Below are 72,089 nucleotides of genomic sequence, written 5' to 3'. Positions count from 1 at the left end.
CATCCCCCCGACAGTTTTGGGGTCCAAGAGTGATTTCCACGATTGACGATCCTCGGGGTGCGTATACGTGTCCGTCGTCAACAGTCACAGTTTTGGCAAATTCTGAACCGTTTCGTGGAGTATTACTCACCATTTTGGGGTCCCGAAGCAATTTCATACTTCTTGAACCCTAGCGTGCATTCACGTGTTGGTCATAAACACAAGCAGTTTTTCCCGATTCTGGCCCGTTTCTTGAACTATTACTCATTGTTTTGGGTTCCCGGAGTGATTTCCACGATTGCCGAACCCCGGCATGCGTTTACATGTCGGTCATCAACACTTGCAATTTTGGTCGATTCTGGCCCATTTCATGGACAATTACTCACTGATTTGGGGTCGCTGAGCGATTTCCATGATTGGCGAACCCCCGGGGTGCATTTATGTATCGTTCATCTATAATCCTAGGTTTGTCCGTGGGCTGTTTCTTGGACTTCTACTCAGTTTTGGAGTCGCTGAGTGATTTCCACGATTGACGAGTACCGGTGTGCGTTTATGTGTCCGTCATCAACACTCGCAGTTTTGGCCGATCCTAGCCCGTTTCATGGACTATTACTCACTAATTTGGGCTCCCTGAGCGATCTCCATGATTAACGAACCCCGATATGCGTTTATGTATCGTTCATCAATAATCCTAGGTTTGTTCGATTCTGGGCTCTTTAATGGACTACTACTCATCGTTTTGGGGTCCCAGAGAGATTTCCATGGTTGTCGAACCCCAAGATGTGCTTACGAGTTTGTCGTCAAGACTCGCAGTTTGGGCCGATTCTGGCTCATTTCTTGGACTATTACATAGTTTTGGGGTCCCGAAGTGATTTCACGATTGACGAAGCCCGTGGTGCGTTTAGGTGTCCATCATCAACACTCACAATTTTGGCAGATTCTGGTCCGTTTTATGCACTATTACTCAACGTTTTGAGGTCCCAGAGCGATTTCCACGATTGACGATCCTCAGGGCGTATACATATCCGTCGTCAACACTCACAGTTTTGGCCAATTCTGAACCGTTTCGTGGACTATTACTCACCGTTTTGGGGTCCCTAAGCAATTTCCATAGTTGTTGAACCCCATCATGCGTTTACGTGTCGGTCATCAACCGAAGCAGTTTTGGCCGATTCTGGCCCGTTTCTTGAACTATTACTCACTGTTTTGGGGTCCCAGAGTGATTCCCATGATTGCCGAACCCCAGCGTGCGTTTACGTGTCGGCATCAACACTCGCAATTTTGGCCGATTTTGGCCCGTTTCATGGACTATTACTCACTGATTTGATGTCCGTGAGCGATTTCCATGATTGACGAACCCCGGGGTGCCTTTATGTATCGTTCATCAATAATCCTAGGTTTGTCCGATTCTGGGCCGTTTCTTGGACTTCTACTCAGTTTTGGAATCCCTAAGTTATTTCCACGATTGACGAATACCTGGGTCCGCTTACGTGTCGGTCATCAACACAAGCAGTTTTGGCCGATTCTGGCCCGTTTCTTGGACTATTACTCACTGTTTTGGGGTCCCGGAGTGATTTCAACGATTGTCGAACCCCGGCATGCGTTTACGTGTCGGTCATCAACACTGATTTGGGGTCCCTAAGCGATTTCCATGATTGACAAACCCCGGGGTGCATTTATGTATCATTCATCAATAATCCTAGGTTTGCCCGATTCTAGGCCGTTTCTTGGACTTATACTCACTTCTGGGGTCCCTCAGTTATTTCCTCGATTGACGAACACCGGGGTGCGTGTATGTGTCGGTCATCAACACTCGCAGTTTTGGCCGATTCTGGCCTGTTTCATGGACTATAAATCAGGGTCCCTGAGCGATTTCCATGATTGACGAACCCCGGGGTTCGTTTATGTATCGTTCATCAATAATCCTAGCTTTGTCTGATTCTGGGTTATTTAATGGATTATTACTCACTGTTTTGGGGTTCCAAAGCGATTTCCATGGTTGTCGAACCCCAAGGTGTGCTTACGAGTTGGTTATCAAGACTTGCAGTTTGGGCAGATTCTAGCTGGTTTCTTGGACTATTACCCGGTTTTGGGGTCCCGAAGTGATTTCCGCGATTGACGAACCCCAGGGTGTATTTAGGTGTCGGTCATCAACACTCATAATTTTGGCAGATTCTGGTCCTTTTTGTGCACTATTACTCACCGTTTTGGGGTCCCAGAGCGACTCCATGATTGATGATCCTCGGGGTGCGTATACGTGTCCGTCGTCAACACTCACAGTTTTGGCTAATTCTGAACCGTTTCATGGACTACTAATCACCGTTTTGGGTCCCGAAGCAATTTCCATAGTTGTTGAACTCCAAGGTGCGCTTACGAGTCAGTCATCAACAAAAGCAGTTTTGCCCGATTCTGGCCCGTTTCTCGAACTATTACTCACTGTTTTGGGGTCCCTGAGTGATTTCCACGATTGCCAAACGCCAGCGTGCGTTTACGTGTCGGTCATCAACACTCACAATTTTGGCCGTTTCTGGCCCGTTTCTTGGACTATTACTCACTGATTTCGGGTCCCTGAGCGATTTCCATGATTGACGAACCCCGGGGTGCATTTACGTATTGTTCATCAATAATCCTAGGTTTGTCCGATTCTGGGGCGTCTCTTGGACATCTACTCAGTTTTGGGTCCCTGAGTGATTTCCACAATTGACGAACACTGGGGTGCGTTTATCTGTCAGTCATCAACAATCGTAGTTTTGGCCGATTCTGGCCTGTTTCATGGACTATTACTCACTAATTTGGGGTCCCTGAGCGATTTTCATGATTGACGAACCCCGGGGTGCATTTATGTATCGTTCATCAATAATCCTAGGTTTGTCCGATTCTGGGCTATTTAATGGATTATTACTCACCATTTTGGGGTCCCAAAGCGATTTCCATGGTTGTCGAACCCCAAGGTGTGCTTACGAGTTGGTCGTCAAGACTCGCAGTTTGGGCCGATTCTGGCCCGTTTATTGGACTATTACTCGGTTTGGGGACCCGAAGTGATTTCCATGATTGACGAACCCCAGTGTGCGTTTAGGTGTCGGTCATCAACACTCACATATTTGGCAGATTTTGGTCCATTTTGTGCACTATTACTCAGCGTTTTGGGGTCCCAGAGCGATTCCATGATTCACAATCCTCGGGGTGCGTATACGTGTCTGTCGTCAACACTCACAGTTTTGGCCAATTCTGAACCGTTTCATGGACTATTACTCACCATTTTGGGGTCCCAAAGCATTTTCCATAGTTGTGGAACCCCAAGGTGCGCTTACGTGTTGGTCATCAACACAAACAGTTTTGGCCGATTCTGGCCCGTTTCTTGAACTATTACTCACTGTTTTGGGGTCCCGGAGTGATTTCCACGATTGCCAAACCCCAGCGTGCGTTTACGTGTCGGTCATCAACACTCACAATTTTGGCCGATTCCGGCCTGTTTCATCAACACTCACTGATTTGGGGTCCCTGGGTGATTTCCATGATTGACGAACCCCGGGATGCGTTTATGTATATCGTTCATCAATAATCCTAGGTTTGTCTGATTCTGGGCTCTTTAATGGACTATTACTCACCGTTTGGGGGTCCCAAAGCGATTTCCATGGTTGTCGAACCCCAAGGTGTGCTTACGAGTTGGTCGTCCAGACTCGCAGTTTGGGCCTATTCCGGCCCGTTTCTTGGACTATTACCCGGTTTTGGGGTCCCGGAGTGATTTCCATGATTGACGAACCCCGGGGTGCGTTTAGATGTCGGTCATCAACACACAATTTTGGCCGATTCTGGTCCGTTTTGTGCACTATTACTCAGCGTTATGGGGTCCCAGAGCGATTTCCACGATTGCCAAACCACAGCATGTGTTTATGGGTCGGCCATCAACACTCACAATTTTGGCCGATTCTGGCCTGTTTCATGGACTATTACTCACCGATTTGGGGTCCCTGAGGGATTTCCATGATTGACAGACCCCGAGGTGCATTTATGTATCGTTCATCAATAATCCTAGGTTTGTCCGATACTGGGCCGTTTCTTGGACTTCTACTCAGTTTTGGAGTCCCTGAGTGATTTCCACGATTGACGAATACCGGGTTGCGTTTATGTGTTGGTCATCAACACTCGTAGTTTTTGCCGATTCTGGTATGTCTCTTGGACTATTACTCACTGATTTGGGGTCCCTGAGCGATTTCCATGATTTACGAACCACGCGGTGCGTTTATGTATCGTTCATCAATAATCCTAGGTTTGTCTGATTCTGGGCTTTTGAATGGACTATTACTCACCGTTTTGGGGTCCCAAAGCGATTTCCATGGTTGTCAAACCCCGAGGTGTGCTTACGAGTTGGTCGTCAAGACTCGCAGTTTGGGCCTATTCTGGCCCGTTTCTTGGACTATTACCCGGTTTTGGGTCCCGAAGTGATTTCCACGATTGACGAACCCCGGTGTGCGTTTAGGTGTCGGTCATCAACACTCTCAATTTTGGCTGATTTTGGTCCGTTTTGTGCACTATTACTCAGCATTTTGGGGTCCAAGAGCGATTCCACGATTGACGATCCTCGGGGTACGTATAGGTGTCCGTCGTCAACACTCACAGTTTTGGTCAATTCTGAACCGTTTCGTGGACTATTACTCACCGTTTTGGGGTCCGAAGCATTTTCCATAGTTGTGGAACCCCAAGGTGCGCTTACGTGTCAGTCATCAACACTCGCAATTTTGGCTGATTCTGGCCTGTTTCATCAACACTCACTGATTTGGGGTCCCTGAGCGATTTCCATGATTGACGAACCCCGGGTGCGTTTATGTATCGTTCATCAATAATCCTAGGTTTGTCTGATTCTGGGCTCTTTAATGGAATTTTACTCACCGTTTGGGGTCCCAAAGCGATTTCCATGGTTGTCGGACCCCAAGGTGTGCTTATGAGTTGGTCGTCCAGACTCGCAGTTTGGGCCTATTCTGCCCCGTTTCTTGGACTATTACCCGTTTTGGGGGTCCCGAAGTGATTTCCACGATTGACGAACCCCGGGATGTGTTTAGGTGTCGGTCATCAACACTAGCTATTTTGGCCGATTCTGGTCTGTTTTGTGCACTATTGCTCAGTGAATGACTATGAGCTTTATTATACACTTTTATATTACTTTTGGGACCATCCTATTAACCGGAGGCCCAGCCCATATTGTTGTTTTATTGCCTGTTTCAGTATTTCGAAGAAAAGGAATATCAAACGGAGTCCAAACGGAACGAAACCTTCGGCAACGTGTTTTTTGGAAGATTATCATCCTGAAGGCTTGGAGATCAAGTCAGAGGATCCTCGAGGAGCCCAAGAGATCAGGGGGCGCGCCCCCCCTACAGGGCGCGGCCCCCTGTCTCGTGGACCCCTCGAGCACTCCCCGACCGACTTCTTTCGCCTATATAACCCTACGTACCCTAAAACCATCGAATATCAAGATAGATTGGGAGTTCTGCCACTGCAAGCCTCTGTAGCCACCAAAGACCTCTCGACAACCCTTCCCGGCATCCTGCCGGAGGGGGGATCCCTCATCGGTGGCCATCTTCATCATCCCGGCGCTCTCCATGACGAGGAGGGAGTAGTTCACCTTCGGGGCTGAGGGTATGTACCAGTAGCTATGTGTTTGATCTCTCTCTCTCGTGTTCTCTCTCGTGTTCCCTCTATGGCACGATCTTGATGTATCCCGAGCTTTGCTATTGTAGTTGGATCTTATGATGTTTCTCCCCCTCTACTCTCTTGTGATGAATTGAGTATCCCCTTTGAAGTTATCTTATCTGATTGAGTCTTTTATGAGAACACTTCATGTATGTCTTGCCGTGCTTATCTGTGGTGACAAGGGGATATCATGTGCCTCTTGATGTATGTTTTGGTGACCAACTTGCGGGTTCCGCCCATGAACCTATGCATAGGGGTTAGCACACGTTCTTGACTCTCCGGTAGAAACTTTGGGGCACTCTTTGAATTACTTTGTGTTGGTTGAATAGATGAATCCGAGATTGTGTGATGCATATCGTATAATCATGCCCACGGATACTTGAGGTGATAGTGGAGTATCTAGGTGACATTAGGGTTTTGGTTGATTTGTGTCTTAAGGTGTTATTCTAGTACGGACTCTTTAATAGATTGATCCGAAAGAATAACTTTGAGGTGGTTTCGTACCCTACCATGATCTCTTCATTAGTTCTCCTCTATTAGTGTCTTTGGAGTGACTCTTTTTTGCATGTTGAGGCCTTGTTATATGATCTATCTATGTTATTATTGTTGAGAGAACTTGCACTAGTGAAAGTATGAACCCAAGGCCTTGTTTCCTATCATTGCAATACCTTTTGCGCTCACTTTTACCACTTGTTACCTTGCTGTTTTTACAATTTCAGATTACAAATACCTTTATCTACCATCCATATTGCACTTGTATCTTCATCTCTTCACCGAACTAGTGCACCTATACAAATTACCATTGTATTGGGTGTGTTGGGGACAAAAGAGACTCTTTGTTATTTGGTTGCAGGGTTGTTTGAGAGAGACCATCTTCATCCTACGCCTCCTACGGATTGATAAACCTTAGGTCATCCACTTAAGGGAAATTTGCTATTGTCCTACAAACCTGTGCACTTGCAGGCCCAACAACGTCTACAAGAAGAAGGTTGTGTAGTAGTCATCATCAAACCCCAAGGTGTGCTTACGAGTTGGTCGTCAAGACTCGCAGTTTGGGCCTATTCTGGCCCGTTTCTTGGACAATTACCCGGTTTTGGGGTCCCGAAGTGATTTCCATGATTGACGAACCCCGGGGTGCGTTTTGGTGTCGGTCATCAACACTCACGATTTTGGCCGATTCTGGTCCATTTTGTGGACTATTACTCAGCGTTTTGGGGTCCCAGAGTGATTTTCACGATTGACGATATCCGAGGTGCGTTTACGTGTCCGTCGTCAACACTCACAGTTTTGGCCAATTCTGACCCGTTTCGTGGACTATTACTCACCATTTTGGGGTCCCAAAACAATTTCCATAGTTGTTGAACGCCAAGGTGCGCTTACGTGTTGGTCATCAACACAAGCAGTTTTGGCCGATTCTGGCCCATTTCTTGAACTATTACTCACTGATATGGGGTCTCAGAATGATTTCCACGATTGACAAACCCCGGGGTGCGTTTAGGTGTCGGTCATCAACACTCACAATTTTGTCTGATTCTGGTCTGTTTTGTGCACTATTACCCAGCGTTATGGGGTCCCAGAGCGATTTCCACGATTGCCGAACCCCAGCTTGCCTTTACGTATCGGTCATCAACACTCGCAATTTTGGCTGATTCTGGCCCGTTTCATGGACTATTACTCAGTGATTTGGGGTCCCTGAGCGATTTCCTTGATTGACGAACCCCGGGGTGCATTTATGTAACGTTCATCAATAATCCTAGGTTTGTTCGATTCTGGGCCGTTTCTTGGACTTCTACTCTGTTTGGGAGTCCCTGAGTGATTTCCACGATTGACGAATACTGGGGTGCCTTTATGTGTCGGTCATCAACACTCACAGTTTTGGCCGATTCTGGCCCGTTTCATGGACTATTAGTCACTGATTTGGCGTCCCTGAGCTATTTCCATGATTGACGAACCCCAGGGTGCATTTATGCATCGTTCATCAATAACCCTAGGTTTGTACAATTCTGGGCCATTTCTTGGACTTCTACTGAGTTTTGGAGTCCCTGAGTGATTTCCACAATTGACGAATACTGGGGTGCGTTTATGTGTTTGCCATCAACACTCACAGTTTTGGTCGATTCTGGCATGTTTTATGGACTATTACTCATTGATTTGGGGTCCCTGAGCGATTTCGATTATTGACGAACCCCGGGGTGCGTTTATGTATCGTTCATCAATAATCCTACGTTTGTCCGATTTTGGGCTCTTTAATGGACTATTACTCACTAATTTGGGCTCCCTGAGCGATCTCCATGATTAACGAACCCCGATATGCGTTTATGTATCGTTCATCAATAATCCTAGGTTTGTTCGATTCTGGGCTCTTTAATGGACTACTACTCATCGTTTTGGGGTCCCAGAGAGATTTCCATGCTTGTCGAACCCCAAGCTGTGCTTACGAGTTTGTCGTCAAGACTCGCAGTTTGGGCCGATTCTGGCTCGTTTCTTGGACTATTACATAGTTTTGGGGTCCCAAAGTGATTTCCACGATTGACGAAGCCCGTGGTGCGTTTAGGTGTCCATCATCAACCCTCACAATTTTGGCAGATTCTGGTCCGTTTTATGCACTATTACTCAGCGTTCTCAGGTCCCAGAGCGATTTCCACGATTGACGATCCTCAGGGCATATACATATCCGTCGTTAACACTCACAGTTTTGGCCAATTCTGAACCGTTTCGTGGACTATTACTCACCGTTTTGGGGTCCCTAAGCAATTTCCATAGTTGTTGAACCCCATCATGCGTTTACGTGTCGGTCATCAACCCAAGCAGTTTTGGCCGACTCTGGCCCGTTTCTTGAACTATTACTCACTGTTTTGGGGTCCCGGAGTGATTCCCATGATTGCCGAACCCCAGCGTGCGTTTACGTGTCGGCATCAACACTCGCAATTTTGGCCGATTTTGGCCCGTTTCATGGACTATTACTCACTGATTTGATGTCCGTGAGCGATTTCCATGATTAACGAACCCCGGGGTGCGTTTATGTATCGTTCATCAATAATCCTAGGTTTGTCCGATTCTGGGCCGTTTCTTGGACTTCTACTCAGTTTTGGAATCCCTAAGTGATTTCCACGATTGACGAATACCTGGTTCCGCTTACGTGTCGGTCATCAACACAAGCAGTTTTGGCTGATTCTGGCCCGTTTCTTGGACTATTACTCACTGTTTTGGGGTCCCGGAGTGATTTCAACGATTGTCGAACCCCGGCATGCGTTTACGTGTCGGTCATCAACACTGATTTGGGGTCCCTAAGCGATTTCCATGATTGACAAACCCCGGGGTGCATTTATGTATCATTCATCAATAATCCTAGGTTTGCCCGATTCTAGGCCGTTTCTTGGACTTATACTCACTTCTGGGGTCCCTCAGTTATTTCCTCGATTGACGAACACCGGGGTGCGTGTATGTGTCGGTCATCAGCACTCGCAGTTTTGGCCGATTCTGGCCTGTTTCATGGACTATAAATCAGGCTCCCTGAGCGATTTCCATGATTGACGAACCCCGGGGTTCGTTTATGTATCGTTCATCAATAATCCTAGGTTTGTCTGATTCTGGGTTATTTAATGGATTATTACTCACTGTTTTGGGGTTCCAAATCGATTTCCATGGTTGTCGAACCCCAAGGTGTGCTTACGAGTTGGTTATCAAGACTTGCAGTTTGGGCAGATTCTAGCTGGTTTCTTGGACTATTACCCGGTTTTGGGGTCCCGAAGTGATTTCCACGATTGACGAACCCCAGGGTGTGTTTAGGTGTCGGTCATCAACACTCATAATTTTGGAAGATTCTGGTCCTTTTTGTGCACTATTACTCACCGTTTTGGGGTCCCAGAGCGACTCCACGATTGATGATCCTCGGGGTGCGTATACGTGTCCGTCGTCAACACTCACAGTTTTGGCTAATTCTGAACCGTTTCATGGACTACTAATCACCGTTTTGGGTCCCGAAGCAATTTCCATAGTTGCTGAACTCCAAGGTGCGCTTACGAGTCAGTCATCAACAAAAGCAGTTTTGCCCGATTCTGGCCCGTTTCTCGAACTATTACTCACTGTTTTGGGGTCCCTGAGTGATTTCCACGATTGCCAAACGCCAGCGTGCGTTTACGTGTCGGTCATCAACACTCACAATTTTGGCCGTTTCTGGCCCGTTTCTTGGACTATTACTCACTGATTTCGGGTCCCTGAGCGATTTCCATGATTGACGAACCCCGGGGTGCATTTACGTATTGTTCATCAATAATCCTAGGTTTGTCCGATTCTGGGGCGTTTCTTGGACATCTACTCGGTTTTGGGTCCCTGAGTGATTTCCACAATTGACGAACACTGGGGTGCGTTTATGTGTTAGTCATCAACAATCGTAGTTTTGACCGATTCTGGCCTGTTTCATGGACTATTACTCACTAATTTGGGGTCCCTGAGCGATTTTCATGATTGACGAACCCCGGGGTGCATTTATGTATCGTTCATCAATAATCGTAGGTTTGTCCGATTCTGGGCTATTTAATGGATTATTACTCACCGTTTTGGGGTCCCAAAGCGATTTCCATGGTTGTCGAACCCCAAGGTGTGCTTACGAGTTGGTCGTCAAGACTCGCAGTTTGGGCCGATTCTGGCCTGTTTATTGGACTATTACTCGGTTTTGGGGACCCGAAGTGATTTCCATGATTGACGAACCCCGGTGTGTGTTTAGGTGTCGGTCATCAACACTCACATATTTGGCAGATTTTGGTCTGTTTTGTGCACTATTACTCAGTGTTTTGGGGTCCCAGAGTGATTCCATGATTGACAATCCTCGGGGTGCGTATACGTGTCTGTCGTCAACACTCACAGTTTTGGCTAATTCTGAACCGTTTCATGGACTATTACTCACCATTTTGGGGTCCCAAAGCATTTTCCATAGTTGTGGAACCCCAAGGTGCGCTTACGTGTTGGTCATCAACACAAACAGTTTTGGCCGATTCTGGCCCGTTTCTTGAACTATTACTCACTGTTTTGGGGTCCCGGAGTGATTTCCACGATTGCCGAACCCCAGCGTGCGTTTACGTGTCGGTCATCAACACTCGCAATTTTGGCCGATTCCGGCCTGTTTCATCAACACTCACTGATTTGGGGTCCCTGGGTGATTTCCATGATTGACGAACCCCGGAATGCGTTTATGTATATCGTTCATCAATAATCCTAGGTTTGTCTGATTCTGGGCTCTTTAATGGACTATTACTCACCGTTTGGGGGTCCCAAAGCGATTTCCATGGTTGTCGAACCCCAAGGTGTGCTTACGAGTTGGTCGTCCAGACTCGCAGTTTGGGCCTATTCCGGCCCGTTTCTTGGACTATTACCCGGTTTTGGGGTCCCGAAGTGATTTCCACGATTGACGAACCCCGGGGTGCGTTTAGGTGTCGGTCATCAACACTAGCAATTTTAGCCGATTCTGGTATGTTTTGTGCACTATTACTCAGCGTTTTGGGCTCCCAGAGCGATTTCCACGATTGACGATCCCCGGGTTGCGTTTACGTGTCCGTCGTCAACACTCACAGTTTTGACCAATTCTGACCCGTTTCGTGGACTATTACTCACCGTTTCGGGGTCCCGAAGCAATTTCCATAGTTGTTGAATGCCACGGTGCACTTACGTGACGGTCATCAACACAAGCATTTTTTGCCGATTCTGGCCCGTTTCTTGAACTATTACTCACTTTTTTGGGGTCCCGGAGTGATTTCCATGATTGACGAACCCCGGGGTGCGTTTAGATGTCGGTCATCAACACATAATTTTGGCCGATTCTGGTCCGTTTTGTGCACTATTACTCAGCGTTATGGGGTCCCAGAGCGATTTCCACGATTGCCAAACCCCAGCATGTGTTTATGTGTCGGCCATCAACACTCACAATTTTGGCCGATTCTGGCCCATTTCATGGACTATTACTCACCGATTTGGGGTCCCTGAGCGATTTCCATGATTGACAAACCCCGAGGTGCATTTATGTATCGTTCATCAATAATCCTAGGTTTGTCCGATACTGGGCCGTTTCTTGGACTTCTACTCAGTTTTGGAGTCCCTGAGTGATTTCCATGATTGACGAATACCGGGTTGCGTTTCTGTGTCGGTCATCAAACTCGCAGTTTTTGCCGATTCTGGCATGTCTCTTGGACTATTACTCACTGATTTGGGGTCCCTGAGCGATTTCCATGATTTACGAACCACGCGGTGCGTTTATGTATCGTTCATCAATAATCCTAGGTTTGTCTGATTCTGGGCTTTTGAATGGACTATTACTCACCGTTTTGGGGTCCCAAAGCGATTTCCATGGTTGTCAAACCCCGAGGTGTGCTTACGAGTTGGTCGTCAAGACTCGCAGTTTGGGCCTATTCTGGCCCGTTTCTTGGACTATTACCCGGTTTTGGGTCCCGAAGTGATTTCCACGATTGACGAACCTCGGGGTGCGTTTAGGTGTCGGTCATCAACACTCACAATTTTGGCTGATTTTGGTCCGTTTTGTGCACTATTACTCAGCGTTTTGGGGTCCAAGAGCGATTCCACGATTGACGATCCTCGGGGTACGTATAGGTGTCCGTCGTCAACACTCACACTTTTGGCCAATTCTGAACCGTTTCGTGGACTATTACTCACCGCTTTGGGGTCCGAAGCATTTTCCATAGTTGTGGAACCCCAAGGTGCGCTTACGTGTCGGTCATCAACACTCGCAATTTTGGCTGATTCTGGCCTTTTTCATCAACACTCACTGATTTGGGGTCCCTGAGCGATTTCCATGATTGACGAACCCCGGGTGCGTTTATGTATCGTTCATCAATAATCCTAGGTTTGTCTGATTCTGGGCTCTTTAATGGAATTTTACTCACCGTTTGGGGTCCCAAAGCGATTTCCATGGTTGTCGAACCCCAAGGTGTGCTTATGAGTTGGTCGTCCAGACTCGCAGTTTGGGCCTATTCTGCCCCGTTTCTTGGACTATTACCCGTTTTGGGGGGTCCCGAAGTAATTTCCACGATTGACGAACCCCGGGATGTGTTTAGGTGTCGGTCATCAACACTAGCAATTTTGGCCGATTCTGGTCTGTTTTGTGCACTATTACTCAGTGAATGACTATGAGCTTTATTATACACTTTTATATTACTTTTGGGACTAACCTATTAACCGGAGGCCCAGCCCATATTGTTGTTCTATTGCATGTTTCAGTATTTCGAAGAAAAGGAATATCAAACGGAGTCCAAACAGAATGAAACCTTCGGCAACGTGTTTTTTGGAAGATTATCATCCTGGAGGCTTGGAGATCAAGTCAGAAGATCCTCGAGGAGCCCAAGAGATCAGGGGGCGCGCCCCCCCTATAGGGCGCGGCCCCCTGTCTCGTGGACCCCTCGAGCACTCCCCGACCGACTTCTTTCGCCTATATAACCCTACGTACCCTAAAACCATCGAATATCAAGATAGATCGGGAGTTCTGCCACTTCAAGCCTCTGTAGCCACCAAAGACCTCTCGACAGCCCTTCCCGGCATCCTGCCGGAGGGGGGATCCTTCACCGGTGGCCATCTTCATCATCCCGGCGCTCTCCATGACGAGGAGGGAGTAGTTCACCTTCGGGGCTGAGGGTATGTACCAGTAGCTATGTGTTTGATCTCTCTCTCTCGTGTTCTCTCTCGTGTTCCCTCTATGGCACGATCTTGATGTATCCCGAGCTTTGCTATTGTAGTTGGATCTTATGATGTTTCTCCCCCTCTACTCTCTTGTGATGAATTGAGTTTCCCCTTTGAAGTTATCTTATCTGATTGAGTCTTTTATGAGAACACTTCATGTATGTCTTGCCATGCTTATCTGTGGTGACAATGGGATATCATGTGCCTCTTGATGTATGTTTTGGTGACCAACTTGCGGGTTCCGCCCATGAACCTATGCATAGGGGTTAGCACACGTTCTTGACTCTCCGGTAGAAACTTTGGGGCACTCTTTGAAGTACTTTGTGTTGGTTGAATAGATGAATCCGAGATTGTGTGATGCATATCGTATAATCATGCCCACGGATACTTGAGGTGACAGTGGAGTATCTAGGTCACATTAGGGTTTTGGTTGATTTGTGTCTTAAGGTGTTATTCTAGTACGAACTCTTTAATAGATTGATCCGAAAGAATAACTTTGAGGTGGTTTCGTACCCTACCATGATCTCTTCGTTAGTTCTCCTCTATTAGTGTCTTTGGAGTGACTCTTTTTTGCATGTTGAGGCCTTGTTATATGATCTATCTATGTTATTATTGTTGAGAGAACTTGCACTAGTGAAAGTATGAACCCAAGGCCTTGTTTCCTATCATTGCAATACCTTTTACGCTCACTTTTACCACTTGTTACCTTGCTGTTTTTACAATTTCAGATTACAAATACCTTTATCTACCATCCATATTGCACTTGTATCTTCATCTCTTCACCGAACTAGTGCACCTATACAAATTACCATTGTATTGGGTGTGTTGGGGACAAAAGAGACTCTTTGTTATTTGGTTGCAGGGTTGTTTGAGAGAGACCATCTTCATCCTACGCCTCCTATGGATTGATAAACCTTAGGTCATCCACTTGAGGGAAATTTGCTATTGTCCTACAAACCTGTGCACTTGCAGGCCCAACAACGTCTACAAGAAGAAGGTTGTGTAGTAGTCATCATCAAACCCCAAGGTGTGCTTATGAGTTGGTCGTCAAGACTCGCAGTTTGGGCCTATTCTGGCCCGTTTCTTGGACAATTACCCGGTTTTGGGGTCCCGAAGTGATTTCCACGATTGACGAACCCCGGGGTGCGTTTTGGTGTCGGTCATCAACACTCACGATTTTGGCCGATTCTGGTCCGTTTTGTGGACTATTACTCAGCGTTTTGGGGTCCTAGAGTGATTTTCACGATTGACGATATCCGAGGTGCGTTTACGTGTCCGTCGTCAACACTCACAGTTTTGGCCAATTCTGACCCGTTTCGTGCACTATTACTCACCATTTTGGGGTCCCGAAACAATTTCCATAGTTGTTGAACGCCAAGGTGCGCTTACGTGTCGGTCATCAACACAAGCAGTTTTGGCCGATTCTGGCCCATTTCTTAAACTATTACTCACTGATATGGGGTCTCAGAGTGATTTCCACGATTGACAAACCCCGGGGTGCGTTTAGGTGTCGGTCATCAACACTCACAATTTTGTCTGATTCTGGTCTGTTTTGTGCACTATTACCCAGCGTTATGGGGTCCCAGAGCGATTTCCACGATTGCTGAACCCCAGCTTGCCTTTACGTATCGGTCATCAACACTCGCAATTTTGGCCGATTCTGGCCCGTTTCATGGACTATTACTCACTGATTTGGGGTCCCTGAGCGATTTCCTTGATTGACGAACCCCGGGGTGCATTTATGTAACGTTCATCAATAATCCTAGGTTTGTTCGATTCTGGGCCGTTTCTTGGACTTCTACTCCGTTTTGGAGTCCCTGAGTGATTTCCACGGTTGACGAATACCGGGGTGCCTTTATGTGTCGGTCATCAACATTCACAGTTTTGGCCGATTCTGGCCCGTTTCATGGACTATTAGTCACTGATTTGGCGTCCCTGAGCTATTTCCATGATTGACGAACCCCAGGGTGCATTTATGCATCGTTCATCAATAACCCTAGGTTTGTACGATTCTGGGCCATTTCTTGGACTTCTACTCAGTTTTGGAGTCCCTGAGTGATTTCCACAATTTTTTTTTGACCTGAAACTGTAGGGTATAGACCCCACATTAATTTTATTGCTCCACAAGAAAAGGTTACAAATGTACACAATTTACAAGGTCTAACAGACCCAAAAAGAAAAAGAAAGGAAGCATGGAACTCACCTCAAGGAGGCAAAAAGGAAATCCATCTAAGCAAATCCTCCTTGACCTTAGGCCTAATTCTATGAACCAGGAGGGACATGTCTAAAATAAAAGAAGACCTCCATCTACGAAAAGATGGTGGGATATTCCTAAAAACCCTGTCATTCCTGACATTCCAGATGTTCCAGCATGCTAGGAAAACCACTTTAGAGAAGAAAGGCTTAGCAAAGTCTCGTCTAGCATGATAAGCAATGGCAATCATATCATCTCCAGCCATCCAGTTGATTTGAAGATAATTCCAGACTCTACAACTGAAATTACATTGAAAGAATAGATGATCTCTATCCTCTTTAGCTTGTGTTGGACATAGAACACATAAGTTAGAATCAGATACATTCCAGTGCCGTCTCTCCAGCATATCCTGAGTGTTCAGCCTATCCATAATCAGCATCCAAGCAAAGAACTTAATTCTCATAGTGCAGCAGCTAGCCCACACCCAGGATAAGAGTGGGTTGGGCACAATGTGTTTATGCAAGAAAGAATAGTATTTCTTGGAAGAATATCCCTTGCCATCCTCCTTCCACACCCATGTATCATTAAGCTGAGGATCATGGTTTGAGAGCAGCAGCAGATTTTGTAAAGTCTGTAACTCTCCAAAGGCTCTCTCAGAGAGTGGTAAATGGAATAAGGATGTGAGCTCAGTCAAATCAAAAACCTCAGCAGCAGAAATTAGGGGATCAATGGCAAATGAAAAAAGCCTAGCAAACCTCTGCTCAAGAGGAATATTAGTGTCCCCCAAAGACCAGGGATCAGACCAAAACAGGATAGTGCCCCCCTTATTAACATGTACTGCACTGACCATCCTGAATTTATCCATTAACTTGCAGATATCTCGCCACCAGAAAGAGCCACAAATGATGGTAGCATGAGGAACCCTATCATGATAATAAGTGTTCCAGATGAGCTGGACCCAGGGCACATCAACTTTATTGTAGAATTTGCTAGCATGTTTAAGGAGCAGAGCCTCATTCTGCAGCTTTAGATTCAAAATACCCAAGCCTCCTTTGTTCTTTGGTCTGCAAACCAAACCCCAAGCAGCCAAGGACTGACCAGAATCTTGTCCATACTTCCTCCAAAGACATTGCCTCTGTATTCGTTCAAGCTGCTTTAAAATGCCAGGAGGCAAATCCAGACTACACAGGAAAAAAATTGGCACAGAAGAAAGGGCAGAGATCAGGTACTGCAGTCGCCCACCATGAGCAAGGAAGGAAGAGCTAACAGAAAGCTTCCTTTCCATACTATCCACCAGTGGCATTAAGTCCAATATCTTAGGTTTTGTAATTCCCACAGGAAGCCCAAGATAAGTAAAAGGAAGGGTGCCAACCACACAACCAAATACAGCAGCAAGTCTGGCAATCTCCACAGAATCCACATTGATAGGAAGGATGGAAGACTTATGATAGTTAACATGCAGTCCAGTGGACTTAGAGAAGAGAAGTAGCATTTTCTTCAAGGATAGCAATTGAGCTTCCTCAGCAGGCATAATAATGAGTGTGTCATCAGCATACTGTATAATTGGATATTCCTTATCATGGCATGGAATAGGGAGCTGTAACAGTCCTTTCTGATGCATATCATTTACCACTGATTGCAATAGATCTGCAGCAATGGCAAACAGGAGTGGAGAAAGAGGGTCACCCTGCCTAACTCCTTTTTTACAAGCAAATTGTTTCCCAGGAACTCCGTTAAGCAGAACAGAGGAAGTTCCAGAAGCCAAAAACTGTTTAACCCAGAAGATCCACTTATCATTAAAACCCTTGTGCCTCAAAATTTGGAAGAATGGCCTCATGTTCAATGGAATCAAAAGCTTTCTCAAAATCCAGCTTTAGAATGACAATGGGTCTCTTTGACTGATGACATTGGTGCAAATATTCAAAAGTCCAAGCAACACAGTCTTGAATGGTTCTGGATTTGATAAAACCATATTGGTTTTTATGCAAACATCTTGTGATATCTTGCTGCAGCCTGTTAGCAGCCATCTTAGAAAGAAACTTCACCCCCATACCAGAAAGAGAGATAGGCCTAAAATCATTAACAGACTCAGGGGATCTCTTCTTAGGGACCAGGGTGATATAAGAATAATTGATATTCTCCAGATTCACAGACCCCTCATGAAAAGCAGAAGCCAACTCATAGAAATCCTTACTGATTATCGACCAACACTTCTTAAAAAATAGCCCATTAAAGCCATCAGGCCCAGGAGACTTATCAATGGGCATGCTTTTAACAGTATTATCCATCTCCTCCTTGGAGAACGTCTTAGTGAGGGAGTCAAGACCCTGAACTCTATGCATGATGGAAGAAAGATCAAAACACATGTCAATACCATGACTAGTACCCATCCTGTTCTTGAAATTTTGCCAAAGAGCAGCAGCCATTTGCTCATGATCAGAGACAACTGTACCATCATCCAAACGCAGAGAAGCAATGGAGTTATGCCGAAACCTTTCAGAAGCCATGGCATGAAAGAATTTAGTGTTCTCCTCACCAACTTTAATAGATCTTATAGTGCACCTCTTCTTCCAATACAGAAACTGAAGGTGCAGCAGATGCTCCAAGTGCAACTTGACCAGAGTACGAAAGTTGAACTCATGCCTATAAAGTGGCCTCAATTCCTCCAAACAATCCAAAATGAGAACCACCCTATTACATTTAGCAATTAATAATTTCATTTTGGAAACATTCATGTGCCAACTCTTAAGATCCCTCCTCAAGGACTTAAATTTGCCAGCAATCTTGGCTGAGATGTTGGTTTTGCTAGAAGCAGAAGACCATGAGGCAGACACACAGTCCATAAAACCCTGCAGCTCCACCCAATAATTTTCAAAGCGGAAAATGTTACATTTAGGGATGGAAGTGTTGATGGCTACCACACAAGGCACATGATCTGAAGCAGTCCTAGCCAGAGGCAACACCTGGGTGGAGGGGTAACAAGTGATCCAGTTTGAGGAAGTGAAAAACCAATCAAGCTGCTCTAGTAGAGGATTATCCTGCATATTCGACCAAGTGAAGGATCTCCCTTTTATAGGCAACTCAAGCAAGCCAAGATGGCCAATAATCTCGTTAAAAATGAAGATATCATTAGCATCCCCACCAGGTAAGTTCCTGTTCTCAGTTGATCGAATAAAATTAAAGTCTCCCAAAATAAGCCAATTTTCAGAGTCAGGGATGGAAAGGTTATAAAGCCAGTCCACAAAATCATCCCTTGCCTGGCCACGACATGGCCCATAGACCGTAACAAGCGTCCCTTGTTCATTGTTATGTTTGGACGTAAAGTGCACAATTACGCCAAACTGCTTGACCTCAATCAATCTCCCTATAAGGATAGAGGAGTTCCATAACACAACAATTCCGCCCGAGGCCCCAATAGAAGGGCTATAAGCAAAAGAGTCAAAACGAGAAGGGCAAAATTTCCTGACAGTTCTGGAGTCCATATACTCCATTTTCGTTTCTTGCAGACAGATAACAGAAGCCTGACTTTCATCCACTTTATTACGAACAGCAAGCTGACGATCATCAGAATTTAAGCCCCGAACATTCCAACACATAACCCGCCAACTTCTAGTAGACCGAATATCCATTGAGCATAGAGGTTACAAGTTTAACAGCATACCCACATAGCAGGCAGCACATAGAGCATTTCAGACATGCAGCAACGCCAAACAAAAGAAGTTTGCAAGGACAACGAAAGCATACAAGTCCCGAAGACAAATTATGGAAATAAATCCTACGATAACTAGTCCAGTTATGGGTCGACCACACAACGGTTGAACAGCACGGACTAATCATGGGATGACTTGTCCTTGGGAGAAGAAGGATCCGCCATAAGCGCATCCACAGACAGTTTATCAGCAGAGATCCCCAAATCCGCTCCAATTTGCTGAATATGACGAATAGGTGTTGGAGGTGGCACCGAGGGCATGCGACTAGCAGGACCATCATCCGTCAGTGGCTTGGAGCGGGGCTTCTTTTTCTTAGGTTCAACCATAGGCAAGGCTTGAAACACTGGCTTGAAACCATCTCTTTTTGCAGAACTACGGGTGCAGCGACGCAGTTCAGAGTCGACAACAGGAGTATAACTGCGCTTGGGGGCCTTCTTCTTCTTCAGAGAAGGAGCCAAAAAGGAGAACTGCCCATCAGAAGCAGACGAAAACTGCAGGCCTGTGTCCTGCTCCAACTCCATCTGGTTGTCAGGAAAAAGATCACGAGCAATTCCCCTAGGAGGTGGGGAAGCAGACAGAGGGGTAACCATGCTGAACGAATCATCAATGATAATGTCAGAAACCCAATGGATGTTCTCAAAAGCCATAGACCACGATCTCTTGGAAAGAACCAGTTGCCCAAAAGGAGACTGCATGACCGGCTTTGGAACCTGAAGAGTAGTGCAGCGCCCCAACAGAGTATCAAAAGTTCGTCTCCAGGCCATTTCAGGAGGTAATGGTGGACCATAAACAACCTGCACTCTACCAACAATAAGATCTGAAGGCTGGAACGGCACTATAGCCAAGGCATCAGGATCAACAGGTGGCACATCTATCTGAATGACATTTTCATCCACATCCACAGCATGCTGAATACCAATCTGAAGATCACCCTGGCCAAGAACTGGCTCCACTGGTACAATATCAAGCTGAGCATCCAAAGCATTGTCTCCAATATCGTCCGGAACTTGCACAATCATAGCTGGATCTTGTACGATCGCCACATTTGGTAACATAGGATCAGCCTGAACTTCCTCTACCGACTGACTAACAGAGCCCGAGAACTCCTGCTGGTTAATGACCATAGACTCCTGATCAGGAGCAAGCTCCACTTGCACTGGGTCCACCTGATCATCCTGCTGATTGGCGTGCCAACCCCAACCAGCACCCTGATTATCATCCATAGGAGGCAGAGGAGGTGGCACATCGTTCCACCCAAGAGCAGGGTAAGGCGGAAGAGCGAAGATATTATCTTCATGGATTAAGTGACCAGGCATGGGGTGAGGATTGCCGTCAAGAGGCATGGGATCTTCGTCTTGTGGCATTTTCTCAGCAAAATTGGCTCCTAAAATATAACAAGGCGCTGTCCAAGAAACCTTAGCACCACCCCAAGCAGCATAATCAGAGAACACCACGTCCCTGGGAACCAGAATATCCTCAGGGAAGGAGGCAAACACAATAGATCGGACGAGATATGGATCATCACTAATCCAATGATGGAACTGTCCAAAGGTATTAACAGCAGCCCTCAAATTCTCAGTATTACGGAGATCTAGGGGGACACCTAAGAACATCAAACATCCTTCACGAAAGCCTTGAACCCCCCGAAAACCCTCTACGTGGTCATGCTTCATAAAGCGAACAAATGAATCCTGACCAAGATCTTGAGGGGGTAGTTGAATCAAAGCAAAACGCTCACCAGCATCCCTGACCTCAAATAGACCCACTCCAGAAATCCATGGTTGAGCAGAGCGGACATGAAAACCCATGTGGTTGATAAGCTCCACCACCTGCTCACGTACCTGACCCATCTGATGCAAGGGTGGCGCCGGCATCACCTCAGCAATCATGAAGCTCTCATGCGAACGAACAATGGGCGATGGAGGCGAGACAAAGGTACGAGGAAGGCGATGAACACCTCCGTCAATGATGTGATGACCGACCGGCACACATCGCTGCGGGTCCAGGGCAAAGTTAGCCATGGGAGGCGGCGATGAAGGAGGCGGGGGCGTTGGAGGAGGCAGAGTAGATGGGGTGCGTGGAGTGCAAGACTGCGGGCAGGTTAATGGTGATGTGATAGGGCAAGCCTGCAGAGGTGGCGGCAGTGCACGCTTCCCCAAGCAAGGAGAGACCGGCGTATCCGAAATAGGGGGACGCTTCCGTTTCCAACATAAACCTTTTTCAATCGCAATAAAGTCACAGTCTTTTCTTGAATGATGAGGATCACCACACGCTAAACATCCAACTGTGGAGGGGCAGCTGACAGACAAGTGGCCCCCCAGAGAACAACGAGAACATGTCAGCACTTGGTCCACCATGTCATTGACCATGGCCTCGAAAGCATCCTGAGCCTCTTGCGTGGACGGGATCAGTAACGTTGTGGGGCTAGAAGGCCCAATTGTAGAAGGGTTGGGCTCCATAGCACTTGGGCTGCCACATAACGGAGAAAAGCCTGGCTTGGGAAGATAGTTGGGCGAAGGACCAGTGACCACCGAATAAGAAGAGCCCAACATGGCAGAGGGGCCCAACATGGCTTCATTGGAATCATTAGCAAATCCACCCGAAGGACACGCCGGAGATGGAGGTAGGGGTTTCGGGGAAAGCGATCGGATAGGAACGACAGTACCAAAAGTGATCGACGGCGAGGCAACCGTCCACTGTAGCTCCACCGGCGGCGGGGGGTGGATCACAACGCGTTCCTTTGGGGGAAGATCATAGCCAGACAAAGAAACCATCTCAAGACAATCCTGAGTAGCCGGATAGTGATATCCCTTGCACACATCATAATTCTGGAATGTGGCGAAAGAAAGCTTTTTACGAGTAGGATTAGCAGATCTGATCGCAGACTTGACAGGTGGCTTATGCATTGCCAACAAACCTAGAGCAGCTCGCCGCTTAGAAGGACTAACAAGAATCCATTCAGCATCACACTCCTTTTTCCAGATCAAGAACTCACGCCACCAATTTGGGCCACCATTGCCCCAAAGGTGAAAATAACATTTAAACTGAGGGCAAGCGTAAGAACGTGAATCAACAATATGAAAACCAACCTCCTTACAGGACATCACAAACGAAAAGACCTTGTCCTTGACATATGTGACCATGAGATCAATTGCTGAACCCCCTAGGGCTGCCTCAAGCGCCGCAGCCACAGAATCTTCATCAAGCCGGAAATCATGCCGACTGAAAGAGACTACAAGAACAAAAGGACGGGATCCCTCCAAAGGATGGATCGAAAGACCAGAAGATCTAAAAACCTCATCGGCGAAAGCCAGCCCACGAGAAAAATCCAGATCCAGGGTTGCACCACCATCCAAACCCATAGAGAAATGGGTCCGAAGAGAGAGGAGAGAAAACCGAATCCAATGCGTGGAGAAGATCCAAAAGTTACCGGAGGAACTAGGAGATCACCGAGGAGGTTCGCCGGAGGGTGGGAGGGTGGGTGATTTCCACAATTGACGAATACTGGGGTGCGTTTTTGTGTTTGCCATCAACACTCACAATTTTGGTCGATTCTGGAATGTTTTATGGACTATTACTCATTGATTTGGGGTCCCTGAGCGATTTCGATTATTGACGAACCCCGGGGTGCGTTTATGTATCGTTCATCAATAATCCTAGGTTTGTCCGATTCTGGGCTCTTTAATGGACTATTACTCACTAATTTGGGCTCCCTGAGCGATCTCCATGATTAACGAACCCCGATATGCGTTTATGTATCGTTCATCAATAATCCTAGGTTTGTTCGATTCTGGGCTCTTTAATGGACTACTACTCATCGTTTTGGGGTCCCAGAGAGATTTCCATGGTTGTCGAACCCCAAGGTGTGCTTACGAGTTTGTCGTCAAGACTCGCAGTTTGGGCCGATTCTGGCTCGTTTCTTGGACTATTACATAGTTTTGGGGTCCCGAAGTGATTTCCACGATTGACGAAGCCCGTGGTGCGTTTAGGTGTCCATCATCAACACTCACAATTTTGGCAGATTCTGGTCCGTTTTATGCACTATTACTCAGCGTTTTGAGGTCCCAGAGCGATTTCCACGATTGACGATCCTCAGGGCGTATACATATCCGTCGTCAACACTCACAGTTTTGGCCAATTCTGAACCGTTTCGTGGACTATTACTCACTGTTTTGGGGTCCCTAAGCAATTTCCATAGTTGTTGAACCCCATCATGCGTTTACGTGTCGGTCATCAACCCAAGCAGTTTTGGCCGATTCTGGCCCGTTTCTTGAACTATTACTCACTGTTTTGGGGTCCTAGAGTGATTCCCATGATTGCCGAACCCCAGCGTGCGTTTACGTGTCGGCATCAACACTCGCAATTTTGGCCGATTTTGGCCCGTTTCATGGACTATTACTCACTGATTTGATGTCCGTGAGCGATTTCCATGATTGACGAACCCCGGGGTGCGTTTATGTATCATTCATCAATAATCCTAGGTTTGTCCGATTCTGGGCTGTTTCTTGGACTTCTACTCAGTTTTGGAATCCCTAAGTGATTTCCACGATTGACGAACACCTGGGTCCGCTTACGTGTGGGTCATCAACACAAGCAGTTTTGGCCGATTCTGGCCCGTTTCTTGGACTATTACTCACTGTTTTGGGGTCCTGGAGTGATTTCAACGATTGTCGAACCCCGGCATGCGTTTACGTGTCGGTCATCAACACTGATTTGGGGTCCCTAAGCGATTTCCATGATTGACAAACCCCGGGGTGCATTTATGTATCATTCATCAATAATCTTAGGTTTGCCCGATTCTAGGCCGTTTCTTGGACTTATACTCACTTCTGGGGTCCCTCAGTTATTTCCTCGATTGATGAACACCGGGGTGCGTGTATGTGTCGGTCATCAACACTCGCAGTTTTGGCCGATTCTGGCCTGTTTCATGGACTATAAATCAGGGTCCCTGAGCGATTTCCATGATTGACGAACCCCGGGGTTCGTTTATGTATCGTTCATCAATAATCCTAGGTTTGTCTGATTCTGGGTTATTTAATGGATTACTACTCACTGTTTTGGGGTTCCAAAGCGATTTCCATGGTTGTCGAACCCCAAGGTGTGCTTACGAGTTGGTTATCAAGACTTGCAGTTTGGGCAGATTCTAGCTGGTTTCTTGGACTATTACCCGGTTTTGGGGTCCCGAAGTGATTTCCACGATTGACGAACCCTAGGGTGCGTTTAGGTGTCGGTCATCAACACTCATAATTTTGGCAGATTCTGGTCCTTTTTGTGCACTATTACTCGCCGTTTTGGGGTCCCAGAGCGACTCCACAATTGATGATCCTCGGGGTGCGTATACGTGTCCGTCGTTAACACTCACAGTTTTATCTAATTCTGAACCGTTTCATGGACTACTAATCACCGTTTTGGGTCCCGAAGCAATTTCCATAGTTGTTGAACTCCAAGGTGCGCTTACGAGTCAGTCATCAACAAAAGCAGTTTTGCCCGATTCTGGCCCGTTTCTCGAACTATTACTCACTGTTTTGGGGTCCCTGAGTGATTTCCACGATTGCCGAACGCCAGCGTGCGTTTACGTGTCGGTCATCAACACTCACAATTTTGGCCGTTTCTGGCCCGTTTCTTGGACTATTACTCACTGATTTCGGATCCCTGAGCGATTTCCATGATTGACGAACCCCGGGTGCATTTACGTATTGTTCATCAATAATCCTAGGTTTGTCCGATTCTGGGGCGTTTCTTGGACATCTACTCAGTCTTGGGTCCCTGACTGATTTCCACAATTGATGAACACTGGGGTGCGTTTATGTGTCAGTCATCAACAATCGTAGTTTTGGCCGATTCTGGCCTGTTTCATGGACTATTACTCACTAATTTGGGGTCCCTGAGCGATTTTCATGATTGACGAACCCCGGGGTGCATTTATGTATCGTTCATCAATAATTCTAGGTTTGCCCGATTCTGGGCTATTTAATGGATTATTACTCACCGTTTTGGGGTCCCAAAGTGATTTCCATGGTTGTCGAACCCCAAGGTGTGCTTACGAGTTGGTCGTCAAGACTCGCAGTTTGGGCCGATTCTGGCCCGTTTATTGGACTATTACTCGGTTTTGGGGACCCGAAGTGATTTCCATGATTGACGAACCCCGGTGTGTGTTTAGGTGTCGGTCATAAACCCTCACATATTTGGCAGATTTTGGTCCGTTTTGTGCACTATTACTCAGCGTTTTGGGGTCCCAGAGCGCTTCCATGATTGACAATCCTCGGGGTGCGTATACGTGTCTGTCGTCAACACTCACAGTTTTGGCCAATTCTGAACCGTTTCATGGACTATTACTCACCATTTTGGGGTCCCAAAGCATTTTCCATAGTTGTGGAACCCCAAGGTGCGCTTACGTGTTGGTCATCAACACAAACAGTTTTGGCCGATTCTGGCCCGTTTCTTGAACTATTACTCACTGTTTTGGGGTCCCAGAGTGATTTCCACGATTGCCGAACCCCAGCGTGCATTTACGTGTCGGTCATCAACACTCGCAATTTTGGCCGATTCCGGCCTGTTTCATCAACACTCACTGATTTGGGGTCCCTGGGTGATTTCCATGATTGACGAACCCCGGGATGCGTTTATGTATATCGTTCATCAATTATCCTAGGTTTGTCTGATTTTGGGCTCTTTAATGGACTATTACTCACCGTTTGCGGGTCCCAAAGCGATTTCCATGGTTGTCGAACCCCAAGGTGTGCTTACGAGTTGGTCGTCCAGACTCGCAGTTTGGGCCTATTCCGGCCCGTTTCTTGGACTATTACCCAGTTTTGGGGTCCCGAAGTGATTTCCACGATTGACGAACCCCGGGTTGCGTTTAGGTGTCGGTCATCAACACTAGCAATTTTAGCCGATTCTGGTATGTTTTGTGCACTATTACTCAACGTTTTGGGCTCCCAGAGCGATTTCCACGATTGATGATCCCCGGGGTGCGTTTACGTGTCCGTCGTCAACACTCACAATTTTGACCAATTCTGACCCGTTTCGTGGACTATTACTCACCGTTTTGGGGTCCCGAAGCAATTTCCATAGTTGTTGAATGCCAAGGTGCACTTACGTGACGGTCATCAACACAAGCAGTTTTTGCCGATTCTGGCCCGTTTCTTGAACTATTACTCACTGTTTTGGGGTCCCGGAGCGATTTCCACGATTGCCAAACCCCAGCATGCGCTTATGTGTCGGCCATCAACACTCACAATTTTGGCCGATTCTGGCCCGTTTCATGGACTATTACTCACCGATTTGGGGTCCCTGAGCGATTTCCATGATTGACAAACCCCGAGGTGCATTTATGTATCGTTCGTCAATAATCCTAGGTTTTTCCGATTCTGGGCCGTTTCTTGGACTTCTACTCAGTTCTGGAGTCCCTGAGTGATTTCCACGATTGACGAGTACCGGGTTGCGTTTATGTGTCGGTCATCAACACTCGCAGTTTTGGCCGATTCTGGCTTGTCTCTTGGACTATTACTCACTGATTTGGGGTCCCTGAGCGATTTCCATGATTTACGAACCACGCGGTGCGTTTATGTATCGTCCATCAATAATCCTAGGTTTGTCTGATTATGGGCTTTTGAATGGACTATTACTCACCCTTTTTGGGGTCCCAAAGCGATTTCCATGGTTGTCAAACCCCGATGTGTGCTTACGAGTTGGTCGTCAAGACTCGCAGTTTGGGCCTATTCTGGCCCGTTTCTTGGACTATTACCCGGTTTTGGGTCCCGAAGTGATTTCCACGATTGACGAACCCCGGGGTGCGTTTAGTTGTTGGTCATCAACACTCAAAATTTTGGCTGATTTTGGTCCGTTTTGTGCACTATTACTCAGCATTTTGGGGTCCAAGAGCGATTCCACGATTGACGATCCTCGGGGTATGTATAGGTGTCCGTCGTCAACACTCACAGTTTTGGCCAATTCTGAACCGTTTCGTGGACTATTACTCACCGTTTTGGGGTCCGAAGCATTTTCCATAGTTGTGGAACCCCAAGTTGCGCTTACGTGTCGGTCATCAACACTCGCAATTTTGGCCGATTCTGGCCTGTTTCATCAACACTCACTGATTTGGGGTCCCTGAGCGATTTCCATGATTGACGAACCCCGGGTGCGTTTATGTATCGTTCATCAATAATCCTAGGTTTGTCTGATTCTGGGCTCTTTAATGGAATTTTACTCACCGTTTGGGGTCCCAAAGCGATTTCCATGGTTGTCGAACCCCAAGATGTGCTTACGAGTTGGTCGTCCAGACTCATAGTTTGGGCCTATTCTGCCCCGTTTCTTGGACTATTACCCGTTTTGGGGGTCCCGAAGTGATTTCCACGATTGACGAACCCCGGGATGTGTTTAGGTGTCGGTCATCAACACTAGAAATTTTGGCCGATTCTGGTCTGTTTTGTGCACTATTACTCAGTGAATGACTATGAGCTTTATTATACACTTTTATATTACTTTTGGGACTAACCTATTAACCGGAGGCCCAGCCCATATTGTTGTTTTATTGCTTGTTTCAGTATTTCGAAGAAAAGGAATATCAAACGGAGTCCAAACGGAATGAAACCTTCGGCAACGTGTTTTTTTGGAAGATTATCATCCTCGAGGAGCCCAAGAGATCAGGGGGCGCGCCCCCCCCCTACAGGGCGCGGCCCCCTGTCTCGTGGACCCCTCGAGTACTCCCCGACCGACTTCTTTCGCCTATATAACCCTACGTACACTAAAACCATCGAATATCAAGATAGATCGGGAGTTCTGCCAGTGCAAGCCTCTGTAGCCACCAAAGACCTCTCGACAGCCCTTCCTGGCATCCTGCCGGAGGGGGGATCCTTCACCGGTGGCCATCTTCATCATCCCGGCGCTCTCCATGACGAGGAGGGAGTAGTTCACCTTCGGGGCTGAGGGTATGTACCAGTAGCTATGTGTTTGATCTCTCTCTCGTGTTCTCTCTCGTGTTCCCTCTATGGCACGATCTTGATGTATCCCGAGCTTTGCTATTGTAGTTGGATCTTATGATGTTTCTCCCCCTCTACTCTCTTGTGATGAATTGAGTTTCCCCTTTGAAGTTATCTTATCTGATTGAGTCTTTTATGAGAACACTTCATGTATGTCTTGCCGTGCTTATCTGTGGTGACAATGGGATATCATGTGCCTCTTGATGTATGTTTTGGTGACCAACTTGCGGGTTCCGCCCATGAACCTATGCATAGGGGTTAGCACATGTTCTTGACTCTCCGGTAGAAACTTTGGGGCACTCTTTGAAGTACTTTGTGTTGGTTGAATAGATGAATCTGAGATTGTGTGATGCATATCGTATAATCATGCCCACGGATACTTGAGGTGACAGTGGAGTATCTAGGTGACATTAGGGTTTTGGTTTATTTGTGTCTTAAGGTGTTATTCTAGTACGAACTCTTTAATAGATTGATCCGAAAGAATAACTTTGAGGTGGTTTCGTACCCTACCATGATCTCTTAGTTAGTTCTCCTCTATTAGTGTCTTTGGAGTGACTTTTTTTGCATGTTGAGGGCTTGTTATATGATCTATCTATGTTATTATTGTTGAGAGAACTTGCACTAGTGAAAGTATGAACCCAAGGCCTTGTTTCCTATCATTGCAATACCTTTTACGCTCACTTTTACCACTTGTTACCTTGCTGTTTTTACAATTTCAGATTACAAATACCTTTACCTACCATCCATATTGCACTTGTATCTTCATCTCTTCGCCGAACTAGTGCACCTATACAAATTACCATTGTATTGGGTGTGTTGGGGACAAAAGAGACTCTTTGTTATTTGGTTGCAGGGTTGTTTGAGAGAGACCATCTTCATCCTACGCCTCCTACGGATTGATAAACCTTAGGTCATCCACTTGAGGGAAATTTGCTATTGTCCTACAACCCTGTGCACTTGCAGGCCCAACAACGTCTACAAGAAGAAGGTTGTGTAGTAGACATCATCAAACCCCAAGGTGTGCTTACGAGTTGGTCGTCAAGACTCACAGTTTGGGCCTATTCTGGCCCATTTCTTGGACAATTACCCGGTTTTGGGGTCCCGAAGTGATTTCCACGATTGACGAACCCCGGGGTGCGTTTTGGTGTCGGTCATCAACACTCACAATTTTGGCTGATTCTGGTCCGTTTTGTGGACTATTACTCAGCGTTTTGGGGTCCCAGAGCGATTTTCACGATTGACGATATCCGAGGTGCGTTTGCGTGTCCGTCATCAACACTCACAGTTTTGGCCAATTCTGACCCGTTTCGTGGACTATTACTCACCTTTTGGGGTCCCGAAACAATTTCCATAGTTGTTGAACGCCAAGGTGCGCTTACGTGTCGGTCATCAACACAAGCAGTTTTGGCCGATTCTGGCCCATTTCTTGAACTATTACTCACTGATATGGGGTCTCAGAGTGATTTCCACGATTGACAAACCCCGGGGTGCGTTTAGGTGTCGGTCATCAACACTCACAATTTTGTCTGATTCTGGTCTGTTTTGTGCACTATTACCCAGCGTTATGGGGTCCCAGAGCGATTTCCACGATTGTCGAACCCCAGCTTGCCTTTACGTATCGGTCATCAACACTCGCAATTTTGGCCGATTCTGGCCTGTTTCATGGACTATTACTCACTGATTTGGGGTCCCTGAGCGATTTCCTTGATTGACGAACAACGGGGTGCATTTATGTAACGTTCATCAATAATCCTAGGTTTGTCCGATTATGGGCCGTTTCTTGGACTTCTACTCCGTTTTGGAGTCCCTGAGTGATTTCCACGATTGACGAATACCGGGGTGCCTTTATGTGTCGGTCATCAACACTCACAGTTTTGGCCGATTCTGGCACGTTTCATGGACTATTAGTCACTGATTTGGCGTCCCTGAGCTATTTCCATGATTGACGAACCACAGGGTGCATTTATGCATCGTTGATCAATAACCCTAGGTTTGTATGATTCTGGGCCATTTCTTGGACTTCTACTCAGTTTTGGAGTCCCTGAGTGATTTCCACAATTGACGAATACTGGGGTGCGTTTATGTGTTTGTCATCAACACTCATAGTTTTGGTCGATTCTGGCATGTTTTATGGACTATTACTCATTGATTTGGGGTCCCTGAGCGATTTCGATTATTGACGAACCCCGGGGTGCATTTATGTATCGTTCATCAATAATCCTAGGTTTGTCCGATTCTGGGCTCTTTAATGGACTATTACTCACCATTTTGGGGTCCCAAAGCGATTTCCATGGTTGTCGAACCCCAAGGTGTGCTTACGAGTTGGTCGTCAAGACTCGCAGTTTGGGCCTATTCTGGCCCATTTCTTGGACAATTACCCGGTTTTGGGGTCCCGAAGTGATTTCCACGATTGACGAACCCCGGGGTGCGTTTTGGTGTCGGTCATCAACACTCACAATTTTGGCTGATTCTGGTCCGTTTTGTGGACTATTACTCAGCGTTTTGGGGTCCCAGAGCGATTTTCACGATTGACGATATCCGAGGTGCGTTTGCGTGTCCGTCATCAACACTCACAGTTTTGGCCAATTCTGACCCGTTTCGTGGACTATTACTCACCTTTTGGGGTCCCGAAACAATTTCCATAGTTGTTGAACGCCAAGGTGCGCTTACGTGTCGGTCATCAACACAAGCAGTTTTGGCCGATTCTGGCCCATTTCTTGAACTATTACTCACTGATATGGGGTCTCAGAGTGATTTCCACGATTGACAAACCCCGGGGTGCGTTTAGGTGTCGGTCATCAACACTCACAATTTTGTCTGATTCTGGTCTGTTTTGTGCACTATTACCCAGCGTTATGGGGTCCCAGAGCGATTTCCACGATTGTCGAACCCCAGCTTGCCTTTACGTATCGGTCATCAACACTCGCAATTTTGGCCGATTCTGGCCTGTTTCATGGACTATTACTCACTGATTTGGGGTCCCTGAGCGATTTCCTTGATTGACGAACAACGGGGTGCATTTATGTAACGTTCATCAATAATCCTAGGTTTGTCCGATTATGGGCCGTTTCTTGGACTTCTACTCCGTTTTGGAGTCCCTGAGTGATTTCCACGATTGACGAATACCGGGGTGCCTTTATGTGTCGGTCATCAACACTCACAGTTTTGGCCGATTCTGGCACGTTTCATGGACTATTAGTCACTGATTTGGCGTCCCTGAGCTATTTCCATGATTGACGAACCACAGGGTGCATTTATGCATCGTTGATCAATAACCCTAGGTTTGTATGATTCTGGGCCATTTCTTGAACTTCTACTCAGTTTTGGAGTCCCTGAGTGATTTCCACAATTGACGAATACTGGGGTGCGTTTATGTGTTTGTCATCAACACTCATAGTTTTGGTCGATTCTGGCATGTTTTATGGACTATTACTCATTGATTTGGGGTCCCTGAGCGATTTCGATTATTGACGAACCCCGGGGTGCATTTATGTATCGTTCATCAATAATCCTAGGTTTGTCCGATTCTGGGCTCTTTAATGGACTATTACTCACCATTTTGGGGTCCCAAAGCGATTTCCATGGTTGTCGAACCCCAAGGTGTGCTTACGAGTTGGTCGTCAAGACTCGCAGTTTGGGCCTATTCTGGCCCGTTTCTTGGACTATTGCCCGGTTTTGGGGTCCCGAAGTGATTTCTACGATTGACGAACCGGGGTGCGTTTAGGTTTCGGTCATCAACACTCACAATTTTGGTAGATTCTAGTCCGATTTGTGGACTATTACTCAGCGTTTTGGATTCCTAGAGCGATTTCCATGATTGACGATCTCCGGGGTGCGTTTACGTGTCCGTCGTCAACACTCACAGTTTTGGCCAATTCTGACCCGTTTCGTGCACTATTACTCACCATTTTGGGGTCCCGAAACAATTTCCATAGTTGTTGAACGCCAAGGTGCGCTTACGTGTCGGTCATCAACACAAGCAGTTTTGGCCGATTCTGGCCCATTTCTTGAATTGTTACTCACTGTTTTGGGGTCCCGGAGTGATTTCCACGATTGACGAACCCCGGGGTGCGTTTAGGTGTCGGTCATCAACACTCACAATTTTGTCCGATTCTGGTCCGTATTGTGCACTATTACTCAGCGTTATGGGGTCCCAGAGCGATTTCCATGATTGCCGAACCCCAGCTTGCCTTTACGTGTCGGTCATCAACACTCGCAATTTTGGCCGATTCTGGCCCGTTTCATGGACTATTACTCACTGATTTGGGGTCCCTGAGCGATTTCCATGATTGATGAACCCTGGGGTGCATTTATGTATCGTTCATCAATAATCCTAGGTTTTTCCGATTCTGGGCCGTTTCTTGGACTTCTACTCAGTTTTAGAGTCCTTGAGTGATTTCCACGATTGACGAATACCGGGGTGCGTTTATTTGTCGGTCATCAACACTCGCAGTTTTGGCCTATTCCAGCCCGTTTCATGGAGTATTACTCACTGATTTGGTGTCCCTGAGCTATTACCATGATTGACGAACTCCGGGGTGCATTTATGTATCGTTCATCAATAATCCTAGGTTTGTCCAATTATGGGCCGTTTCTTGGACTTCTACTCAGTTTTGGAGTCCCTGAGTGTTTTCCACAATTGATGAATACTGGGGTGCGTTTATGTGTCTGTCATCAACACTCGCAGTTTTCATCAATTCTAGCATGTTTCATGGACTATTACTCACTTATTTTGGGTCCTTGAGCGATTTCCATGATTGACGAACCCCGGGCTGCGCTTACGTATCGTTCATCAATAATCCTAGGTTTGTCCGATTCTGGGCTATTTAATGGATTATTACTCACCGTTTTGGGGTCCCAAAGCGATTTCCATGGTTGTCGAACCCCAAGGTGTGCTTACGAGTTGGTCATCAAGACTCGCAGTTTGGGTCGATTCTAGGCCGTTTCTTGGACTATTACCTGGTTTTGGGGTCCCGGAGTGGTTTCCACGATTAACGAACCTCGGTGTGTGTTTAGGTGTCGGTCATCAACACTCACAATTTTGGCAGATTCTGATCCATTTTTGCACTATTACTCAGCGTTTTCGGGTCCCAGAGCGATTCCACGATTGACGATCCCCGGGGTGCGTATACGTGTCTGTCGTCAACAATCACAGTTTTGGCCAATCTTAACCGTTTTCTAGACTATTACTCACCGTTTCGGGGTCCCGAAGCAATTTCCATAGTTGTTGAACCCCAATGTGCGCTTACGTGTTGGTCATCATCACAAGCAGTTTTGGCCGATTCTGGCCCGTTTATTGAACTATTACTCACTGTTTTAGGGTCCCGGAGTGATTTCCACGATTGCCGAACCCCAGCGTGCGTTTACGTGTCTGTCATCAACACTCGCAATTTTGGCCGATTCTGGCCCGTTTCATGGACTATTACTCACTGATTTGGGATCCCTGGGCGATTTCCATGATTGACGAAGTCAGGGGTGCATTTATGTATGGTTCATCAATAATCCTATGTTTGTCCGATTCTAGGCCGTTTCTTGGACTTCTACTCAGTTTTGGAGTCCCTAAGTGATTTCGCGACTGACGAATACCGGGGTGTGTTTATGTGTCGATCATCAATACTCGCAGTTTTGGCCGATTCTGGTGTGTTTCATGGACTTTTACTCACTGATTTGGGGTCCTTGAGCGATTTCCACGATTGACGAACCCCGGGGTGCGTTTATGTATCGTTCATCAATAATCGTAGGTTTGTCCGATTCTGGCCTCTTTAATGGACTATTACTTGCCGTTTTGGGGTCCCAAAGTGATTTCCATGGTTGTCGAACCCCATGGTGCGCTTTCGAGTTGGTCATCAAGACTCGCAGTTTGGGCCTATTCTGGCCCGTTTCTTCAACTATTACCCGGTTTTGGAGTCCCGAAGTGATTTTAACGATTGACGAACCCCGGGGTGCGTTTATGTGTCGGTCATCAACACTCACAATTTTGGCCGATTCTGGTCCGTTTTGTGGACTATTACTCAGCGTTTTGGGGTCCTAGAGCGATTTCCGCGATTGACGATCTTCGGGGTGCGTTTACATGTCCGTCGTCAACACTCCGAGTTTTGGCCAATTCTGACCCGTTTCGTGGACTACTACTCACCGTTTTGGGGTCCCAGAACAATTTCCATAGTTGTTGAACACGAAGGTGCGCTTACGTGTCAGTTATCAACACAAGTAGTTTTGGCCGATTCTGGCCCATTTCTTGAAGTATATTACTCACTATTTTGGGGTCCCGGAGTGATTTCCACGATTGACGAACCCCGGAGTGCATTTAGGTGTCGGTCATCAATACTGACAATTTTGTCCGATTTTGGTCCGTTTTCTGCACTATTACTCAGTGTTATGGGATCCCAGAGCGATTTCCACGATTGTCGAACCCCAGCGTGCATTTACGTGTTGGTCTATCGGTGTACAAAAGTAGGGGCCTAGCTTTTGACCCCATTACATGTGCACGGGCAGTCAGAGCCGCCTACCATGACCACACATGAGCAAGGCAAGAGAGGGAAACCGGAGAAAAGCCAAAGCCACAGGGACATCAAAGCAAACAACAAAGGACCAAGACCACAAAGGTCGCACGGGCGATGCAGGTTGCCCCGGCAAGGACCCTTGCTGGGGGCAGCCTCAGCAGCCCCGGCAAGATCCTTGCTGGGGCAGCTCGTCCACACTTGCCGGGGCTGCTCGTCCACACCCGCTGAGCAAGCCACCTTCGAGGCCACCAATGCTGAGCAGTCGCATTGGGACATGGTTTGGGAGGCACCTCCATGGTGGCATGCAGATCTTTGTGAAGACAAAGAGCAATCAAAATCAGAAGAGGATAGGAAGGCAACCATCCTCACCAAAGAACACCCCGCCCCCGGCTAGACCCTTGTCGGGGAAGCCAGCGCGCCACGGCAAGACCCTTGCCGTCCCCCCCGGCAAGACCATCGCCAAGCGCACCGGCAAGGCCACTGCCAGGCCTGCACCAGTCAAGTTTCTACCACCATTCGTACGCAGCCGCTGACCCAACCAGCTGGGCAGGCACCTATGTGGCAGCATGAAAACCTTCGTGGAGGCTCCACCACCGCGCCACCTCAGCTGCCTGCCTGCCTACATGGCACTACATGCGTTGCTGGCCGGGGCGCGTGTCGAAGCCAGGAGGGGTGGCGACGGACGGGATGGGCCTCACCCCCGTCCCCCAATAAAGCGAAGGACACCTAAGCCTCGCATTTAATGCATCTTGTCCTGTGATGTTAGCGATAACCACGCAGCGTTGTATCGCTTTCCACCTCCTGTGTGCCATTGTGGCAGCCGCTTTTCGCCTATAAAAGGAGGCCCATGGCATACGGAGAAAGGATTCGGCTCTTTTGAACCTCGCAGCACCCGAAGCTAGTTCAAGGGCTCAAGAACACTAATACAACCACCAAAGCAGGATCATAGGGTTTTACGCATCTTTGCGGCCCGGACCTGGGTAAATCCCCCTTTGTGCCATCCACTAGTCCCGCTCTTCTCATGATTCTGCGCCCCGCAACTGTAGAAGGGATTTCAGTGGTCCCATAGGTGTCGTTTTCCATCGACATGTTTGGCGCGCCGGGTAGGGTGCGCAAATTGTGTGAATCTGGCCTAGGGGTAGGCCTAGCAGTTCATCATCGCCATGGCTCCTAAGAAGAAGACGACCACGGCGATTGGCTCATCCGGAACCAGACTGCCGTCGCAGGTGCGGGCTAGTAGCAGGCTAGTCCCGGAGAGAACCCGCGGTGCGGCCCACGAACACCCGCATCACCCTGGCAGTCCGGGCCCGGTGGGCGGCGCCGCTTGTACGACGAGCGACGATCCGCGCGGCGCCGGCCCCAGAAATGACGTCGGACCCCCCGCGGGCGGCGCGGGGCCCTCCAGGGGTGTCCTCGTGCCACCTACCGATGGCGCGGCGGCCTCCAAGACACCAACGCCAGCACCTACAGTGCGCTCCTCTCAAATCATACATGATGAGCAGCGCCGCCCTGCTGGTGGCCCAGGGCGCTGCCCTTGGAAAAGCCCTATGCATCCTTCGCAGGATGAGGGAGGCCAGCATGCACGCCGAGGCGCCGATGAAGGTGGCGGGCGGTTGCGGAGCCGTGATGAGGCTCCTTCTAACGTGGTTAGGAGTCGAAGCGCATCGCGGTCCACCCAACTCTCGCCGCCACCCACGCCAGCTGAAGCCCTAGCGCGCGCGCAGCTCCTCCATGACTTTCCCCCCACGGCAGAAAAGCTAGATGAATGGAGGGCCACCGTCAGGAGCCTCGTCGGCATCGCCAACGACGATGAGCTGCGACCGGCGAAACCCGTGGGCCGTCGCTCCATCGTGCCACCCCCTGCTAGCAGGGGGCAAGCCGAGGACGATGCGGCTACGGTGTATTCACCTCCTCAGCACCGGCCGCCGCGGGCGACGACCCGTCGTGACGATGCGCGTGATGATGTCTCCATCGCGTCGTCTGACCCGCGAACCAACCGCGATCAGTGCCAAGTCCTTCGGGAGCGGGCTCATGAGGATGCTCGAACCACCATCGAGCACCGACGTGACACGCGCCACCAATTGGACAGGCGGGCAGGGCCCGCTGCGGAGCACCCGACGCTGGGGGGCTACGGTGGCCTACCCTACGAGGTGGGTTGTCCGGCTTTCACCCGTGAGCTGTGGCGGTTCCACTGGCCCTCCCACCGCACTTTCAAGCCTGACGTTGGCGATAGGTACAACGGCAAGACTCACTCGTCGGAATTCCTCAGCATCTACACCATCGCGATGCAAGCTACTCGGGCCCGCGACGATAAGGTGCTTGCCAATTACTTCCCGTTGGCACTCAAGCCTAATGTCATGTCATGGTTGATGCACATGCCGGTGGATTCCATCTCTTCTTGAGCGGATCTGTGCCATGAGTTTGTTGGCCCCTTTACCGGAGGTCACCAAGCTCATGGCCAGGCGAGTGACTTACACATCATCCCCCAGAAGGAAGGAGAAAACCTGTGCAAGTACATCCAGAGGTTCCGCCAGGTGGAGTACAACATCCCCGATGTTCATCCCGCCGCCATGATCAGTGCGTTCGACCAGAACGTGCGCAATCGCAAGATGCGTGAAGAGCTGGCAATGAACAAGGTTAAGGATGTGGCCGAGCTCTATGTTCTTCCGATCAATGCGCTCGCACCGAAAAGGGAAGGAAATACCCCGGTGAAGATGCCGGTGCGGAAACCGATTCCACCGGCGATACCGCCACCCCAGCAAAGAAGGGTTGGCGATGTAACAGGAAACGCAAGGGCAAGGCCGTGCTTGCCGTCAAGGGATCCGACGACACCGGCGCCACCAAGAAGACCAAGGCGGGCGACCCCGGCAAGGAGGTTGCCGGGTGTGTCGCATGTCGGGCTTTGGCGGTCGCCGACAAGCCAGGAGGCTCCGACAAGAAGTATTGCAAGATCCACCGCACCAAGGGCCATGACCTCCAGCACTGCTGGCAAGTAGAGCTGCTCGCTTAGAAGCAGAAAGCCGAGTATGAGCGGCGGGACAAGGAGAAGGGCCAAGATGGTGCCGAGGGGTCTGGCAAGAAACGTGGCGGCCAAGGAGGCCGCCGCGGTAAAGACAGTCAGCAGGAGAAGCCTGTCAGGGGCCACGACAAGAAACAAGAAGATGATGATCACGACAGGGATGATGAGTCCGGTGATCATGAGTTCCAGAAAGCCACAGAGGCCATGTGCGTCGATGGTGGCGCCTCGCTGCATACATCCCACCGCGAGCTCAAGCTGTGGGCGCGTGAGATCACAGCAATGGAGCCATCATTCGACGCGCGGAAGCCGCTGAAATGGTCCAGCACGCCCATCATCTTTGATACCGAGGACCACCCCGACCGGACTACTGCGGTCGGGTGCTTGCCATTGTTGGTTTCCCCAACAATCCGCAACCTCAAGGTGACAAGGATCTGGGTCGACGGTGGGGCCGGCCTGAACTTGATCTCGCCTGATGGAGACCTCGAGGAAACAAGCACGTTCCAAGGGGTTAATCCGGGGAGGAGCCAGCCAAAGGGCAAGGTCACGCTGCCTGTGACCTTCGGAGGCGAGCTGAATCATAGAACGGAGAGGATTGTTTTCGATGTAGCCGAAATCCCCTTGCCATACAACGGGATCCTTGGCCGCCCGGCACTAGCCAAGTTCATGGCAGCCTCACATTACGCCTACAACATGTTGAAGACGCCCGGGCCGATGAACATCATCACTGTCCCCTCCGACAAGAAAGATGCATTGATTTGCGCCGACCAACTCTACCGGGAAGCAGTTGCAGCAGCTGCCGCCAAGGCACCTACTCCTGCCGACAGAGCCCCGGGAGGGAAGAAGATCGGCGAGACCCCTCGCACCCACTCCGGAAAGCGCAACTCTTCGGGGTGTTGTGCTACCGTCGAGGACGTGCCAGAGAGCTCCGCCGACAGGAGCAAGAAGCCCAGAGCTGCACCGCCAAAGACCAAGAAGGTGCCCGTCAAGGAGGATGGCACGGGTGGGGCTTTTATCATAAGCTCCACCCTCGACAGCAAATAGGAAAGCAAGCTCGTCACTTTCTTGCGGGCGAATGTCGATGTGTTTGCATGGCAAGCCTCCGACATCCCCGGCGTTCCCAGGGAAGTGATTGAGCACCACCTTGCTATCTGTCCTCATGCGCGGCCCGTCAAGCAGAAGGTCGGGAAGCAAGCTCTAGAGAGGCAAGAGTTCATCACGGAAGAAATTAGGAAGCTAGAGGGGGCAGGCTTGGTAAGAGGAGTGCTCCATCCGACGTGGTTGGCTAATCCGGTAGTAGTGCGCAAGGCAAATGGGAAGTGGAGGTTGTGTGTCGATTACACAGACATCAATAAAGCTTGTCCAAAGGATCCCTTCCCGTTACCGCGCATCGACCAGATTGTTGACTCCACGGCAGGGAGTGACCTGTTATCATTCCTCGATGCCTACTCGGGATACCACCAGATTTTCATGACAAAAGAAGACGAAGAAAAGACAGCGTTCATCACCCCATGTGGTACGTACTGTTTTTTACGGATGCCTTTCGTTTTGAAGAGTGCTGGCTCAACGTTTGCAAGAGCAGTCCAGATTGGTTTTGAATCCCAGCTACATAGAAATATGGAAGCTTATATGGATGACATAGTGGTCAAAACCAAAGACAAAGCAACGCTCGTACAAGACCTGGAGGAGACCTTTAGAAACCTGCGCAAGATTAACCTCAAATTGAACCCTGAGAAGTGTGTCTTTGGTTTCCCGTCCGGCAAGCTTCTCGGGTTCTTTGTGTCGCAGCGCGGGATTGAGGCAAACCCGGACAAGATTAAGGCTATCGAGCAGATTGAGGTGCCCAAGCGGATCAAGGACGTGCGTCGGCTCACTGGTTGCGTTGCCGCCATGAGCAGATTCATCTCCAAGTCCGCAGAGCATGCCCTCGCTTTTTTCAAGATCCTAAAGAAGACGGGCCCGGTGGAGTGGACCCCGGAGGCCGAGGCAGCGTTGCAAGATTTGAAGAAGTACCTTTCCTCTACCCCGGTGCTAGTTGCGCCTAAACCACAAGAACCGTTGTTGCTATACCTAGCGGCAACAAATCAAGTGGTTAGCGCTGCATTGGTGGCATAGAGGGAGGTTGACAGGAAGACAACAGCGGCGGTAGGGCCAATGGCTGGCGGGTCGGAACCTTCCCCGGCAGGGCTCGGTCCCAGCAGGACTGAGTCCCCGGCAGGGCCCGATCCCGGCAAGACTGACGCCGGTGCGACAAGACCTGCGTGGCCAGGTGAAGTGATGCAAAGAAAGAAGATGGTGCAGCACCCAGTTTACTTCGTCAGCTCCCTCTTACAGGGGGCTAGATCGAGGTACTCAGGTGTACAAAATTTGCTCTTCGGCCTCCTTATGGCCTCGAGGAAGCTGCACCACTACTTCCAGGTGCACGAGATCACCGTGGTTCCCCGCCTTCCATTGCAACGGATTCTACATATCCTAGATGCGACATGAAGGATCGTGGAATGGGCCCTAGAGCTGTCGAGTTTTGGCTTGAAGTTCAAAAGCACCTCGACGATCCAGAGCAGAGTCTTGGCGGAGTTTGTTGCAGAATAGACCTCGACACCCGACGAAGAGGTACAAGAGACCACTCTCCCTGGCGAGGAAGCAAGTGGCGATTGGATCATGTACTTTGATGGGGCTTTCTTGCTGCAAGGTGCCGGTGCTGGTGTGCTACTTGTCGCACCCACCGGGGAGCACCTCAAGTACGTCGTCCACATGCACTTTCCCTGGGAGATGTCAACCAACAACATCGCCGAATATGAGGGTTTGCTTTCCGGTCTCAGGATCACAGTGGACCTCGGAGTCAAAAAGCTCATCGTCAGGGGTGATTCGCAACTCGTCGTCAGGCAGGTCAACAAGCATTATCAAAGCCCTTTGATGGAAGCCTATGTGGATGAAGTGAGGAAACTGGAGGAGCGTTTTGACGGTATACAAGCGGAGCACGTCCCTCGAGCAGAGAACGACATCACTGACTACTTGTCAAAGCGTGCCGCCCTCAAGCTACCTGTGGAACCAGGTACTTTTGTGCTTTAGTTAACCCAACCATCCGTTCAGCCGTCGACTGGGTAGAACAAGCGAAGGAAGCTAGGCCCCGGCAAGTACTTGCCCACCGAGCTCCCTGGAGCCGCCGGCGGAGATGTTGCCGTGGATGCCGATCCCGCCACAGGGCATCCGACTCCGGCAGGACCTCAGGTCATGGCCATGGAGGCGGCTGCCCCCGTGGTAGAAGAGATGCCTTTGGTCCTTGCCGTCGAGCCACAGGCTCCAGCATGGGCACAACACACCGTTCGATTCCTTCAAGAAGGAGAGCTTCCTGAGGAGCAGGGAGAAGCAGAAAGAGTAGCCCGCCGGTCTGCTCTGTACCAGTTCATTGATAACGTGCTATACAGAAGAAGGCCAAATGGGTTGAAATTGATGTGCATCTCCCGGGAGGAAGGACTAAAGCTGTTGGCAGAGATACATGGAGGCATATGTTGCTCCCACATAGGGTCGAGGGCCCTTGCCGGCAAGGTTTTCCGGCAGGGTTTCTTCTGGCCCACCGCCCTCCAGGATGCAACGGCACTAGTAACCAAGTGTGAAGCGTGCCAGTTCCATTCGAGAAAACTTCCTCAACCAACCCAAGCCCTTCAAACCATCCCTCTCTCCTGGCCCTTCTCAGTTTGGGGGCTCGACATTTTGGACCTCTTCCCCCGCGCCGTCGGGGGCTTTGAGTACTTGTACGTTGCCATCGACAAGTTCACAAAGTGGCCAGAGGTGGAGGCAGTGAGGAAGGTGACGGCGCAGTCAGCCATCAAGTTCTTCAAGGGACTAGTTTGCCGTTTTGGGGTGCCCAACAGGATCATCACCGACAACGGCACGCAGTTCACCACATGGAAGTGCGCCATTAGTAACAATTTTTTTTTCTTAATCTCAGGTCACTATTTCACATATGAGATATCCAACACATATATATACAACAAGCATCCATATAACAATCATATCCAACACACAAGTTGCATCATATATACATACATAGCCAACACATAGTTCCATCGTTACATATTACAAAAGTTTCACATTGTTCATCCAACACCGTTATGCATCAATTCACAAAAGTTTCACATTGATACAAAATAAAAACACAAATGGAAAAGAAGCACTCCATCCATGCAAGCTTCCGTGAATTAAATCAAATATGCAAAATGATAAACAAGAAGTTAGAAGAAGAAGAAGAAGAAGAGAAGAAGAAGAAGAAGACTAGAATAATACTAGAAGAAGAAGAAGAAGAAGAAGAAGACTAGAGGAATACTAGAAGAAGAAGAACACTAGAAGAATACTAGAAGAAGAATAAGAAGAAGAATAAGAAGAATAAGAAGAAGACTATAAGCTTATTATGTAAACTTGATCATTTTGTGTAACATAAGTTATTTTGGAGCTAACCTATAGGAAACTAAGCATATAAGCTCTCTGAGTTAGCATATTAGAGCCAACTTAGGTAAAATGAAGCTAACCTGTGTCATTTTAGAAAAGAAGAAGAATAAGAAGAAGACTATAAGCTTATTATGTAAACTTGATCATTTTGTGCTAACATAAGTTATTTTGGAGCTAACCTATAGGAAACTAAGCATATAAGCTCTCTAAGTTAGCATATTAGAGCCAACTTAGGTAAAATGAAGCTAACCTATGTCATTTTGGAAAAGAAGAAGAATAAGAAGAATAAGAAGAAGACTATAAGCTTATTATGTAAACTTGATCATTTTGTGCTAACATAAGTTATTTTGGAGCTAACCTATAGGAAACTAAGCATATTAGAGATAACCTAGGTAACTAAGTATATATATATATATATATCATTTTGGAGATCTGACATACCTAACATAGTTCAGTTCTCATTGTTCTTCTCCTTCTCCTTCCTCAGCCTGATGTGCCAAGAGCGGCGAGGCGGTGGAGGCAACGGGATGTAGTCTTCTACCACAATTGGGGTGGTCATGTCACCCAGCTATGGGATCGCCAGCGCCACCACCGATGCGTGGTCATTGTCAGGCACCACCACCATCACGAGGCCACCATCAGGAAGGACGAGCATGACCATCGCTAGGTCATCCTCATCCAGCACCATCTCTTGCCCATGGTCAGCCACCACCATCTCTTGCCCATGGTCAGCCACCACCATCTCTTGCCCTTGGTCAGCCACCACCAGCGCTAGGTCATCCTCAGCCTGATGCCCATCGTCATCCTGCAGCTCCTCATCCCCACTCTGCTCCTCTTCTCCCCCACTCTAGTCCGGATCATCCTTCTTGTTGTCAGAATCGTTGCTGCCAGAATCGATGCTGCTTTCGCTAAAGCTAGAATCGCAATTGCTTTTGCTACAGCCATAATCGCTGCTGCTTTGGCTGTAGCCAGTGTCGTTGTTGCTACTCCCATTGCCTGTCCAAATGCAACAATGACCGTTAACAATCGATGTGATACAAAGCCAAATGTAGAGGAATAAGAAGAGGCAGAACATACTGACATCATCATCATCAGCGTAGCGCATGCGACACATAGTCGCGTTGCACACCTTCACGGTGAGCATGGTGGAGTCGCCGTCGTACCTGAAGAGAAGGAAGTACCCCAGCCACAGGTCGTAGGAATGGTCGAACTTCTCCCACCCACGATACAAGTACATGTGGCCCTCCTTGATCACCAACTCCACATCCCACAGCCTGTGAAACCCGCTGCCGGCCTGTCGCAGCTTCACATTATTTGGCGGATCTTCACCCAGCATGTTCATAAAACTGTCACGCAGCCTCTGCAATTTGGGACAATGAGTGATGTAGCAAACAACAGATATCCTAATGAGATGGCTGAAGGGGAGATCTCTCGTTTTATATACCTGCGTCATGGTCTCGTGGATGATACTGAAGTCCCAAGTATGATACTGAAGAACTCGGAAGCATCCAACTCGTACTGTGGTGTGGCAGAGTGGCGGTGGCTGCTTCCCCCCATCTCTGATAAGCAGCAGAAGAGACCAATTAGTACCCTTACAACAGATCATAAAACACCGTGAGGACGCTAGCAGCCTAGCACTAGCAGCCGCAACTACACTACAGAACTACTAGCAGCCTAGCACTAGTAGAAGCCAACGAGCAACTGAAGTAACTAACAACAACACACGAGCAGCAGACTAGCAGTAGCACATCCAGCACAAGTAGCAGACTAGCAGTAGCACCAGTGCCCCACCAACAAGTAGCAGTAGCAACATACAACAACAGCCAATAGCCAAAAAATCATGGATTGCTGTTAACTAAAAATCATGGATTGCTTATAAGTAAAAAATCGTGGGTTGCTGTTAACTAAAAATCATGGATTGTTGTTAACTAAAAAATCATGGATTGCTGTTGACCTAAACACTAGTCAAATACAGTAGGAAATATATTGCATCCAACTATCATAGATGCAGTGCAAGTGTGTAACTACTGACAGCTGCTGTTGTGCTCCTTATAACCTTATGATACTTCAACAAGCCATCTGTGTTGTTAGTTTTTTCATGTACTTTGTGATGGCAGTACAACACTAGAGTGCACAAAACAAAGAGCATGCACAGTCTAAAGAACTTTTACGCCATCTGGGTCAACTTCCTCTCCCACGTCAGTACTAAAATTATCTCACTGCTACCCTCACTATCATATTATTCATCTACTGGTCTTCTAGTCAATTACCTTGGGCAGTAGAGCAGTAACAGGATCTAAATTACTTCACACACATGGATGAAGTGTGACATGTCATGTCAGATCAAAGAGTTGAATCGGCCTCAATCAGAACCAAACAACTACTAATAATTTCCTCTCCCAATATTATACTGTGAACTGAATCATACATAGCTTCAGATGTATGATCAAGGAAGGAGATTTGTTGGTTAAACAAGTTCTATAAGAAAAATGTATCTGCATTCCAGAGAATGAACATCTCATCTCCTCTCTGCATCTGGAATCAAAACACAAACATCTCATCTCATCTCTGCTTATAGCTCATTCCTTCAAGTCTCTATCCAATGCTATTTCTTAAATCTTTGAATTGCTCGAGACTAGCAGAGGGGTAGCTTCCCTAGGCCTCAATTATGACCACTAAACAAAGCTAGAGCAGAGATTAAATTAGCACTCTACTAACGCTACAGAAAACATAGGAGCACTGCTATGGCAGTTGCTGACTTGCTATGGCCGTTGCTGACCAAAATTAGCAATTTTTTGAACCTAATTTGACCTAAATTAGAGAGGAATTTGACCTAAACCTATCAATAGAGAGAAGAAGAAGGCATGGCCGGGAGGGAGGAGAGGAGGAAGAGAGGAGAAGAGAGGCAGAGGGAGGAGGGTTACCTGACCACGATGAGGTGGTGGTCGGAGCGAAGACGACGAAGGGCGGAGACGGTGAGCTTGGGGGAGGCGGGGATAGACGGTGGGGAGGTCGCGGTCCTCCTCTCCTGGTAGACGTGGGGCCTCCTCTCCTAGTGGAAATGGGGCGGCGTCGAGGCTCCAAGTCTTTGGCGGCTCCGAGGGTTAGGGAGGGAGGCGAGGGAGGCGATGCTCGCGGGGGAGGCGGGGCTCGGGAGGAGGCCGCGCTCAAGGGGAAGGAAGGGGAGAGGGAGGCGGCGGGGGCGCGTGGGCGGCTGCGGCGGATGGAGGGGGCGGCGGCGCTCGAGTGGGAGGAAGGGGAGAGGGAGGCGGCGGGGACGCGTGGGCAGCTGCGGCGGACGAAGGGGGCGGCGGCGTACGGTTGGGGAATCTGGCGAGGGAGGGAGGGAGGCCACAGTGCGAGGGCAATAGGTGGAGTGGGGGGAGGGTTCTAATGGCACACCTCACCCTAGTGCGCCATAAGTACCACCTAACCCTATCTAAATCAGAACCCGCCCACTAGCCCGACTGGTCAGCATGCAGCACACACACTAGAAGGTCTTGGGTTCGATTCCCAGGCTCCCCAATTTTTGTTTTAATCATTTAAAATGCTGTTTGATATTTATTTTTGTTTAAATATGTTCAAAATTGTTTAAATCATAACAGTAATATTTTTTATAAAAACAGTAATATTTTTTTAAAAAATATGTTCAAATTTGTTATTTGAAAATATTTATGAATATGAGAAAATATTCATATGGGGGGAGGGTGCGGTGGGTCGTCGGCGACGGTGGAGTGGGGGAGGGTGCGGGCCGGGGGTCGGCGGCGGCGGCCGGTGGAGTGGGGGAGGGTGCGGTGGGTCGTCGGCGATGGTGGAGTGGGGGAGGGTGCGGGCCGGGGGTCAGTGGCGGCGGCCGGTGGAGCGGGGGAGGGTGAGGTGGGTCGTCGGAGACGGTGGACGGCAGGGGCAGGCGGGGTGGGCGCGTCGGGGCCAGGCTCGCCGGCTGCTGCAGGGGCCGGTGGAGTCCCGTGGGGGTCGGGGCGGCGGCGTCGGGGAAGCACAAGACCACAGTGGCGGCGGCGGCGCCGACGGCGTGCAAGCGCGGCGGACGGAGGGGGCGGAGCAAGGGGACGGTGGCGGGTGGTGAGGGTGACGGGGCGAGGGGTGGTGGGGACAGGGGGCGGTGTAGCGGCGGCGGGTGGTGGGGCAAGGGGCGACGAGGGGAGGGGGCGACGGGGCGAGGAGAGGTGGGGCGATGGGGCGACGGGAGGTGGGGAAGGGGGTGGCGTGGGGAGGGGCGACAGGGCGAGGGGAGGTGGGGCTCGGCATTACTAACAATTTTTTTTCAAACCTACTAATGGCGCACGGTGGGTTTGGTGCGCCATTACTATGTCAACTAGTAATGGCGCACTGTACAACGGTGCGCCATTAGTAACATTCTTTTTTCAAAACTACTAATGGCACACCAGGCATCAGGTGCGCCATTAGTAATATATTACTAATGGCGCACCAGCATATGGTGCGCCATTAGTATATAGTAATGGTGCACCACATGTCTGGTGCACCATTAGTGGCCATATCATCTATAGCCCTTTTCCTAGTAGTGCAGGGTCTGTTTTGCCTCTATGGCGCATCCACGGAGCAACGGCCAAGCGGAGAGAGCAAACGCTGAAGTCCTACGAGGCTTGAGGAAGAAAACTTTTGACAGGCTGCACAAGAGCGGAAGGAGCTAGATTGAGGAATTGCCGGCGGGTCTTTGGTCGATCAGAACGACGCCAAATCGAGCCACCGGCAAGACACCCTTTGCCCTGGTTTACGGGGCAGAAGTATTTCTCCCCATGAAACTCATATACGGGTCACCTCGAGTGCTCGCTTATGATGAGCTTGAGCAAGAGCAACTGCGGCGAGATGACGCAATGCTCCTCGAGGAAGATCGTCTCTGGGCGGCTGTGAGAGCAGCATGCTACCAGCAAGCTTTGCACCGCTACCATAGCTGCAAGGTTCATGCCCAGGGCTTTGAGGAAGGCGACCTTGTTCTTCGGCACATTCAGTCAGCCAAGAATTCCAACAAGTTGACGCCAAAGTGGGAAGGCCCTTATCGGGTGACGCGAGTCACCAGGCCCAGCACAGTCCGCCTGGAGATCGAAGATTCCGTCCCAGTAAGCAATTCCTGGAACATCGAGCATCTTTGTAAGTTTTACCCATAAGGCATGGCTGCCGGGCCTCCCGGCAAGCCATCCTTTTGTACAAGCCTTGCCGGCAAGGCATGTAACCCTAGGTACAAAGCCAGGCGCAGACCCTGAGCATAAATAAACGAAGCGCTGGCGCCCCCAAGTTATAGCATGCATGCTAGGTTGAGTCCCTTCCTTGGTTAGGGTTGATAGTGCTTGGCGGCAACTAACCCCAAGCTTAGAGGTTGAGTGTGCGTCTCTGTCCTTCCCTGTCTTCTTTGGTTCGCAGGGCACGTAAGTATTCTTGCCGAGCTATTCTGGAAGGAAGGGAACGAACCGGCGCCCAGGCCCTGGCAAGACAGAATCGCCAGGAGCTGCAAGAACGAGGATCTCTCCACGACAAGCCAAGATCGCCGGGGGCTACAGATCCAGATAAGTCTTTTATCCCCTATCATGCATTTCGTTATGGACTGGGATGCGTGAAACCCCGTTCTATCTCTGAACTACCGTGCTCCCTCTTTTCGGCACCTAAGGATTATTTCCTGGGTCTGGATCTGGTCGTAGCCGCGGCGGTAGAAGAGGGGAACGAGGGGCCTAAGGCCACCTCATCCTTGCCTCCACCAAGAGCGTGGGAAAGGTCAAGCGAGATGGGGAGACGGCAAGGCTTGTTGCCGGGAAAAAAACGTTTGTCTAGAAAGATGACAAAGGTTCACCCCTTGCCATGGGTTTCTCCCACGAACGTAATCCCGGCAAACGTCCCTTTTTCATTAAAAAACAGCCTGTATAGGTACAGTTCATACGAAATGAAAAACGTGAACAAGGGGAATACGAGTCATAAAGCTAACAAAGGCCCGAAGGCTTACAGGACTAAAAAGATACAAGGTGCCCGTAATCCCTTTCTTGTCCCTCTCCTCAGGAAATGGAACAAGAAGGCAGAAGGGCAAAAGGGGCGCCTAGGCAAGCTACGAGTGGCAGAAGACACCAAGAGGATATCTCGGTGGCCGTTCGAGGGCTGGATGGTGATCGCGGTGCCAGAGGCAGAGCTCGAAGATGAGGCGGCATGACGCCAACACGCGATGAAGGCGTCGGTGTCCGCGTACTCCGACTTGACGGCCTCGCCGCTCGTCCTCTTCCTCTTCCGCAGCCTCGCTACGCCATCCGCCCAAGGAGGCAACCCCGAGAAGTTCAAGGAGCCGGCGACACGGATGATGGGGCCGCCGGTGCCGCTCGAAGCGACGCCCGACGCCTAGTCGGACCTGTCATCTTACCACCCGCTGCCCTCGTCGTCGCTGCCGTTGTCTTCCTCGCCACTCTCGCTTAGGGAGGACTATTCATTGTCAGAGGAGCTCTCTACGCAACACCTCACGCGGGTCCCGAAGTTCCCGAAGATCTTGACGGAGAGGAGGCCACCTCCATTAGTTTGAAATGGAGAGCGAGACCGTCCGTCAAGCTGTGGAGGCGAGCGAAGGTCTTCCACCCTCGGAGAAGATACATGACGTGAGGGGCGGGGAACTCGACGTCGACCCACGTGCCGCTGTTCCCGCAACCCCTCATGTGTAGCCGCAGCGCCTGCGACGGATCCAGCTCCATCTCCCTCGCAAACAGGGTCAGAAGGTGAAGGCGACGGCATGGCGGATGGCGCAGCCTGACAAAGAATTCACAGGGATTATCCCCAGCATGGCCCTCCATCGGAGGAACGGCTGCTGCAGGGGGCAAGGCGGATCTGTCGCCCATCCTCCTCTTCCCCGAGCTCCACGGCGGCCTCGGCCTCGCCCTCTCCCCTCCCTCTAGAGGCCGGCTCCACCGCTACGAGTTCCTGGTTAGGAGTGATGCGCTGTCTGGCCGAAACCCTTGCCGCCACTGATGAAGCATCTCCACGCCCCCTCGCCATGGCAGAAGAAGAAAGGAAGCAGGAATGGAGAGAGGCAGATGGCGCAGGACTGAGAGGCACCGTCCCTCTCGCTCTCCTCTTTATAAAGAGGCGGGGGAGGGGCTCGGCTGCCCCCCTCCCAGTCAATCCGGCCTCTTGGAGTGACAGCGAGCGGGGCCGTCGACCGCCCTCCCTGCTCCATTGAAGGCGCAAGGAAATCAACCCGCACGCGCGCGACTACGCACGCCCCCTGCACCGGTCATTCGCTCTGCATGCGGTGAACATGGCGCAAGAGGCGGACGCGATGGGAAGCATGGAGCGACGGTTCCCGAGCGGGGGCAGTAAATAGGGGACGGCCCTGCGGTCTCAAAGAGACGCGCAAGCCGCATCTTAAGTGTCCACCACAAGGTGATACCAGCATCCCCACGTCATGCGCGCACACTCCCCCCATGTCGCGCATTCAACGCGGGTCGTGGGGAAGCGCAGCGGACGGAACAGTGGCCACGGTAAAATCCGCCTCGACTGCCCGCGCACCGTTTTGGGCCTGGCCCAATAACGTGTTGCGCCTATGTGTGACCCAGGCCCGGGGGCTCCAGTCGGTGTACAAAAGTAGGGGCCTAGCTTTTGACCCCTTTACTTGTGCACGGGCTGTCAGAGCTGCCTGCCACGACCACACATAAGCAAGGCAAGAGAGGGAAGCCGGAGAAAAGCCAAAGCCACAGGGATAAGCAAAGAAAACAACAAAGGACCAAGACCACAAAGGTCGCACGGGCGATGCAGGTTGCCCCGGCAAGGACCCTTGTTGGGGGCAGCCTCAGCAGCCCCGGCAAGATCCTTGTCGGGGCAGCTCGTCCACACCCGCTGAGCGAGCCACCTTCGAGCCCACCAGCGCTGAGCAGTCGCGTTGGGACAGGGTTCGGGAGGCACCTTCGTGGTGGCATGCAGATCTTTGTGAAGACAAAGAGCAATTAAGATCAAAAGAGGATAGGAAGGCAACCATCCTCACCAAAGAAACCCACGGGGCCCCGACAAGAAGAGGATAGGAAGGCAATCAAGATCCTTTGCCAGCGTGCCACGGCAAGACCCTTGCCCCCCGGCAAGGCCAGTGCCAGGCCCGCACCAGCCAAGTTTCTACCGCCGTTCGTATGGAGCCGCTAACCCAACTAGCTGGGCAGGCACCTGCGTGCCAGCATGCAAACCTTCATGGAGGCTCCTCCACCGCGCCACATCAGCTGCTTGCCTGCCTACATGGCGCTGCATGCGTTGCTGGCCGGGGCGCATGTCGAAGCCAGGAGCCGCGGCGACGGACGAGACGAGCCTCACCCCCGTCCCCAATAAAGCGAAGGACACCTAAGCCTCGTATTTAATGCTTCTTGTCCTGTGATGTTAGCGATAACCACGCAGCGCTGTAGCGCTTTCCACCTCCTATATATGTGCCACTGTGGCAGCCCCTTTTCGCCTATAAAAGGAGGCCCATGACATACGGAGAAAGGATTCGGCTCTTTTGAACCTCGCAACACCCGGAGCTAGTTCAAGGGCTCAAGAACACTAATACAACCACCAAAGCAGGATCGTAGGGTTTTACGCATCTTTGCGGCCCGAACCTGGGTAAATCCCCCTTTGTGCCATCCACTAGTCTCATTCTTCTCACAATTCTGCGCCCTGCAATCGTAGAAGGGATTTCAGTAATCCCATAGGTGTCATTTTCCACCGACAAGGTCATCAACACTCGCAATTTTGGCTGATTCTGGCCCGTTTCATGGACTATTACTTACTGATTTGGGGTCCTTGAGCGATTTCCATGATTGACGAACCCCGGGGTGCATTTATGTATCGTTCATCAATAATCCTAGGTTTGTCCGATCCTGGGCCGTTTCTTGAACTATTACTCACTGTTTTGGGGTCCCGGAGTGATTTCCATGATTGCCGAACCCCAGCATGCATTTACGCGTCGGTCATCAACACTGGCAATTTTGGCCGATTCTGGCCCGTTTCATCGACTATTACTCACTAATTTTGGGTACCTGAGCGATTTCCATGATTGACGAACCCTGGGATTCATTTATGTATCGTTCATCAATAATCCTAGGTTTTTTCAATTCTGGGCCGTTTCTTGGACTTCTACTCAATTTTGGTGTCCCTAAGTGATTTCCACGATTGACAAATACCGGGATGGGTTTATGTGTCGGTCATCAACACACGTAGTTTTGGCCGATTCTTGGCCGTTTCATGGACTATTACTCACTGATTTGTGGTCCCTGGGCGATTTCCAGGATTAACGAACCCTGGGGTGCATTTATGTATCATTCATCAATAATCCTAGGTTCGTCCGATTCTGGGCTCTTTAATTGACTATCCTCACCGGTTTGGGATTCCAAAGCGATTTCCATGGTTGTCTAACCCCAAGGTGTGCTTACGAGTTGGTCGTCAAGACTCGCAGTTTGGGCCGATTCTCGCGCGTTTCTTGGACCATTACCCGGTTTTGGGGTCCTGAAGTGATTTCCAGGATTGACGAACCCCGGGGTGTGTTTAGGTGTCAGTCATCAACACTCACAATTTTGGTAGATTCTGGTCCGATTTGTGCACTATTACTTAGCGTTTTGGGGTCCCAGAGCGATTTGTGCAAATTCTGGTCCGATTTCCTCGGGATGCGTATACGTGTCCGTCGTCAACACTCACAGTTTTGGCCAATTCTGAACCGTTTCGTGGACTATTACTCACCGTTTTGGGGTCCCGAAGCAATTTCCATAGTTGTTGAACGCCAAGGTGCGCTTACGTGTCGGTCATCAACACAAGCAGGTTTGTCCGATTCTGGTCCGTTTCTTGAACTATTACTCCCGGTTTTGGGGTTCCGGAGTGATTTTCACGATTGCCGAACCCCAGCGTGCGTTTACGTGTTGGTTATCAACACTCACAATTCTGGCCGATTTTGGCCCGTCTCATGGACTATTACTCGCTAATTTGGGGTCCCTGAGCGATATTCATGATTGACGAACCCCGGGGTGCATTTATGTATCGTTCATCAATAATCCTAGGTTTGTCCGATTCTGGGCCGTTTCTTGGACTTCTACTCAGTTTTGGAGTCCCTAAGTGATTTCCACGATTGACGAATACCAGGGTGCGTTTATGTGTCGGTCATCAACACTCGCAGTTTTGGCCGATTCTGGCTTTCATGGACTATTACTCACTGATTTGGGGTCCCTGAGCGATTTCCATGATTGACGAACCCCGGGGTGCGTTTATGTATCGTTTATCAATAATCCTAGGTTTGTCCGATTCTAGGCTCTTTAATAGACTCACCGTTTTGGGGTCCCAAAGCGATTTCCATGGTTGTCGAACCCCAAGGTGTGCTTACGAGTTGGTCGTCAAGACTCACAGTTTGGGCCTATTCTGGCCGTTTCTTGGACTATTACCCGGTTTTGGAGTCCCAAAGTTATTTTCCATGATTGATGAACTCGGGGTGCGTTTAGGTGTCGGTCATCAACACTCATAATTTTGGCCGATTCTGGTCCGTTTTGTGCACTATTACTCAGCATTTTGGGGTCCCACAGAGATTTCCACAATTGACGATCCCTGTGGTGTGTTTACGTGTCCGTCGTCAACACTCACAATTTTGGTCAATTCTAACCCGTTTCGTGGACTATTACTCACCGTTTTGGGGTCCCGAAATAATTTCCATAGTTGTTGAATGCCAAGGTGCGCTTACGTGTCGGTCTTCAACACAAGCAGTTCTGGCCGATTCTGGCCCGTTTCTTGAACTATTACTCACTGTTTTGGGGTCACGCAGTGATTTCCACGATTGACGAATCCCGGGGTGCGTTTAGGTGTCGGTCATCAGCACTCACAATTTTGTCCGATTCTGGTCCGTTTTGTGCACTATTACTCAGTGTTATGGTGTCCCAGAGCGATTTCCACGATTACTCAACCCCAGCTAGCCTTTACGTGTCGGTCATCAACACTCGCAATATTGGCCGATTCTGGCCCATTTCATGGACTATTACTCACTGAATTGGGGTCCCTGAGCGATTTCCATGGTTGACGAACCCTGGGGTGCATTTATGTATCGTTCATCAATAATCCTAGGTTTGTCCGATTCTGGGCCGTTTCTTGGACTTCTACTCAGTTTGGAGTCCCTATGTGATTTCCACGATTGACGAATAACGGGGTGCGTTAATGTGTTGGTCATCAACACTCGCAGTTTTGGCCGATTATGGCCTGTTTCATGGACTATTACTCACTGATTTGGGGTCCCTGGGCGATTTCCATGATTGACGAACTCCGGGGTGCGTTTATGTATCGTTCATCAATAATTCTAGGTTTGTCCGATTCTGGGCTCTTTCATCGACTATTACTCATCGTTTGGGGTCCCAAAGTGATTTCCATGGTTGTCGAACCCCAAGGTGTGCTTACGAGTTGGTCGTCAAGACTCGCTGTTTGGGCCTATTCTGGCCCGTTTCATGGACTATTACCTGGTTTTGTGGTCCCCAAGTGATTTCCACGATTGACGAACCCCGGGGTGCGTTTAGGTGTCGGTCATCAACACTCATAATTTTGGCCGATTCTGGTCCATTTTGTGCACTATTACTCAGCGTTTTGGGGTCCCACAGCGATTTCCACGATTGACGATCCCCGGGATGCGTTTACGTGTCTGTCGTCAACACTCACAGTTTTGGGCAATTCTGACCCGTTTCGTGGACTATTACTCACCGTTTTGGGGTCCCGAAGCAATTTCCATAGTTGTTGAACGCCAAGGTGCGCTTACGTGTTGGTCATCAACACAAGCAGGTTTGTCCGATTCTGGCCCGTTTATTGAACTATTACTCATTGTTTTGGGGTACCGGAGTGATTTCCACGATTGCCGAAGCCCAGCGTGCGTTTACGTGTCGGTCATCAACACTCGCAATTTTGGCCGATTCTGGCCCGTGTCATCGACTATTACTCACTGATTTGGGGTCCCTGAGCGATTTCCATGATTGACGAACCCCGAGGTGCATTTATGTATCATTCATCAATAATCCTACGTTTGTCCGATTCTGGGCTGTTTCTTGGACTTCTCCTTAGTTTTGTTGTCCCTCAGTGATTTCCACGATTGACGAATACCGGGATGGGTTTATGTGTCGGTCATCAACACCCATAGTTCTGGCCGATTCTAGCCCGTTTCATGGACTATAAATCATTGATTTGGGGTCCCTGAGCAATTTGCATGATTAACGAACCCCGAGGTGCGTTTATGTATCGTTCATCAATAAACCTAGGTTTGTCCGATTCTGGGCTCTTTAATTGACTATTACTCACCGTTTTGGGGTTCCAAAGCGATTTCCATGGTTGTCGAACCCCAAGGTGTGCTTACGAGTTGGTCGTCGAGACTCGCAGTTTGGGCCGATTCTGGCCCGTTTCTTGGACCATTATCTGGTTTTGGGGTCCCAAAGTGATTTCCACGATTGACGAACCCCGGGGTGCGTTTAGGTGTCGCTCATCAACACTCACAATTTTGGCCGATTCTGGTCCGTTTTGTGCACTATGACTCAGCGTTTTGGGGTCCCAGAGTGATTTCCATGATTGACGATCCCCGGGGTGCGTTTACGTGTCCGCCGTCAACATTCACAGTTTTGGCCAGTTCTGACCCGTTTCGTGGACTATCACTCACCGTTTTGGGGTGCCGAAGCAATTTTCATAGTTCTTGAACGCCAAGGTGCGCTTACGTGTCGGTCACCAACATAAGTACTTTTGGCCAATTCTAGCCCGTTTGTTGAACTATTACTCACTGTTTTCGGGTCCTAGAGTGATTTTCACGATTGCCGAACCCCAGCGTGCGTATACGTGTCAGTCATCAACACTCACAATTTTGGTCGATTCTGGCCCGTTTCATGCACTATTACTCCTGATTTGGGGTCGCTGAGCGATTTCAATGATTGACGAAACCATGGGTGCATTCATGTATCGCTCATCAATAATCCTAGGTTTGTCCGATTCTGGGCCGTTTCTTGGACTTCTACTCAGTTTTGGGGTCCCTCGGTGATTTCCACGATTGATGAATACCGGGGTGCATTTATGTGTCGGTCATCAACACTCGCAGTTTTGAACGATTCCAGCCCGTTTCATGGACTATTTTTGACTGATTTAGGGTCCCTAAGCGATTTCCATGATTAACGAACCCCGGGATGCATTTATGTATCGTTCATCAATAATCCTAGGTTTGTCCGATTCTGGGCTCTTTAATGGACTATTACTCAACGTTTTGGTGTCCCAAAGCGATTCCCATACTTGTCGAACCCCAAGGTGTGCTTACGAGTTGGTCGTTAAGACTCACAGTTTGGGCCGATTCTCGCCCGTTTCTTGGACTATTACTCGGTTTTGGGGTCCCGAAGTGATTTCCACGATTGACGAACCCCGGGTTGCGTTTAGGTGTCGGTCATCAACACTCACAATTTTGGCAGATTCTGCTCCGTTTTTTTTTGCAGTATTACTCAATATTTTGGGGTCCCAAAGCGATTTTCACGATTGACGATTCTCGGGTGCGTATACGTGTCCGTCGACAACACTCACAGTTTTGGCCAATTCTAAACCGTTTTATGGACTATTACTCACTGTTTTGGGGTCCCGAAGCAATTTCCATAATTGTTGAACCCCAAGGTGCGCTTACGTGTCGATCATCAACATAAGCAGTTTTGGCCGATCCTGCACCGTTTGTTGAACTATTACTCACTGTTTTGGGGTACCGGAGTGATTTCCACGATTGCCGAACACCAGCGTGCGTTTACTTATCGGTCATCAACATAAGCAGTTTTGGCCAATTCTGGCCCGTTTCTTGAACTATTACTCACTTCTTTAGGGTCCCGGAGTGATTTTCACAATTGCCGAACTCCAGCGTGCGTTTACGTGTCGGTCATCAACACTCGCATTTTCAGCAACATGTTGTTTGCACAAACAAATAATAAACACATCCTGGGGCACGTTTATGTGCGTACGTATAGTGGCGTGGGCGAGTCCTTGTGGTATAAAAGAAACCCAGTTTAGGTAAACGGAAGCTGTCCGCTCCACCAAGTGAAGGTAAAAACAAGTGCAAGGGGATACATGCACATCAATGCAATCCACGTTAAGACTTAACTGCTAAGTAATCATCACATTTTTCTAGTCATCAGAGGTTATAGTAAGAGGATGTACTGAGTCCCAAGTCCAAATTTAATATTGAATTAGCCTAGATAGCTTTTGGACTGTGGAAGGGGCAGTACGCAAGGGACTAACTAATAAACACAAGTCCTCTAATCGAAGTTGCAATTAAGAAGCGATATCTTGTAAGAGCATCTTGAACTCTTTGGCTCCCATTCCCACCACCTGCAAAAAAACATGCACAACAGCTGGAACGTAATTTTTTATCTCAGCTGAAACCAACTCATTTTAGAAAGAACATTTTGAGCTATATATCCTGAAGCATGTTGGTACGCTCTCAAGCCTAGATTACTGTCACCTGAACTGTTGAACCCAATCGGGTGATTCTTTGCAAACCCCAGTAAAGTTTCAACGTTATTTCTCAAAACTTTGGCGTCATTGACGATAGAATGAAATAGTTAAGTACTACTGAAAGATGACAGGTTAAACTAACCTCAAAGTCTGCTGACAAAATCAATACCAACTGATTGATCAAGGCCGGCCAGTTTATAATCAACGGAAACTCAAGATTAGAGAAAAAACAATCAATTAGGTAGTCGGCAAGTCGATAGGCATAAGCAGTACTCCCTCCGTCTAGGTGTGTAAGTCATCTTACGAAAACCAAATAATCTCAAAACACTTAGGCGCGGTACATTAACTCTCATCTCGTTTCTTATTTCGTGACATATCAACCAATAAGGGATGTGGGTCATGCATGCTTTAAATGATTTGAGACTACCAAACACGACATGCATTGGTCAGTTCGTTGCATGCATTGTTATTAATTAGCAAAAACACATTAAGTTCTCTCGTTTTCCCCTCCACCTTGGTCACGGTGCGCAACGTAAGATGACTTACACACCTAGACGGAGGGAGTAGTTCACACGTCCGGATCCATTTCTTTGAGCCAACTTGTTTAATTAGTTTTAGACAACTTGTACTTTTGGACAACCGGCCTGCTGCCACATGAATATTTCATTGCATCTGATCCATAAATTAATTAATCGCCCCAGTGCCAAAAATAGCTCATAGGGTTGGTGTTGGCACCTTTCAGACGGCCAAGTGGCGCGAAAATCAAGGTCAAACAATTGGGAGTAGGAGCTAATTTTGTCTTGACGCTACTCGGAAGCTGGTTCACTGGTTCTAGGCACAGAACTGATGCATGTACATGCATTTCTTTTATCTCTCCTCCGGCCGGCTAGCGCGCCCCTTTGTAAACCCACCTCTAGAGGCTTGTAAACTCACATATCTCAGATCCGGAGATATCACTTGCTGCTACCTGACTTGCTAGCTGCTACACCACACCACACCACACCACAAACCATGGCGGACTTTGCTCTTGGTCTGACCAAGTCGGCGGTGCAGGGCACGCTGAACAGCGTGAGGTCGGCGATCTAGGAGGAGGGGAAGCTGAGGGTGCGCGTGCAGGACGACCTGGTGTTCATCTCCGGCGAGTTTGAAATAATGCAGTCCTTCCTGAAAGCCTCCAATGCAGGAAGACGTGCATCCCAGGACGAGGTGGTTCGAGCATGGGTGAGGCAGCTCCGTGAATTGGCCTTCGACGTGGAGGACTGCGTCGAGTTCGTGATCCAGCTCGACAAGGCATCACCCTGCGACTGGGTGTGGCGTCTGGCCTCGACAATCCCTTTTGTGGCGGGGCGGCCGCTGCCCCTGGATGTGGCGGTGGCGGATATAAAGCGGCTCAAGGTGAGGGTGGAGGACCTAAGCCAGAGGAACACACGCTACAACCTCTTTAGTAGCAGCGGCGGCGATGGCGGTGGCAACGACTCCTCAGATCAGCAGCAGCTACTGCACGTTGCGGGTCGTGCTACTAGTAGTACACCGGCGACAATGGAGGTATTCCACTTCCTAAGGGAGGCTTGGGAGTCCATGGGAAAGCTGATCCACACCAACGGCGAGCTCAAAAGGTTGATCGACTGTGAAGATAGTGAGCTCAAAGTGATCTCGCTATGGCGAAGTCAGCAGGCTGATGTTGTTGGTGAACTTGGGTGGGTGAGTATTGCGAAGAAGGCGTATGATGACCCAGAAATCTGCCAAGAGTTCAAGAATCGCGCCTGGTTAAAGCTGAGTACGCGCCATCCTTTTAACCCAATTGAGTTTCTCAACAAGTTGCTCAGTCAATTCACTAAATCTCACCCTGACCACCAGCACCATGGCAATATATCTGAGCTCATGGTGCTAGTCAGCAAGCATAGGTATCTTGTTGTTCTAGAGACAGAGTTATCTAGTGTCGCAGACTGGGATGCCATCAGAATGTGCCTTCTGGACGGCAAAAACGGCAGCCGGATCATCATCTCCACCAAGCATTTGGGAATTGCCCTTGTCTGCACGGGGGACCCGTACCAAGTATCGGAGCTTAAACGCTTCTCCCACGATCGGTCTCTTTGTGCCATTATACCCAAGGTAAGTATGCAATTAGTTTAGTTCTTTATCATTAATATATGTCATGCTTGACTTTTCATAAGGCTAGTCGAAGTAGGCGTAACTTAGACTAATAACATGTATATGTTACTTATTTAAAGTTATTGGGTAGTGTCATAGGTGGTGTTAACATAAATACCATCATTTACTGTTTTGTAGAGTCATTTTTCACTCAGAAGCGCTATGTGATGGTAATATACTTAAACATTTTAAGTAATAAAGATCCCCTTTTCGAAAATACGATGTAACAAAATATGTTACTCCATTTGTGTGCATTTTTGTTTTGCTTATGTGGCATGCAAGTTACTACATATGTTACTCTCGCTATGAGTAGTCTAATCTTCATCTACCTTTTTTAAGGAGTATTAATACCTTGTATTATATTATAGGGTCTGTCTAGGACACATCTAGATGTGACATAATTATGTTTGTGGTCTATTTTTTTGTTCTAGTTTTTTTTTGTTGCTGCATTATATATTTGTCGGAGCTTAGATGTGACATCCTTAAAAAACATCTAGATGTGAATTAGACAAACTGTATATTATATACCTCATGGATTATGCAATACAACTAAGTTGCTTGATCTTCAATGGGAGCCTTAAAACGGACACGGTATTTGTCTACTGATTGTAGTCTGCATACATGGGTGCAAGAGTCGGCCATTCAATCATGCCCGTATACATTTCAAACCTGATGAATTACATGCAAACCAGATGATTTGCATCCAAGCCAGACGGAAATCTTTATATTTTCGACATGTTTCTACTAAACTATAGCAGACTAGGCTATTCTAACCTAGACTAAATGATTGCCGGCTGCGGTGACACCCGTTTCCCATGAAATATCTTCCCATGTCCGGCAGCAAGCTCACCGGTTGGCCGTGAGCACCAAGAAGTCAAGCTTCGGCAGGAAGGGAAGACTGGCGGGCTCCGCAAAGCTCCGGGCAAGCTCACCGGATATGAGGCCCAACAAACGCAGCCAACGGCGAGCTGGAGGCATCCTCGGTTGTGTCCTCAAATTTCTTTGCTCCCGCGTTGATGTCCATCAACATGGCATCTTTCTCCGTTAGCAGGACGCGCAACCGCCATCGCTCGTGGCATATCTTGTGGGAAGTGCATTAGGACAGGAGCAGTGCCTTCTGCTCATCCACGTCTGCCACCATGGCTGTGACAACGTTGTCGTTCGCCTGGTCGCCGGTGATTTATTCCTCTGTGAGTCGGTGCTCGTCGAGGAGCCAAAGGTTGTACTGGTCGTGTTGCGCCTGTTGGAACCCTGCCTCCCGCTGTCATCATCTCGTGGTGATGTTGGAATGGATCGGCGATGGTGGAGGCGTCGGCCGCCTCCCGCTGTCATTGTCTCGTTGAAGTTGCTTCCCTCTAGAGTGCTCGACGGGCCAGCCAGCTGGCCGCAATGCCAGGAGCTCCTGCTTCTGTTCGTCGGAGAGACTGTCCCACAGGTTTTGGAGCTTGAGGCCTTGGCTGATCTGGTGCACAGAGAAGATCGGGAACGAAAGTGTGATGCGACACTTGTCGAGGCTGTCCATGTAAAAATAGCGGGTGCCGACCAAGTGGCGGGGTGTTTAATGCCGGTAGGCGGAGAGATGGGCGGCGTTCGTATGCTGGCGCCGGAGTTGGTTTCTCGATAACTACACTTGTTTAATGCCGTGAGGCAGACGGACAGTTTGCATGCGAAGAGAAGGTGCGTACAACAGGACTCGGCGCGGCAGCGCACTCGACCGGCGTGCCGCTTTGATGCCGGCTCAAGTGAGAGGTTTTGTCTGCTCTGGGACGACATGAATGTTGCGCTAGTGCTCTGGAGCGGTGTTGACCAACATGAATGTGTGCCAACTAATTTGCACGGCAAAGGGTGCGGGCGAGGGAGAGGGTTTCGAGTGGGGCCGAGTAGTCGGACGTGTGCGTGGCAGCGGTCTGTGGACTAATGAGGGTATCACGTTGGTTGACAAATTGGGTCTGGACCACTCGGTTCGGACGGATGCAGACGGTTTGAGAGTCAGTATTAGAGATGCCATGAAAGTTTTTACTATGATTTTCACTTCTCATAGACCTATAGATGTAGTGAAAGGATATGTGACATAAAAGTGTACATGCCAATCAGTATAACACTCTATCCCTATGAACACCTCCGAGATACTGTGCCAACACAACATCTGAGATTGATGAAGTTATCACATACGCCTTCATAGTCGACCGGACCGTCTCCTAACCTGAATGAACATCATCGAAAAGGCTGAAATAAGTATAGAAAAATGTGAGCACCAATGTCAAGTCCAGAAATTAAATCTTGATGGGCTGGTTCCACCACATGAAACCTATAACTAAACTTGAGACACTTATTTTGGGACGGAGGGAGTAGTAAAATATATAAGGCCTATTTTGATTGCTTAACAAAAGTCTAATTTAACCAACCATACATATGCTTGGTTAGTTTATGATATAGCAACATCACAGTTATAAGTATTTTAATCTTAATTTTAAATCTAGCTAATACACCTTCATTTGATGGAAGACGAGAGCAGTATTTTTATTATTATTAATTGCCGTTTTATCATTCTATATATGGTACTTAATATTACCACTGACTAAAAAGGGCTGGGGATTTTTTCAGTAAAAAGGGACCGGAGATGATTCTTGCGTGCAGTAAGTAAAATAGAAAGAACTAGGAGCATCTACAGTTAGGATATAATAATTTGCAGTATTGCTATTTCACATCTAGATGTGAGATAGTTATCTCACATCTAGATGTGAGATACTATCTCACATCTAAGTGTAGAGTTGTCTGATCTGTTTGTCTTTATTTTTTCGCACAAAGTTGATCTTGATTTTTGCACGTCAGCCCATTGTCTTGTCGTGTGCGTCCTAAATCAATCTCCCTGTCCGCCTCGGTCCACTTTATTTCATTATTTTGGCCTGTGTATCAGCGCTGGATGGGCTGCTTTGTTTGTTTTTTTATCCTTTTTCTATTCTTTTTTCTTTATTTTTTGTTTCAAAATCATGAAAAAACCAGATTCATGTTTTATTATTATTATTTTTTACTTTTTCATTTTTCTCTTCTTTTTCATTTTATATTTTAAATTTATGATTTTTTTGACTTGCAAGTCCCTTCTCGACTTGCAACTCTGGCCTGACTTTTTTTTTATCTCAGTCGCAAGTTCATTCTCGACTCACAACTCTGTATCAACCTTTTTTTGTCCCAATTGCAAGTCCATCCTCAACTCGCAACTAGGGCCGACGTTTTTTTGTCCCAGTTGCAAGTTCACCCCGACTCACGACGGGGTTCCGACTTTTTTGTCCTAGTTTCAAGTCCACCCTTGACTCGCAATTAGGGCCGGTCATTGTTTGTCCTAATTGCAATCCCACTCACGACTCGTAACTGGGCCTCTGACATTTTTTTGTCTTATTTGCAAGTTCACCCTCAACTCGCAACTAGGGGCCGGCCATTTTATTTGTCACAGTTGCAAGTTCACACTCGACTCGCAACTATGGCCCAGCCTTTTTTTGTCTCAATTGCAAGTCCACTCTCGTCTCGAAACTGAGGACCAACCTTTTTTGTCTCAGTTGCAAGTCCACCCTCAACTCGCAACTCTGATATGCCATTTTCTTGTCCTAGTTGCAAGTGCACCATCGACTCGCAACTGGGGCCCGGCCATTTTTTGTCTTACTTGAAAGTCAACCCTCGACTTGTAACTGGGGAACAACCTTTTTTTATCCAATTGCATGTCCACCCTTGACTCGCAATTAGGGTCCAATTTTTTTGTCCCAGTTGCAAGTCAACCCTTGACTTGTAACTGGGGTCCAACTTTTTTTATCCTTGTTGCAAGTCCAAAATCAAACTCTCAACGGCACAGAGTTTTTTTGTCTCATTTACAAGTCCACCATGAACTCGCAACTGGGCCCAATATTATTTTGTGCCCTAGTTGCAAGCCCACCGTCAACTCGCAATTGGGCTAATCTAGGCCTGACCATTTTATTTTGCCTCGGTTGCAATTCCACCCTGACTCGCAACTGGGTTTATAGTTGTGTTTCCTTTCCTTCAAGTTGCAAGTCCACTCACGACTCGCAACTGGGACACGTAGTTATTTTTGTCCCAGTTGCAAGTTTGCCCACGACTCGCAATTGGGCTCGTAGTTGTGTTTTGGTCAGTTGCAAGCTCACCCACCAACTCGAGCATTTTTCTTCATGCAATACATGACCATATTTCCAAATTTTACTTTTTTGTAAATGGTTAACATAAAATTAGTGTAGTAGTATATAGAAAAAAAAGCATGCATGTCTTTTAGCTCATGCATGCACACATTTTTTTCAAGACATACTAGGGACTTTATTGATTAATGATCAATGGTAGACAATTCAATCTTGTACATATACATGAACGCTTCGAGGATGACCCAGAGATGCATTACATATGAAGCTTAGCTAGCTAGCATTGGTGAGTGGGCCCGGGCGAGTACATATACCCTGTCTCCATGCATGCATGCACGGTTGAACTATAGAGAACGAAAGCAACTAGCATGGCCATGTGCGTGTGTGTGACACCCAGAAGAAAGACTGGACAATGCGTACAAATGCAGGTGCATGTACATGTATAAATACATGTGCGCGCGTACGAACAAGTGCTGCCGGCCCAGATCTGGCCGTCAAAAACATTTTTTATCGCCTCTGTATGTTTCGCCTTTGTTGTGTTTGTTCAAAATGTATAATAGAAAAACCCCACAAAAAAAACAGCGAGAAAAAAACATACAAGGCCAGCCCAAGGAATGAGAGTGTCGTTTATGGCGGGGCTGGAGGATAGACAAAAAAAGAGACAAACGAACAAAATCAAAGACAAAGAACAAGCGGGATTTGTTTTGAGTGAGTTGGCGCTAATGTAGGATGACATCATGTTAGATGTGAGATATTATCTCACATCTAGATGTGACGTAGGCAGACCCAATAATTTAAAGACTCAAACGTCCGTCCACGGTGTCCCGGACGTGTCTGTTTTAAGCTTTTTTTTTCCTTCGCCATACAACCACAAACCCGATTTTAAACCTCTCATTTTTTATGGGCGACGAAGATGGGCAGCTCGAGCTCCTGTCCGGCTTCAAGCCGGCTTGCACGGCCGGCCAGCCTGCGTGGCATGGCGTCATCTGCCACCTCCAACGTCGTCGTCAGCCACCTTGCCTACCCACGCGGTCACCACCACGAGACACCACCTCCTTTGTCGTACCATTGCTTCCTACAATCGATAGAGAGACGATAGAAAGGAAGAAGGACAAGGTCGTCGCTGCAGATGGGATCGTGTGAGAGGCATGTGACGTGGAGTGGGGGTGCCTGGCCCGGCCTTGACCCGGCATTCTCATATTGCCCTCAGATTTGGTCATGATTTAAGGATCAGATGTTTAGGGAGAAAGTAAGGGGTCTGGCTCGGTCACTTTTTTGACCGGGCACTGAGCCACTGACAGCAGACGTTTCAAACGTTTAGGGAGTATAAACATGGGGTCCGGGCTATAGATGTTCTAAGGTACACACATAGCGTTGAGCGTTGAGCTAGCTAGTCATGGTTAATTATGGTGCATGCCCATTTTCCGTAAAAGGGATTCTGCCGGCCTCTGTATCGATTGATGTTTGCCAGCCATCCTTTAACGATGTTGCTGGTATATTATGATTGCCGTCTTTTAGTACTTCGTATGTGATCTCTATCCCCCCCCCCCCCCCCCCCCCCCCCCCCCACACACACACACACACACACCGTCGCATTTCCAATCCTAGAGAGCCTCCACCAACCTGCCCCCTCCTCCCACCTCTTTGCCATCGCTTGAGGTGCACCCTGACTCGTGCGCGTCACGCCGTCCCTATGATTATGAAGGTGGCAGCGGGGATCTGATCCATCCGCCTCTCATGGACTGCTCTGCCTGTTGACGGTATGGCGCCATGAATCGTCCTCGGTGGTGCCTTCCCCAAAGACCTTAGCTTTCCTCTCTGTGTAGGTCGTAGCGTAGGGCGATGGCTTCGGTGCTACTAGTTTGTCTAGCACTTTGTATCTGCCGCTTGTGCTTTTTATGATTTGTACTCTGTAAGTTTTTGCTCTCTGTAATCCTGTCCGGTTGCGCCTCGAGCTTTTAATCTAACAAGTACTCCTTGTGTAGGAGAACCAATTTGGTTAGGGGATTGATTTCTTCATCAGTTTACTTAATTGCTGCAGGGTTGTCGGCATCGCATTGGCATGGGTGAATTATTTTGGCAATTACGGCGACCACACGGTGTTATCTCCTTGTTCTGGCGGACTATTGAAGAGTACGATCAATTCATGATTAGACAATTATCCTACGTCATCCGCAGGAATAGGATATTCGACGGAGTGAAATTTGACTTCATTCTCCACCCTGGTGACATTGAAGAAGCTGGCCTGTTCAAACTGGTTGACTTTGCCCTAGTCATACTTCTGCAATCGTACCCAGAAGACGAACGAGAAGAAGAACGTAAAAAGCTCATGGAGATGAATAATGACCTGCATATATATGAAGTGTGCCGTAAGTTTCTGACTGAACACGATTGCCTCATCTTCATCACGAACCTGGAGTCCACCACAGACTGGAACTTGATTAAGCAGCATCTCTTATGTGAGTATACTAGAGGTTACATCATTGTTATTACAAGTAAACAAAGTGTGGCCACACACTGTGTAGATCACAAACAACATCGGGTGCTCAACATGGAAGAACTGACGAAGGTATGTGTGTAATTTAATTAGGAAAAAATAAAGTAAATTAACATCTGATTTTCACTTACAATAATACTTAGCCCCAGAATTGGTAAAGGGACATATAATGACATAAAAGTTTACATGCCCAATCAGTATACTTCTGTATATAAATTTGTGGTAGAAGTTTTGAAATGTCAACCACACATATCTAGGTCTCTTTGTGTAGTCATTTTAGTCTAGATTTCCTTTCTTGTACCCGATGTCTATTGTGTATTACCTCCGTTCCAAATTAGTTGTCTTAGATTTTTCTAGATACAAATGTATCTATCACTATAGCATGTCTAGATACGAATCGTGTCTAGACAAATCTAAGAGAACTAATTTGAAACAGAGGAAATACTATATATGCCCCGTGGACTATTGAATACAACCAAGTTGCATCCTTAACATGGTATCATAAGCCAGGTTTAGGGTTTCCGCGTGTCAAAACTCATACTCTGATTGGATTTATTTTATTTCGCTCTCCACCTCATCGTACACGTTGACTTGTGCTCTGTCGATCGATCTCTGCCTCTTTCCTCATCAGGCTCGTGAAGCTCCTCAACCATCTTCTCGTTAGTGCTCCCTGCCGCTAGTGCACCTGTTTCTAGTGCTCCTGCTGCTAAGCTACTGTGGGGGCCTCTTGATGCATCGTCTTCTCTGATGAGCCATCTTCTTGTTATTATCTCTCTTTGACTTGACTCAATAGGTTTTGAAGAATCTCTACAAAGACAGTATTAAGACGACTCGTAAGTGCAAGGCTGCTGTGTGGACTTTGCAGTTGACCAGGGGTGGTAAGGAGTATTTGTATAGGTATATGGTGTGATATCAGCCTCGCATGGCATCGTGTCCCCTCGTGATTTATTGTAGGTATATGTCTCTTTACGTAGTCGTGTTAGTCTAGATTTCCTTTCTTGTACCGAAAGTCTAGGGCGTATTTGGTTCCCGGTGGCGATTTTGCCTGCATTGCATGTGTGTCTTAGATGGGCCTGGCTGAGGTAAAACAACCCAAAAACTAGCATTTGCACATAGTTTGATCGCCCGCATCTGGGTTAGCTACATGAAGGAACCAATATTGACCCGCCGTTTGGTTGCCTGTTTGGTTGTAAACTGTATAAGGTGCTTTCACCATTTCTCACTAGTGATATACTACCCAAAATTCTTATATACTGCATATTACACGTACATACTCTCAGTTTTGAAAGATGTTGTATAACACATACAAAACTCATATGAGGGTAACTACCCCTGGGTGGTAAACATAGGTATGTATGTATATGTACTCCCCCCGTCCGGAAATACTTGTCATCAAAATGGATAAAAGGAGATGTATCTAGTTGTATTTTAGTTCTAGATACATCCCTTTTTATCCATTTTGATGACAAGTTTTTTCGGACAGAGGGCGTATATATGTAGCAAGTGGGTATGTTTAATTTATGATTGATATCTTTTAGTACCATATATGTAGTGGAACCAATTTTACTTGCTTGATTACATTCTTGATCAGTTTAGTTAATTGCTGCAGGGTTGTGAGCATCTAATCGGCATGAGTGAATTATTTTGGCAATTTAAACAACATGATGGTGTTGTATCCTTGTTCTGGCGGACTGATCAAGAGAGATCACACTTAATGGATAAGCTATACTCCTGCCAGTATAGGGTATTCGACGGAGTGAAATATGGGCTGTTCAAACTAGTTGACTTAGCTTTGTTCATACTTGCACAGTCGTACCCAGAAGATGAACAAGAAAAAGAATGTAAAAAGCTGAGGGGGATGAATAATGACCAGGATATAATTGAAAGGGGTCATAAGTTTCTGACTGAACACAAGTGCCTCATCTTTATCACGAACCTAGAGTCCACCACGGCCTGGAACTTGATTAAACAAGATCTATTATTTGAGTCTACTAGAGGTTACATTGTTGTTATTACAGGTGACCAAAGTGTGGCCACACATTGTGTAGATCACAAACAAGATCGGGTCCTCGATGTTGAAGATCTAATGAAGGTATGTGTGTAATTTAATAGGAAAAAATAAAGTAAATTTAGGGGTGGCGATGTGAAGCGGGGCTGTCCGGGGGATGGTTAGGGTGTTGCCGGCACGATGCATGATGGAGATGGCTCGTTGGGGAAGAAGGTGACTCTTGGGTGGTGGCGAAGGGTTGGGGAAGGTGGCACAACGATGCAGGGCCGATGGGATGTCGGGAAGATGGGTCAGTGGGGGATTTTTCTTTTCTTGCGTGCAATTTGGTTCGGTCCAGGGGTCTGGGTTCAATTTGGTGATTTTTTTGCAGTTCAAAAATGCCTCTAGAATTAACCTAGTGCTTGTAGAATAAAGTGTTAAGGGGTGCTTGTAGATAAACCCACCCTCATTCCAATGAATAAGGCACACACACATTTCAAAATTTAACTTTGACCATCAATTTAACCAATCAAAGGTGGGTTATGTGGTAAAATTTAAACCAAAGAAGTTTCCAGTGATATAATTTGTAAGTCACATAACATATATATTATTGTTCTAATTTATGATCAAAATTGTATTTTAAAATACATGAGCGCCCTGTTCATTGCAATGGAGTAGAGCTAGCTTTAGTTAAAACACGTACTGCTGTTTTGGGCTCCACTTGGTAGCAAGTAGGTTTGTCAAAATAAATTAGGTCGGTTTGTTCAATTTATTGATGTAGCATAACCAATTTGGGTGGGGGCTTAATTAAGTTCTTGATTAGTTTACTCAATTGCTGCAGGGTTGTGGGCATCACATTGGGATGAGTGCATTATTTTGGCAATTAAGAGGACAGCATCGTGTCATCTCATTGTTCTGGCGGACCAATGAAGAGATATTAGAATTATTGGTTAGACTGAACTCCTATAAGGCCCGCAAGTATAGGGTATTTGACGGAGTGAAATTTGAATACCATTGCAATTTTGTTGGTGATGGAGATGGGTTGTTCAAGCTGGTTGACTTGGCTCTAGTCATACTTATTCAATCGTACCCAGCAAATGAACTAGAAAAAAAAGGGGAAAAGCTCAGGATGATGAATAGTGACCTGGAAATAATTGAAATGAGTCGCAAGTTCCTGACTGAGCACAAGTGCCTCATCTTTATCACAAACTTGCAGTCCACCACGGACTGGAACTTGATTAAACACCACCTCGTATGCGAGTCTACTAGAGGTTGCATTGTTGTTATTACATGTGACCAAAGTGTGGCCACACACTGTGTAGATCACGAACGAGATCGGGTGCTCAATATGGAAGATCTGATGAAGGTATGTGCATAATTTTAATAGAAAAAAATTAAATTAAATAACAAGTTCATCGGTTACATATCCTCTTCTTATTCCCATTCTTATGTACACTTTCATCAGTCTCATTCGCCGGAGGAGAGCGGACTTGCAGATGGAGAAGGCGACATAAAGGAAGAGGATAAATCTGAACCTTATGCCATTGGTGGGTATGAAGGTGGAGATGCAGTCTTTGATGAACTCCGTGCTGGTAAGACGTTGTCTGTATGGGGAATTGCTGGTCTTGGGAAATCATTTCTTGTCAGACACTATTACAACAGGCTAATATCTAAGCAAGTGTACAGAATGTATGGCTGGGTGGATGTGCCCCATCCATTCAATTTGACAGACTTGTGTCAGAGATTGCTTCTGGATCTTTTATCGGATGATGGTGATGCCAAGGAAGCTGTAGCAATTGGTATGTTTGGAGGCCAAGACCCTATTCAAGCGTGTATGATAGTTCTACTTGAATACAAATGCCTCCTTGTTTTCAATGGTCTACGGTCCACGCATGATTGGGACTTGATAAACAAAACCTTGTTATCCCGGCCTATTAGTGGGACAAATATTGTCATTACAGGTGAAGAAAGAATCGCCACACATTGTTCTGAAAACTATTATATTCACAACGTCAAGGGTCTACAACCTGATGCAGCCCTTGATCTCTTCACAAAGGTAAGCAACTTGTGTGCATTCATATTGCCTCACCATCTCTCTCTCATGTGCACTGATGAAATTTCAGAATTTAACTAATTTATTTATGAATTGCATAGATAAGTTTGTGTGGCAAGCTACGATCCACCGAGGCAACGGAGAATACAAAAATTATCCTCTCCAAGTGTGGTGGGCTTCCAGAAGTAATAGTTGCTATAGGAAACCAAATCCGCCACCTCATCGTGACACGACGGACAGATTCGTTGTTGCAGATCCTGAGGCATATAAATGTTGACTTCATGGGATACTTACAGTTGCAGCTTCCTAGTTTGAAGGGTCTATTTTGTTGGATGCAATCCTATTTTGATGCTTGCTCGGATGAACTCAAACCATGCATCTTCTATATGTCAGTCTTCCCTGCAGACGAACACATTAGATGGAGGCGGTTGCTCCGGCGGTGGATTGCAGAAGGTTACTTGCCTGATGGTGCTGGTGCGGAGGGAGAGAATCTCGTACTCGAGCTCTTGAAGTTAAGCATATCATACTGGGGGGATGGGAAGGAGACACTGAAGATAAAGTTCAAGCTCAATGGTTTCTTCCGTGAATACATCAAGTCACGACCAATGGAAGATAACCGTGTGTTTGAACTAGACGGGAGTTGCAGCCCCAGCCCGCGACTCACTGGGCAACACCTCACCATAAGCAGCAGTTGGGACAGAGATAAGATTGTATTTGAGAGCCTGGACTTGTCACGGTTACGGTCTTTCACCGTGTTCGGGGACTGGAGGTCATTCCTCATCTGTGACAAGATGAAGCTGCTCCGGGTGCTTGATCTGGAGGGCACTAGTACAGCAGATAGTACTTCTAGTGTAAGCAATGGTGATCTAGAGCTGATCGCCGAGCTGTTGCCACGCCTCAAGTTCATGTCCCTACGAGGATGCATGCACATCACTCGTCTCCCGGATTCATTGGGTGACATGAAGCAATTGGATACTCTGGATGCCAAGGACACCTCTATAGTCGAGCTGCCACCTGCTATCATCACCAAGCTACACAAGCTGCAGTACATTCGTGTAGGCGCCACTGGGTCTAGACTTCTCTTAGTACCAGCCGCACCGGCAGGAACATTATCTCCACCAACACCACCAGGAGACGATGGTCATGATGGCACGAGCCCTTTCCTCCGAGCCAAAGCAGCATTGTCAGGAGTGGTCCAAGGGGCATCAGCAGGAGCAAGGAAGATGGCACATGATTTCGAAGAAACCTGCAGTAGACTGTGGCACTTGAAGAATGTGCGCAGACGCCGACGTGTTGCTAAGAATGGCGGTGGTGTTGAGGTTGTTACCGCTGCTGCAAAGGGGATTGGGAAGCTGACGGAATTGCATACACTAGGTGTCGTGAATGTTGCAGGTGGGACAGGCGCCCTCCTCTTCCTCAAGGAGCTCAAGAAACTTACCCAATTGCGCAAGCTCGGGTTGTCCGGCATCACCTGTGAAAACTGGAAAAAGTTGTGTTGTGCCATCTCGGGTCACCGCCATCTCAAGATCCTGGCGCTGCAACTGCTGCTGCTGGAGGGTGGCAGCTATGACTTTGCTCGTTTTGATGACATCTTCGAGCCACCCAAGACCCTAATGCGCCTTAAGGTACTGTACACTGGTAATGCAGTTGCAGGCGCAGCAGGTTGTGCGTGGATAAGGCCAACCTGGATTATACAGCCAAGGAATTTGAAAAGGTTTGACCATGCCTTGACGATATCAAGTCAAGAGGACGCAGACCTATTTGCAGAACGATTTTCAGCAGGTGAAAATCTTCTTCGTATCAAACCAATTGAGAAGTACCTCAATTTTGCTAGAGGGCTCGCACTCGACACCCTCAGCATTGATTGCAGTAGCACCAGCTCAACGGTCACTTTTGAAGGTTTGGAAACATTCAAAGTCAAAGAGCTCAACATTCACTGCTGCAGCTCTTGTGGGTTGTCGTGTTTGAGGATTTTCGGGCTAAAGTGCTTACAAAATTTGGAGCAAGTATTGGTATCGGGTCCATGCAGCAATACCTACGAGCAAGACTTGCGCCGGGAACTTAGGGAGCACCCAGACAAACCTGAGCTGAAGCTGTTATAACTTGTGATCAGTAGTAGATCGTGTATGCTAGTTTGTTACTTTTGCATGTAAAAATTACTTTTGTAACTTGTGATCTGATCATTTATGCAGCCTTTTTCAAATTTCAACGTTTTAGTGAGTTGCGTTCGAACATTGTTAAGCAGTGTGCTAGTGATCTTGTCGCAACGTTTTCAGCTAGCATGCATATGAATTATTGGACTAATGTTGCATCCTGAGTAACCTATCTACGAGGCTATGCCGGTCCTTGGAGAAGCTCAACTTTGTGGCGCCCTTTTGGCAAAGGCTGTCCAAGCCGCAGTAACTTTGTCACATGATAAACAGTTAGCTTGAACTCGCTGCGCCATTAATTTCAAGGACCACCTCCAGCATGTCTGGAGGGTTTTTTTTCTAAAGAGGAGGTTTTCCCCCGGTCTCCCAAAGATGCTTTGGGCAATATTATTAAACAATTCAGCAAAACACAAAGTCTGGTATCCGGAGTACAACTCACAAATGGAGCACAACAGAAAAAAGCAAAGACTCGG

At 48.1% G+C, this 72,089-nt stretch overlaps 1 pseudogene; it reads left to right on the top strand.

Moving 5' to 3' along the window:
• Positions 1 to 57,650: 57,650 nt before the first annotated feature.
• LOC123102239 (uncharacterized) lies at positions 57,651 to 71,568 on the top strand (annotated as a pseudogene).
• Positions 71,569 to 72,089: the final 521 nt, after the last annotated feature.

The sequence above is a fragment of the Triticum aestivum genome, chromosome 1B (genome assembly GCF_018294505.1).
Source record: "Triticum aestivum cultivar Chinese Spring chromosome 1B, IWGSC CS RefSeq v2.1, whole genome shotgun sequence".
NCBI lineage: Eukaryota > Viridiplantae > Streptophyta > Magnoliopsida > Poales > Poaceae > Triticum > Triticum aestivum.
Note: the sequence above shows the minus strand (reverse complement) of the source record. Positions and strands in the feature narration are given on the sequence as shown.